This window comes from Girardinichthys multiradiatus, chromosome 18, assembly GCF_021462225.1.
Source record: "Girardinichthys multiradiatus isolate DD_20200921_A chromosome 18, DD_fGirMul_XY1, whole genome shotgun sequence".
NCBI classification, from domain to species: domain Eukaryota; kingdom Metazoa; phylum Chordata; class Actinopteri; order Cyprinodontiformes; family Goodeidae; genus Girardinichthys; species Girardinichthys multiradiatus.
Window position 1 is genome coordinate 25,776,795 of NC_061810.1, and position 72,089 is coordinate 25,848,883.

Consider the following 72,089-nt stretch of genomic DNA (forward strand, 5'->3'; position numbering starts at 1 on the left):
GCTACACTTCTGTGTTGGCAGTCATTTGGCAAATTGGTACCAGTGGCGGCTAGTAAAAAATATTATTGGTGGGGTTGATGTAACAATACATTTCTCTACCTACTCCAATATGTGAAATGTAATCAACAGCAAGATAATGAATACAACTGGACAGCACACCTTTCATCCTGCCTGCGCAATGCCAGTTCAAAAGCACCACAAAACTTAATGCAGTCAATGAATTTAGATAAAATATGACAATTCTTATCAACCTCTTCATTGTACCTTCTTACCTCAACGTGGGGCCCATCATCAGCTGCGCCGCTATGCTAATCTTTTCGGGCAAAGCTAGCTTGATACAGTTTTCCATATGAAATCTTGATTGTTCATGCTTCTTAATGCATTCGGAGAGATGCTTCAAGTCGGTTTGTCCTGACTGCGTCCACGTTAAATTACATTTGCAAGAAAACAGAAAAGTGTGCTGGAGCCCGTGGAAACCCGGAGGGTGACAGGTGCATCTCGTTCCTTCATCAGCCCGTGCACTATAAGAGGGAGGACTGCCAGTACCTCAGCGGCTGATGCCACTAGCGGTATTTCAATCCAGCCTGATTCCTGACTTTCTGTGTGAACGTTAAGAATCATTCTCTTGCTTTGAAACCTGAACTAATTGCCTTATCCTGCTCTGTGTAGGTGTTACTTCCTGCTCTCACTTGCCTTCAAGTCAAGAGATCCACAAGACAACCACGGACAGAGATTACTACCTGAACCTTTGCTCAGCTGACAGTCTGCCGTGACTCGGTGCACAGTGCGATCTGCGAAACCCTGTCCACCCTCCGGCAGCTCACAGCACCAGCGACTACTCGAGCTCCAGTAAGTCCTACCAACCGACCCATGCTCCACACGCTCCCTCTGCCTGGCGGGTACCTCACTCCTGACAAGTAAGCTTACTGATCATCTGGTTACAGTCCTGTTCAGCCAGTGTACTCACCCTTCTTCTCCCGTACAGTTGCCCGGCTGCGGATCCTGTGTTTTGCCTGTTCTGTTCCTGACTCTAAATAAATCTGACAAAACTGCTCTCTGTTTCTCCTCTAGTCTTAAGGCCCCTAGGTTTACATTGCCTGCCATGCTGTAAATTAATCACGTCGCAGTGCCCCTCACTGCACTCATAGATTCAGGTTGTGAATGAAGTCTTATCGACCAGGCCCTGGTGACACAACGATGTATAGAGACTGAGCAACTTCCTACCCCACGTCAGGTACTGGCCTTAGATGGCCAGTCACTGCAGACAATTATCCACCGAACCACCATGTCAGCTGTGGACCACTTCAGGTTCCTAGGAACCACCATCTCTGAGGACCTGCTACACTGCCATCATTCAGTCTGTCCTGGCTCATCCACAAAACGGGACAGGTCCAGACTGGAACGAATAATCAGGAATGCAGAGAGAATAATCAGGGCTGGCCTTCCCTCTATCCAGGACTTATACAGGTTTAGGGTCAGGAAAAGAGCTTCTAAAATCTCTGCAGACCCCACACACCCTGCACATAAACTGTTTAGAGTTTTACCATCAGGTCGGTGCTACAGAGCAATGTCTGCTAAATCTAGCCGCCACAGAGACAGTCCATAGTTAAGTCAATTGTGTATATATGTACATTTAAAGAAATATTTTCTATTTCCATTATTTATATATATATATATATATATATATATATATATATATATATATATATATATATATATATATACACTTAATTACTATCTACTATTTAGACTCAACAGAAACACTGTTTGTGCACTTTCACTTTAAAAGATAATTTTAAATAGAAATTTAGTGGCAATAATAAATAAATGGTCAATATAAGTTTCTTAAATACCGATGGCCTTCTTCTGCCTAGTAATGAAACAATGTTTAAACAAAGAAAAAAGTAAACTTTAAGGCCTTTCTAGGTAGTTTTTTCAATTGGATTTTCTTTCCCTTATTGTTCAAATCTTTGTGTCTGAATCAGCACCGAGATGTAGGTTTTTGTTTGGTCAACAATCTGCTGTGGGTTTTTATTGTTATTTTTGTACATCACATTATCACTGGGGTGGGCGTAAGTGTTGTTCCTGAGTGATAGAAGGAAGAAGCAGGAGATGGACAGACGGTTTGGGGTCTTGTCTGCAGTAATGCGGGCACTGCTTCTTTCTGTTGTGGTGAAGAAAGAGCTGAGCAAAGAAGAGAAGCTTTCAATTAACTAGTTTGTCTACGTTCTAACGCACCAATGTTCATAAGATACAATATACTGTGTTATTGTTATTTTTGTACATCACGTCATCTGTGGGGTGGGTGTATGTGTGGCTAAATTGTTGTGTTTTATTCTGTCAAAGGCCATTTTGTAAGTACATTCATCCTTTGGTGTCAGTATTTCCTTCCTGACATTCACTGTTGATGTCACCAATGCTATTTCAGGAGCACATCACAGCCTGTCAGTATTGTTTTTGAGTGAACTGCTGAGGGACTCTGCAACGGATAAAAACCCAGCCAAAGTTCCATCCACTTATCTACAGGTTCTTCTCAAAATATTAGCATATTGTGATAAAGTTCATTATTTTCCATAATGTCATGATGAAAATTTAACATTCATATATTTTAGATTCATTGCACACTAACTGAAATATTTCAGGTCTTTTATTGTCTTAATACGGATGATTTTGGCATACAGCTCATGAAAACCCAAAATTCCTATCTCACAAAATTAGCATATTTCATCCGACCAATAAAAGAAAAGTGTTTTTAATACAAAAAACGTCAACCTTCAAATAATCATGTACAGTTATGCACTCAATACTTGGTCGGGAATCCTTTGGCAGAAATGACTGCTTCAATGCGGCGTGGCATGGAGGCAATCAGCCTGTGGCACTGCTGAGGTCTTATGGAGGCCCAGGATGCTTCGATAGCGGCCTTTAGCTCATCCAGAGTGTTGGGTCTTGAGTTTCTCAACGTTCTCTTCACAATATCCCACAGATTCTCTATGGGGTTCAGGTCAGGAGAGTTGGCAGGCCAATTGAGCACAGTGATACCATGGTCAGTAAACCATTTACCAGTGGTTTTGGCACTGTGAGCAGGTGCCAGGTCATGCTGAAAAATGAAATCTTCATCTCCATAAAGCTTTTCAGCAGATGGAAGCATGAAGTGCTCCAAAATCTCCTGATAGCTAGCTGCATTGACCCTGCCCTTGATAAAACACAGTGGACCAACACCAGCAGCTGACACGGCACCCCAGACCATCACTGACTGTGGGTACTTGACACTGGACCTCTAGCATTTTGGCATTTCCTTCTCCCCAGTCTTCCTCCAGACTCTGGCACCTTGATTTCCGAATGACATGCAGAATTTGCTTTCATCCAAAAAAAGTACTTTGGACCACTGACCAACAGTCCAGTGCTGCTTCTCTGTAGCCCAGGTCAGGCGCTTCTGCTGCTGTTTCTGGTTCAAAAGTGGCTTGACCTGGGGAATGCGGCACCTGTAGCCCATTTCCTGCACACGCCTGTGCACGGTGGCTCTGGATGTTTCTACTCCAGACTCAGTCCACTGCTTCCGCAGGTCCCCCAAGGTCTGGAATCGGCCCTTCTCCACAATCTTCCTTAGGGTCCGGTCACCTCTTCTCGTTGTGCAGCGTTTTCTGCCACACTTTTTCCTTCCCACAGACTTTCCACTGAGGTGCCTTGATACAGCACTCTGGGAACAGAGTGCTGTATCATGTCTTTCTGTGTCTTACCCTCTTGCTTGAGGGTGTCAATAGTGGCCTTCTGGACAGCAGTCAGGTCGGCAGTCTTACCCATGATTGGGGTTTTGAGTGATGAACCAGGCTGGGAGTTTTAAAGGCCTCGGGAATCTTTTGCAGGTGTTTAGAGTTAACTCGTTGATTCAGATGATTAGGTTCATAGCTCGTTTAGAGACCCTTTTAATGATATGCTAATTTTGTGAGATAGGAATTTTGGGTTTTCATGAGCTGTATGCCAAAATCATCCGTATTAAGACAATGAAAGACCTGAAATATTTCAGTTAGTGTGCAATGAATCTAAAATATATGAATGTTAAATTTTCATCATGACATTATGGAAAATAATGAACTTTATCACAATATGCTAATATTTTGAGAAGGACCTGTATATTAAGAAAACAATATGAAAAATATTGAAATTTTAATTCAGAATAAACCACTATATTACACAAACTGTGTCAAACAGCAGTGAAATGTGCATTATTTTTCTGCACACTTTGGAAAATTCTATATCGCAAAATTTTATGAAATTAAATTAATGGACAACTTAGTGTAAAAAAATCTATTATGCCTCTTTATTCAGAGCTTATTTTTTTGGGGTAAAGCCTTGGTTATGTAAAATGTGCTGCCGTGTTGATGGAAAGCTAAACATGCTTTTATGATGTGCTTCGTCTGCCAACGCAAAGTAATATGGGCAGCGTGTGAGCAGAAGCAAACAAATTAAATGATGGAAAGTGTTTAGTATCAATGTTCATGACTTATACCAAAATTAAAGTTGAAAAATTATATGATAAAATCACTTAACACCATAAGAACAAGTATTGGTTTTAAATGTTAAAAGTTACCTAAGATTATTAGCTTTAGCATGACTAAATAAGCAAATTTGCTTTTATGCTTTAAATTTAAACAAAGTGTACTAATTTTCCATGAAAACTAATAAGGTAGCATGTTATAAAATGCTGTTAATGTTGCTTTATGCGTCTTTGTCCAGAACATAGTTTAATTGCAGGTGACTGCAATTAACATTTATGTGCGTTGACTAGAGCTGGAACATGCAGATCTCTCTGCAAAAGCATCTATGAGAAAGCTTCTTAATTAAAAGGAGAATATTGTGACAGAATATGTGTGGTAGTCTCTCTCTTTCTCTTTTTTCTGGATGAGGCCATTGAACTGAGCAGTATGCGATACCCTCATAGGGAACTCTAGCCCCTGCCATAGCTGCTGGGTAAAAAATTTGATTTACTTTCATGTCCAAATCATCTATTTTGTTCAAGAGTAAAAGCTGGTGGTCAAATTACAGTTTGAATGTATTTTTCTTTATTCGAAAACATTAAATGGAATTAGGGATGATGAAGATGTGAGACAAGGTCCTCTCAGGTGCTGCAGCACACCAGCCATCAGAAAAACTAATGAGCTGATCCTTTTAAATCTCTGATTAAATCTCTGGTTTTAAGCATACTTCTGCATTAACTATTTGTACCCTTTGAAATTTTCCATATTGTGCCTTGTTATAACAACTAAATTCAGTGTTTTTATTTACATTTTATGCCTATTCTCCTTTCATAAATAGCTTGATCTTTATTATATTGGATCGAGGGCATCTATTAGCATCAATTTGTAAGTCTTGCCATCAATTCTCAATAGGATTCACTGTATTTTTGACTTTGAGTGGGCCATTCTTACACATCAATGCTTTGATCCAAACCATTGAGTTATAGTTTTGTTTTTTCCAGCATTGCTCTGTATTTATGCTGCGTTCTGTTAGTCAGAAATGGGAAGTCGAAGTTTACGTCATCTCCGAGTTATAGCGTTCCAGTTTCCTGCTTGTTGTTGTTCATATTGCTAGCAACTGTAACATCAGTCTTACAACAATAACAATGACAATAAATATTGCTGGCTGGGTGGCTGGTCTCAGGATTAAGAAACAGTGTGAGGAGGTCTGTCATCTAGGGAGAGCTTGAAGTAGAGCTACCAAGATTTTTAGACTATCCCTTTTTTAAACACCTGTCTGCAGTGTTCCTTGATCCTTATAATGTTTCTCGACTGACTCTACCTAACAAACATCTATAGTCTTCACAAAACTGCTGTATTTACATTGAAAATATATCACACACAGGTACTATATTTACATATCAGGTGGCTTCTGAAAGAAATTGGTTAAACTAGATGTTATTTAGGGGAATCAAGGTAAAGATGGCTAAATACAACCACGTATCACACTTTTTGGATTTTTCTTTTAAACATTTTTAAGCTACATGTAATTTTAAGACTATTCACTGTCTCATGTGGTTCTACCTCATCAAATTACAATAAAATACATTCAAACTTGTGATTTTAACGTATCAAAATGTGTTCAGTGTGGTTAGTTACTTTTGCAACCTGTACTTTTGTAACCTCCAGGAGATCCAGGATCCAAAGTCACTGATCCCACACAGTCTTTGTTCAACTCACTGGGACCTAAAGCTCATGTAATATTTACAGTACATTCTGTACACGGGATATGAACACACAGGCACCACTTATTGAAACAAGTGTAAACAGTATGCAGCACCTTCAGAGTGAACATGGGGCAAAAAGAAAGACCAAAAAGAGAGACCAAAAGAAAGCTGTCACCCATGAAATAGTTAAACAAGGAAGCTTTAGCACTGTGCTGCAGCTGACATAGACAAAACTCCAGCATAAACATATGGACTTTAACCCTTTAAACTACTATATGTGCTGCTGTGACAAAAGATGTGGGACATATAATTAGCACTACACCCTTAGGTTTACTAGTCCAAATAGCAGTTAGTTAGCTACAACATGAAATAAAGCCCATTTTGATGTTTTCAATAGAATTATTTAAGCTTTTCATGTGATTTTATTTGTCTCACTGTTGACACTATTATAAACCTGAAGTAGCAGGTTGGACATTTTGTTTTTGTAAAGTTTATTCTCAAATGGCCACAGGTGGCTGATTTAAAAATGAAGCCATTCCCCTCAGGTCTTTACAGCAGAAATGAATAGAATTTCACAGTGCCCTGACCGTTATGTTTTTTATTCTAAAAACTCACAATAAACTGTATTATTGGTAAACATTATGATTTATTCTGCACAAATTTATTTGGGAAAACAGATTTAAGGTCTGACTGCCTTCTACAGGACATGCATTGCCATCTCTGATTCTCATTGTAATTCATCCTCTTCACTTTACTGTCAAAGTTTTGCCAACTTCATTAGGAAGTTGGCAAAAACTAATTCTTATAGAGACCGTATATAGGAAAGCTTGTTTAATATCAGTACTCAGTTAAAGCACTGATGTGTGATATAAATGCCATACATGTGAAAAACAGAACTGTGGTGACTTATTTTTTCTGTAGAATATGTCTCTCTGGCTTCCTTTAAGTCAAAACTGATCAAAATCATTCATGCAGGTTTAAAAGGAGAATGATTTAGGAACAGTACTTATTTAAAATTTCACTACTTTATCTATTATTAGTTGGCCTAACTGTCTAATCCTCAAGGGGAGCTTATTTTCACAAAGCCTGAGGCTGTTCTTATTCAGACACTGAAATCAGAGGAAACTGAACCCTGCAAAATTATTTTACCTTTCTTATAAACTAGGTCAACAAAATAAGCTGTGCCAACTCTGAGTCTGATTTCTAGTTAGTTTTTGGCCCTCTGTCTTCCCATTGGGGGATAAATGCTGCAGCTGATCAACTATTAATCCTGCACCTATCATGTATAACTGTTCGACTTATATCAGTGAATAATTCCTTAGATATAATACATGCCCCTCAGAAGTTTCCCAATGTTGCAAACAGCTTTTTTGCTAATATACATACACAGCTTTCAGGTCCAATTATTCATAAATCACTGCGAACAATCATGTAGCTCCATGTCTCAGTACGTCACATGCTCCATGACTGAAAGGTCAAGGATTTAAAAAATTTTTTCCTGCATATCACCTGAGGTCATTATGAGAACTTAAGACTTGTTTACTTGACTTGACATGAACTTTCGAGTGTTCCTGACTGTTGAAAGGAGAGAAAACATCATGGTTAGATGTTCACTCTTCGTTTAAGAGCAACTTGAGGCTTTTAAAAAAAGACTTTAGCAGCTTGTGGTACTGTTAAGGGATCTGAAGAGATATCCAAATAATTCAAAATCATCCTTTGTGTGGAAAATAGTCTACAAGGGGAGGACATTCAAAACAATGGTCACATGCCCAGGTCCTGTTATCCAAGCAAGTCCACCCTGAAAGCAGACCATAAGATGCTAAAAGAGGTCTCCAAAAGTCATAAAATGTCACTATGGGACATACACCAGGATATTCTTACTGTAAATATGAAGGTGTGTGCCTGCACAATCAGAAAGACACTGGAAAAGTTTGACTTTAATGGGAAGTATGCAAGGGCAGATACTAGTACATCTGGAAACATGTTATTTGGGCAGATGAGTCTAAAATTGATATACACAGAGAACATGTTTGGCATAAACTAAACACAGCCTTCCAGGAAAATGAGCTCATACCAAGAGGTGGAAGTGGAAGTGCCAAGGTTTTGGGATGATTTGCTGGCCAGCTCTACATAATTAAATCCACCAGGAATTTTATCATGTATCAAAGGTTGCTGGAGGAAAACGTGAGACGATATTTAGAAACCTTCAAGCTGGAGTAGAACTGGACCCTGCAACATGACAATGGCCCAAAACATGCCAGTGAACCCACCAAGGACTGGATGATAATTAAGAAATGGAAATAATGGGTGGATCTTGATCTCATTGAGATACCTTAGGATGACTTGGAACAGCCTGTACATGCAAGAGATCCCTCAAACATCTCACACTGACAGAGAGAAGTGGGGCAAACTTTACTCAGACCCATATCAGAAACTCAGGGATGGGTACTTCAGTGTCTCACTGAAGTTATTTTATCCTAATTAACACCAGCTGTTAGGAGGTAGGGTTTTCTTCAGTTAGAATGCATGTTGTTGTTGATGTCTTCTGTTTAATGATTAGCACAAGATTAACTTTTTTTATTTAAGTACAATAAATCAATTTATTCTCGGAGAAAAAAATAAGATTAGATTTTTAATTTGTGAACATCTCTTCATAAACAACTAAATATTTAATCCTATATTTTACATATCACTGGCAGGGAAATATAGTGTGTAATCGCTGTCATTTGAGATTTAGCATGTCCTTCAGACAGAATAGTGAAGATGGTGACCGATGTAGGCAAGTTGTCCAAGTAAGTTAGTTCAGAATCTCATGACGGTAAGTTTAAGCTGCCTAGACCTCTAAGGCTTATTTCTAGGTTGAGACCACACAGCACTGAAATTGCACAGGAGGTAACAAAAGGGGAGTTCCAGGATTCGCTAGAGGCACACAAAGTCTGTAAGGTGTAGAAAAAAATAAGGCAAACTTAATATCACAGCAAGGCTTGATTACCACGAACAAAACAGATAATCATGCCGAAGAATCAAAAAAGGAAGCAGAGAGAGGAGGAAGACACAGATGGCAGCAGGCAACCGCCTCAGGATTGAGACGGATGTAACTGAATTAAGTTTTTAATAAGTTTTACTGTCTTAGTGGCAGGGACTTTGGAGGGAGACAAGTCCCTCCAATGTGTAACATGAACCTGTGTTTGATAAATTAGGTTGAACGTGCCTCGTTTCTTCAAGACATACCAGCCATGGGCTTGTTGTTGTTGTCACTTGTGCCTCACAACACGAATGCTGCAGAATATTCTAACATGAAAAGTTCAAAACCCTAACATTTTACTTTGGATGGTTTAAACACTTTATACTTTGCTGTACAAATAGCCAAAAGCATAAATCTATCATTTTAAATCTTTAAACCGAGGTGACTTCAAACAGTGTAAAGTGGGGTGAAAGTAATGCTTTGCACCCTTCTTCCACAAAGTTTCACCATGAAAGTTCATGGTAAATCAAAAAGTACCACCTCCTTGCCAGGACTGTTTTTAGGGTTATATCTACTCTCAGTGATATGGTTTAACGCTGCTATATTCAATTGAAATGAAATGGGGTAAATAATGACACCAGAAAGCTAACCTTGTTCCTGGAAAATGTTCCTGAAGTTGAAACTATCTGAGATATCAGGAGACCTAGAAAATGCACTTGCAATAGGTTTCTCTTTTTAATGAAGAGTATACCTCCTAGAAACAGCATCACGGCATTTCTCAGAAACATTATGTATTCAGCAAGGGTTTTATTGTTCCAGACGAAGAAACGGTAGAAAAAACCCAGATTCAGTGTTCAAATCCTCTCATTTGGTAAACACAAATGACCTCTGTGCATGCACGGTCACTAAGACTAGTGTCGATTACATGCTCTCCTAACACTTTGAAGACTGGACCATGTAAAACTGTTGCAAATTTCCATTTAACCTATTTTCCATGAAGCAACTCACGCACCATTACTCTGAGAAAGGTCACAAAGAAACAGGAAAGAAAGAAGAAAAAAAAAACCATTCAATGTTTATCTGGATAATTTTGCACGTTTTCCCCATCACTGTCGATTGGGCAGCCTTCACTTTCTCTTCATGTATCACTTCTCTGTTCATCATTTGGGCTTTTTTTCTTCTTTTTGCTTCAAATTGCTCTCTCTTTCCTTGTCTGGCTCTCCAGCATGGTGTCACTTTGTCCCTGGATTAACTTATTGTTTTCATTTGAAGTTCTCTCTGTTGAGGGAGTTATTATTTCTGAGGGGGGAAGGCTTAGATTAGCTTTCCTGTTGATGGGCTTATAAAATTAGAACAAGGCTTAAGGGGCTGGCTTAGCTCAATGAACTAGGTTGAATATTAATCAAGAATGGCACAAACTACTGCAGCATACATAATGACAACCAGAAAAATCTACCATATATATACAAATTACAGATATTTTCTTTATTAGATCATTTGCAAGCTGTCTTTGAAAGATTTCAAGAGTTTAAGAACAGAATTGATCATTTTCAAGACACGGGAAGTTGAAATGGGACAGGAAGGTCGCTGCTGAGGATGTGGTCATGGGCTGTGAAACTAGGTAAAACGGCAGCTCTGCAGCTTCATGGGCTACTTGTGGATTCAGAAGAAGCTCACAGCTTACTTTCTATTTATATTTTTTGTGAGGATTCCTGGTGCTATAAATTTAGGTAATTTATTTTTGTTATCAGAGTGATTGTATAAATGTGAAGACAATTGTTTGGACTGGCTTAGCCAGTGCTCCCCCTCAACAGAATTCAACACTTTAAATTTTCACCCACAGAAGTAGCAGGGTTTGTTTGATGGTTGATCTGAGCGAGACAACACAATGTTTACGTCACAGTTGAAGTTCAAGGAAAGGCTGAATACTGCAGCCACATAAAGAAATGTGTGTGTTTGAAAGGGATAACCCATTCACGAGTCCTGCACATGATTGCACTTAATGAGGACGGATAAGAGCCGACTGTGACGTTTCTCCGTGCAGAGCCTTTTATTTAGCACTAAAAAAAGCAACCGTAGACAGATCCCCAGCTCTCTTAAATTACAGTAATCTGAAGGAAGCAGCAGCACAGTTTTAGCAGCACTGTTTGGTTTGATGTTTAGAGTTGCAGCTGTGCCATGGTCGCTTTGCACAAAGGAAGAGGAAGAAAGAAATAAGCAAGCAGACTTGATGAGGGCAGCGTAGCAGCAGATCAGTTTTCTGTCTGAGAAAAAAATAATGCACAGTCGCATAAAGTAGCATCGGGCCAACACAAAAGTGAAAAATAAGAAATTTCAACATTTCCACAGTAAATAAAATATTTATATTTCAAATGAAATGTAAAATATAAACCTCACTATTTTATCTATTTGTATTCCAATCTGTTTTTAATAAATTTTGTGGCAAAATAATAAAAGGAAATGAAAATGCAATATTTATTTAAAATCAGAGTTAAAGCTGTTTTACTGTGTACAGTTGGAACCAAAATGTTTATATACACTAAAAAAAGGCATTCATTTTTTTCTTATTTTCTGACAATAAATTTGGCATTTAGGATTACCAGAAGTGTAATGCCAAATGGTCGAATATTGTAATACTTTCTTCCTAATCTAAAGTGTGCATAGAGTATGCTAAGATTACTAGTGGTTTTACACAATTCAGGAAAGCCCAGGTGATGATGTCTCGACTTTGTGAGCTTCTGATAGGTCTATTCAGAACATTTAAAATAAATGGAGCCAAATCACACCTTAAGCACTCTGTTTCCTTGTATTTCATAATAGAAAAAGCAATCAGCCAAAATATCAGGAAGAGAATTGTGGACCGCCACAAGTCTGGTTCATCCTTAGGTACAATTTCCAGATGCTTGAAAGCACCATATTTGTCTGTTCGAACAAAAAGGCACCAATATAAACACCATGAGTGTTACCAGTCATCACACTGTTTAGACAAGAGACAGGTCCTGTGTCCCAGAGGTGAATGTGTTTTGGTGTAAAATGTCTATATCAACTAGCATCATTAAAACCCAAATACATTTGGCAAATGCACGCAGGGAAAAAGACCTTAATTTTTGGAGACATGTCCTGCACTCTGATGAAACTGAAATAGTTTTTTAGTCATAAAGAAAATTGTTACATTTGATGGAAAAATGGGAAAGCTTGTAAACCTGAGATCATCATCCCAGCGGTGAAGTATGGGGGTGACAGCATAGTGTGTTTTACGCCCCCAGTTTTGTCTGGAGGAATCAACCAACTGAGGATGGTTTAGGTTGTTTGATACCATTACACTTTATACTTCAAAAAAGGTGTTATTTATTTATTTTCTCTAATATTTAAAAATGTGTGAAAGTAAAGACCTTGTGCAACTCCACCCATGATAGATTAAACAAAGAACTATGTCAAAAACTTCACAATTGTTGTACCATTTTTCATACCATGACAGACTTTATATAATTCAAGGAAAAGTGCATAGATAAATGAATTGAGAAAGACGTTCTTGATACGAAACTGAACATGAAACGGTGAATGAATTTTTAGGCAAGACAATGATCCTAAATATTATGATCGCTGTTACTCAGCAGTGGTTGCTTTTGTCATTAGTTGTTGGCGCTTTAAGGTGATAAATGTTCTGAGAACACGTGTAGATCTTGAAGTGTGGTCTTCCATGGTCAAAAATATTAGATCTTGCAGTCTTTGATAACAGAATATAACAAACAACACCTGTGCTCAGCTTCTGACATCTTCACATGTCCTGTGCAACAAAGTTGCTTCCAGGACATATAAAGATGTCAGAAGCTGACATCTTTATATGTCCTGGAAGCAACTTTGTTGCACAGGAAATGTTTGTCAGTTTATTTCTGCTGTATCTGTCTCTAACATAAAGGGACTAAACAGAGTCAGCTTATTCGGTTTTCACGTGTTTTTTTTTTCTTCCCCCTGCCAAACGCTGCATATTTTTACAGAGCAGGCTTTGTTACTGTTTAATGCTTTGGAAACCAGAAATTTTATCTGTGTGTTTGGCAAATTTGGACTGCCAAACTAAAAAAAAAAAATTTAAGCAAAGAAAAGAATATATATATTAACCTTCCCCTAGAGATGGTGGGCAGGTTATATTAAAAACATCTATGCTGGTTTATTCTACCTAACATAAGACTGAGCTAACTGGTCTGTGGCTATATTTTATGTTAGATCGTATTACAAAATAAGAGACATCCTCAATAATTTGCATTAACCTCATGTTGATTTCTTTTTAACTTTTAAGGGGCTTGATCTGAGCTGCCAGTGTAAAAGATATTTATTTTACTTGCAGTTTTGCTTTGATGTTTTTTACTCTTCCATGATGAAGATGTGTCGGTAAATGTCAACAGAATCCCAGGTAGAAGATTTAATTCATTTGATATGCCAAATGCAACCTCTAGGCTGCGTCTTCATTTTGGCCTAGTAACCTACTTTTTTCTAATGTGTCAGCGTCACTGGGGAAAACTCTGCACAGCCTGCGAAGCACAGGATTTGATTGCATATTGGATGCTCCAACACATACATTCCCCATCTCAGTTCAATAGTTCTCTTGCATTTTTTGCAACACTGAATAAAACAGAGGTAAAGAATCCTGGTTTGCTTTGAAGGACCATGTGTTCTTTTGTTTCTCCTGTCACTGAGTGCTATACGGCTATAGTTTATTATATAGAGAGTTCCCAGATGCCAAACACTGATTATTACATTTGTCACCATAGAATATTTTAGACTGTTGACTAAAATTAGGAATTTATTCTTGAAGAAAATAACTGACCAAGAAGTTTAGTTAATTTGTTTTCTCCTGCATTTACTCCTCTTACTATTACACCTCCAAGTCTTTTTCTTTGCACATCTGGAAAAATTAATTTGTGCAAATGAGAGATAGGCACAACTAGAATTTATGTCTTGACTCTGACTGGGCCTATCCAACACATGAATATGCTTTGAAATAAACCATCCCAATTACTGTATGTTTATGGTCATTGTCCTGCTTCAAGCAAATCTTCCCCACAGCATGATGCTGCCACCACCACATTTCAACATGGGCATGGTGTGTTCAAGGTGGTGTGCAGTATTTTGCATGGAGACAAGTGCAATTTTGGTGTCTCCTGACCAGATCGACCTCTTCCACAGGTTCCCTGTGTCTCCTACATGGCTTGTGGCAAACGGTTAAAGAGACATCTTATAGTCTTTTCAACAATGGTGTCTTCTAGCCACTGTTTCATAGAGGGCACATTTGGGGAACATAAAAAATAGGCAAAAGTTCAAGGGGCATGAATGCTTCGCAAGGCATCTCTTTGTAGCTAGTACAACTAAACAATGTCAGCATCTTTAAATTTGCTACACACTGGCTGTATCTTTTGTGGCACTCTTTCTGATATTTGCCAGAGGTTTCCCAGTGACACAACTCAGTCATTAAACAAATATCATTACATGAAAAACCCAAACCTTATCTAATAAAGTCATTTTTTGTTTTTTGTGCCTGGAATAAAATTTGATTCGATTACCTCCTTTCCTACTTCCATCAATGCAAAATGGATTATTACTGCCCAGATGGCTCTTTTTCTCCTTTGTCCTTGTCAAAAAAGGTTTTTCTTCTCCTCTTGTGACCTTTTTGGAATCACTGACTGAGCAGAGTCTGAATCTGGATATCATCAGTGCTGTTTTATATTGTTGCCGTATTTCACAGTTGCTCCCAAGCTCACAGAGACAGCAGAAGCAGAACAAAAGATTAGAGAAATAAAAATAAGGATGCTGACTGATCAGATAGAAAAATCAGAGTGAAACATATCAGTTTCCTGTGCTCTGTACAGAATGTCTCCACTCAACTTCAAGCATTTCCCTTTCTACACAGTGCAGTAACCACAGTGCATTGTCAAGAGATGGCCAGAACAGTGACCTGCAATGGGTGGCAGTAGTGCATTCCCAGTCTGAGTTATAAGCTACCTGTCACAGAGCTTTGGAAAGGTGGAAGAGCTCAGTCAGGCCTGTTAGGAGGGATCCTTTTTATTGTTAAAAAATAAATACATTTTGATTTAAAAAGAAAGTTTCTAAAATCAAAGAAGTTATAGGTCGATGTAGAAAGTGAGCCAAAACATGCAGATTCCAAGAGAAGATTAAAAGCTGTGGTGCAGACAAGGATCTGTCAATCACTGATGCTAAAAACTGTCATGATCTGTGGGATCATCCTTCTAGTGCCTACATATGTTCTGACTTGACTGTTTATTCCTCCCCATGTTTCTCTATGATCATGCTGTTCAGTTATTTTCCTATTTCCCTTCTAGCCATCTCCCTTTCAGTCCTGACTTAGCTGCAATGCCTTCTGTTGATTAGACCGATCCTGTTCCCAGTAATCATCTTCCTTGATAAACCAATAAAATAAGAAAAAGGAAACTGAAGACATCTAGAGACCATTACAGGAGAGCGAACAGAATATATCCCGATGATTGAAGTCCAGAGAGAAGATGATATAAGCGATATAAGGAGGTTGATACAATCACTAATCAAAGCGTAAGACACAAATTTAACATCAGAATATGATAAGTGTTTTTCTCATTACTAGGTTAGGTTGTAGCTCTGCCTTACAGGCAAAAACTGTAGAACAATAAAAAATAAAAAAAAATACCAATTTTGTCTAAAACACTGCTACAGATAAAAACCTAGAAAAACATCCTTCAAGATTTCTCCTACAATCCTGGTGCAGTTGAATGGTGCACAAGTCTTTTTCCAGCACGAGGGAGTGCCATATCACAAAGTAAAAGAGATAACTAAGCAGCTAAAGGATCCAACATTGATACCCACATCTTGAACCTATTGACAGTTTTCATAAACCTAATGTATTCCTTAATAAAAGCCTTCAAAATCAATGAAATGGGTAATACAGAACTTTAGCATACCACAGATGTAACAAAAAGATCTGTCATATTAGGCAGGACCAACATGCTGACCAGAGTGTGGGAGCCACATGAATAGTTGAAGTCTTCTAATAATAACAGAACTGGCAAACTCCCAGGTAGCAAGACATGCAACACAGACGGGTGTACAGAAATTGAGCAGGCAGTTAACAGGACGATACAGTGGTGAGCAATGAAAACCAGAAAGTATAAATACAGAGGCAGGGTGGAGAAATGACCAGGGAACAAGCTAATCAGGTGAAATGTGGAGCATCTGGTGGCAGGGAGAGTGCAGTGCAACTGAATGAGAGAGGTTAATTAACACAGATGAGTGGGAACACAAGTCCTGAGACGTAGCAAAAATCTAAACACAAATGGTAAAGGGCCTGTACTTGTATAGCGATTTATCAAGTCCAAGGACCCTGGAGCGCTTTACACTACAATCAGTCATCCACCCATTCATTCACACATTGACAGTGGTAGGCTACATTGTTGCCACAGCTGCTCTGGGGGACGCTGACAGAAGTGAGGCTGCCATATCATCAGCGCCACCAAGCCCTCTGTCCACCATCTGTGGGCAAGGTGGGTGAAGTGTCTTGCCCAAGGACAAAAAGTCTGAAATGGATGGAGTAGGGGTTTGAACCGGCAACCCACCGGTTACAGGACAAACCGCTACCACTGTCGCCCCAAACACAAGAATGAACCAAAAACCTAACCTACCATAAATGAACTGAAATAACTAGAGAACACAAACAGTAAAACCAAAAAGAAATCAATGTTAAAGCATGGCACTAATACTAATCAGGCAGCAAAGTTGGTAAGAAAAAAATATATATTAGAGTCTCAATGCTTTTTGCCTCGCCTTTATACTCCTGCAGAAAAACCCATCAAGGCATAAACAAAAAAAAATCTAAAATGTTTTTTGGTTACTGTACAACAAAATAAATAGTATGAGATAAACATTCCCCTTCCAGTCTATGGTTGTTGCAGTTTTTGTGTGGTATTGGAAGAGGTTTTAATAATGCAACATAAATCATGTTGCCACTAATTAGTCTTGTTTTTGAAACATTTATTAACACACTGGAATAACTGGAGTCATGCAATCTGGAACAATTACAAAATGATCTACAGCACCCACGGTTTCTGTTCAGGCGTCCTGATGGCTGGGCCAAGACACCAATAGTTAGATCTTGTTAAGAACAAAGCAACTTATTATGTGGTCTCTGACTGAATGGGGGTTAAAAACAACAGAACAGCCCCTTTTGACAAAGCTTCTAATTTCCAAGAAACAAACCAGCATAATGTAACTATACTCCCTGGCAAAAGGATTCATGCTCCCTGAACAGTTTTGCCTGTTGTCACATTAAAGCCACAAAACAGTAAGTCTTTTACTGGAATCACATGTTATAACTTCAACACAAAGTGGTGTACATTTGTAACATGGAAGTTGAGGGACAAATTGTTTTCTAATGGTTTTAACAAATGAAAAATCTGAAAAGTGAGGTGAATGATTGTATTCAGGCTTCCTTGAATCAATACTCTTAAGAATTGCCTTTTCCTGCAATTATATCAAAAAATCTTATGTGATATATCATAGATTTTTTTTAGAACAAATCTTAACTGGATTTAGGTCTGAACTTTAACTGAACTTTTCTGTCACATAAAATGCTTTGATATAAACCATTACAATCTAACACCTGCTGTATGTTTAGGGTCATTGTCCTGCTGAAATGCAAACGTCTACCCGAGACTCAAGTCAAACGCTGATCTGGTTTGTCTACAGCTGTGCCATACTCTTCTCTTATCTGAATGATGAAATGAACAGTGCTTTGTGAGATGTCCAAAGCTTGGGTTGCTGTTTTTAAAAAAATTTAATGGGTAGAACACATGCACACTTAATTTTTAAAAACAAGCAATTTGAAAAAGTTCAAGCGGTGCAAAGGGTTTTGCAAGATGCTGTGCTTTTACTGAAGGCTGTTTGTGACTAAGAAATATAAACCGATCATTTTCATACCGTTAAAATTAGCAGTTCATACTGAATGATAACACAGGAGGAACAGATCAGATGTGTTTGTCTTATCTACACTTGACATCTGCAGCTGCTGTTTTGGGGTAAGTAAATGTAGGAAGATGAGATGCAAATTGATAAAGAGACACTTCAGTATCACTATGATGAAATGACTCATATTTGAGTAAAAAGTATGTTACAGAACTGCATTTCGCATGCAAATTTCGCCTTTTCTTTAACCAATTTCTGCAGCAGAAAGCTGGAAAACAGAAACTGTGCAAATACTGCTGCATAATGCTCAACAGATCACTCTGCATGTGGAAAAAATTGACCATTGCCTATGACTTGATTTATTTTTGTACCCTCAGTGGATTATATGCACAAGGTCACAAGGTTGCCAGATTAATTTAGCAGGAATTTAGACCTCACTGATACTAATCAGAAAGTGGCTTTAAAAATCCTTCGAATTTTTTTTTTTTCTTAGAAATGTTGAGAGGTTAATAAAACTCCTGGTTTCCTAGAAGTTGCCTATGTTAAGGGGGAAAACTATATAACATCATCAGCCTTACCTGTTCGGTCAGAGGGAGGGGCGGACGTGGTGGAGAGGGGGGCGTTTCCAACATGAGCAGCGCGCTGATCTCAGTCATTAGTGGTGTTTGGGCATTGTAGATGAAGGCGACCCACTTTCTCGGAGCTGTGTGCGTGAAACTGTGAACGGATCCGCCTCATTGATCACAGACTGCGTCCAGAGAAGAAAACGGGCTGGAGAATCAGAGCAGAACCCCGAGACAAAGCCTTGTGTCTGCGATGGACCGGCCGGTGCGCTCTGGCACAGGAGGGAAGTAGAAACCTCCTGTAACGGACTGAGCTTCAGCTTAGATAGGATTAGAAGAAAAGTGTAAGAATTGCCGCTGCCTTTCATATAATAAATTCTCGTGAATGTAAACGTCGGTTTAAGATAAAGCTGTAAAAGTGTTCGCGTTCCCCTGATTCCACTACGCAGACCGCGCAAATGCTGGAATGGCTTGTGGCTCTCTGTGTTGCGATCCTGGTGGGCTTTATATGGCCAGGCACCAAATATCTGTTTGGTCCCGATGCTTTCCTTCAGAGACTGGGCGTTTTACAGCTGGCTGCCGGTGGCAGCGAGGATGCCCGCTCGGTGTGCGAGGAGGGAGCTGACGGCACCGATGAGAAAACACGCACCGTGGCGCTCATATGCAAACCCTCCGCGCTGGCCAAGTACCTCCAGAAGCACTGCAGGACCTTCTGTCGGTACTCTCCCTGTGGCGGCTGGACGTGGAGAGCCAGCGCCTTTCTGCAGAGCGCCTACGAGGCGTGCTGGCCGTGCGAGAGCCCGGTTCAGTTCGTGCGGGACAACCTGCAGCTTATCGACGATGGACTGGTGTCCCTGGACTGGGCTGTGCCGTCCTACCAGAGGAGACGCAGGACTTCCAGTCATTCCACCAGCCCGGTTCTGCTCATCATCCCCAATTCCTTCGGGATGATCACAAGGAATGTGGTAAAGGTAATTAATGCCTGACTTCATTTGCCCTAAAATACCGACTTTTAAAGATACAAAACTTCATCAGTATTATTCTTTGACTAAATGAGAACGTGATGGACCAACAGAATATTGTGGATAATTGTGAAATTCTGTTTATTGACAGTGATTTGGAGTCTTATTTTTCCTCCTAGTATTGCGTCTTGCAGGTAGGGCAAAAAGTTGAGTTTTGGTCACATCTAACAGGAGCACTTTCTTCTACATGTTCACTCTCTCCTACATGACTTGTACCAAACTGTGAACATGACTTGAGATTTTCTTTTAACATCTTTTTTTCTTGCAAATCTCCCATAAAGACCAACTGTGTGGACTACCAGACTTAATAGTTGTGCTGTCAACAGATTCTTCCTCTGGATCTCCTCCAGAGTTGCCATTCGCCTCTTGGCTGCTTCTCTGATTAATGTCCTCCCTGTCCAGTCTGTCAGTTTAGGTGGACGACCATGTTTTAGTAGTGTTGCAGTTGTTCGATACTCTTTCTATTTACGGTCATTAATTGATCAGATGTCCCAGAAATATTCAAAGTTTGGAACATTGTTTTATATCCTGAACCTGCTTTAAACCTCTCCACAACTTCTTCTGTGCTCCTCTGTCTTTATGATGCCTTTTGTTCACTAATGTTCTCTATCAAACAGCTGACGCCTTCACAAAACAGCCTTCTACCAAATTACACAGCTGCAGTCTATTTACTGATTAAAGAACTGCTAAATACCTGGTTTCATCCCATTTTGTAGGGCTATTGGAATACAGAGAGATAAACGCAAATGTACACGACACCTTTCTAGGTTTTTCAGTAATCTGATTTATTGGTGGTGAAGACTTTCAAGGTGCTGAAAAAGTCTACATAATAGATGGATACAGTTGCCACATTTAATTTCAGTCTTGCTTTTGTCTATTCTAACAGGAACATTTTTACATTCTCATATAGTTAGATGTGTTACTATTAAAAAGAGTTGAAAAAACAACAGTAGAGGAAATAGTTTTTTAATATTAATGATAGAAAACTGAAATTTCGTAGAGACCTATGCAGTTTGTAAAAGCAATAACTCCTTTTGGAAGCAGAAGGGCTTCAGAAAAGTGACACTGAAAGATGCAAGCATCCCAATCTGCCATTTGGGCAAGCAGTAGCTTCCTGGTGTAAAGCCATGATCCTTTGGAGGAAAAAGCGGATTGGTTAAAAAAAAAAAAAAAAAAAGGAGCAGTCTTTCAACTGCTCCTTTCAGTAGACTGACGGGGGTAATTGAGTGAGGGATTACAAAACATCGCTTGACTTGTGAAGCCTTGGAGCGCACCAGCTGAGCGTGTTCACTGTTCAGGGCACCTGGCATCATGCTTCATTTCATGCTCTTAACCTCCGTGTGCAAATCTGTCACAGGGTGCCTGTCAGATCCATGTCTTTAAAAAAGCCAGCTCTGCAGAATGGCGTTAAAAAGTAAATGTGCTTTATATTAACATATACAAAATCAGAGGAAATTTATGGTTGTAATAGAAACGTCTCATTCAGGCAGATCGGCGTTTCTTTCTTTGTCATACTCTCTATTTGTGATGTTGTCATCCAATTGCATTCGAATGAGTTGCGCGCTGAAGTGAAAGTTAAGATTGCTTCTGTTTCTGGTGAGATTCACAATGCAGAAAGAGATCAGTGTGAGCAAGTGCATGAGTGCAGAGAGATAAAAGTGCTCATGTCGTGTGGGCATACGCACTCGTGTCTATATAAGAGTCTGCAATCTGCTCCCATTTAAGACGGAATTTAAAGTTTTTCCTGAATGAATGACCTCAATGAAGTTTAGTGATTCAATCACTATATTACGTAAAGTATAGGGTCACAGCACCAAATCAATAAATTCTGGTGTGGCAAATGCTTCCATGGCTGCAGGTGTAATAAGTCTGGTGTGGAGAACCTTGACTAGCCTGGATAGAGTCCTGACCTCAGCTTTCTTGACTACCTATGGGATGAATTAGAGTGGAGACTGCAATTCTGGTTTTCTCATCTAATTATGAACACACTCCTAAACATTGTGGAAGATGTTAGTTAAAGTTGCTATTGCTGGCAATGGTGGGTCCCAACAAGCTGGACCTTATAGATTAAGAACAGGATGTCAATAAAGTTAATTTACATGACATGTAAAGTAGACAGAGAAATACGTTTGGCAACATAGTGTACTTAAACACATAATTTTTTCCAATTCAACTTTCAACCCAGCTTTATCTATAAAGCTCTTTAAAACACCTTACAGGAGCAAAGTGCCATACATATTAAAAAATATGCCAAAATGAATTAAAACACAACATAAAACAGGTGTAAGAGCAGCCATACAGTAAAAACAGATTTTAAAAAAAGCCAAAAACAAAACTCAAGCATCTCAAGTGGTGTCAAAGTGAGACAGAAAGAGTAGAGCCCGGTCTAATTTGCAGTGGTAGGTTATTATACATCTTAGGAGCTGCACCTTGAAATACACGGTCTTTGGAGCACTGAAGAGCAGCTGATCAGCTGACATAGTCAATGTGGTTGCCCTAAGATCCTGTATCTATAGGGAGGTTGTGTTTAGTTTATTTTTCATTGAGTTTTAGAAAGTTGAGAGCCATCCAGGCCTGGATATCACCAATGCACTGTATCAGGGATTCACTCCATGTGTTACTAAAAGTCATATTGCAACACAGGTAAATATAACAACGAGAAACACATTTTGCATGTGTTTGCATGTGTTTCTTGTCCATCAGCCCTCCAGTTGACGCACTACCACTAAAGCTCCAGAGTTGCAATTTCCCCAGGTTTGCACAGTTCATTTTACCTCACCTGCTGATCACTAACAGTAGGTAACTGTGTGTACTTAAATCTAGAGAAGATAGAGAATTAGTTCAGTGCTTACTTAATTTAAAACACGCCTATAGCAGCGTGCATTAGGAGGAAGACGAAAACTGCAGAGGGTTACCTCCACACACCAGCAAAACCACACTGCTGCTGGTTCTCTGAAGTATCATAACCTTCAAAAATAATTCCAACACAACGTTGCTGTTCAGTATTACAAGCTGGTGTAGTTGCTTCATATTGTGTTTATTTTGAGGCTATAAAAAATTATCACCCTCATAACCTTTGACTATTTAAAAAAAAAAAGCAGTAAATGATCCCAGACATTTACTTTAATGGTTTTTAAATATTTTATATATCACACAGAGGGAAGAGCACTATAATGGAGGTGTGGAAAGACTTGTAGGAAGAAGCCCAGTGTTTACTGTTATGAGAAGAAATGTTAAAACTTGCATTATTAACACCCTTCCTGACAGTGTTGCTTTATAAAGCACACCATGGCCTAGCTGAGATGAGTTTGATGTACATTGCAGATGGTTTTGTCATTGGTTTTAAGTAGTTCTTTTCATAAAGACAGAAAATAATGGTTGTATAATGTAATGGTGTAGCCCTCGACTCTTTCTCCTTTCTCAGTCCAAGTGCAGAGAAAGCTGCTCTGACTGATTAAATTTTTAGTGAGATCCAATTTTAGCTTGGCTTCAGTGCAGTTTTTACAGTCATGAGTGTATCACCCCAGGATGTAATTGTAGAGGAAAAACTCAGCTTTCCTAGGCTTGTTTTATCAAGAATATAACAAGTTGTATGGGAAACCTGTATCATAGTCACCAAGTATTATGTATATCAAATACTGTGCCTTGAAAAACTATTTACATATGCTGATATCAATTTTGTCACATAACAACCACAACCTTCAGCGTATTTTACTGGGGCTTAATGGGATAGAGCAACATATAGTAGTGTATGTGTGTCAAGTGGAGCGAAAATTGTAGTTCTCAAAATGAAAATACTTTGTTCCTCCTAAATAAAATCCAATCTTACCTCCAGATTGAAATGCAGCTGTTCTGTGAAGGCCTCAGAGGTTTGTTAGAAGATTATTAGTGAAGAAACAGCAACAGGAAGACCAACGAACACAGTAGACTGGTCAGGGACCAAGTTTAAACCAGGGTTGGCTTATACATTATGCTTTTAGCATCTCACAGAGGAACTGTTTAATCCACCATTCGCCGTTTACCCAAAGTGGCAGGCCAGGCAAGTAGAACCTTAATCAGAGAAAAAGACAAGAGGTCTATGGTAACTCTGGAGGAGGTGCAGGGAGCCTCAGCTCATGTGGAGGAATCTGTTAAAAGAAAGCTGTAAGACATCCTGTTTGCAATTTGCAACAAGCCATGTAGGGGAAACAGCAAACATGTAGAAGAAGGTGCTCTGGTCAGCTGAGGCCAAAATAAAACTGTTCAGCCTTCGAAACACGGTGGTGATGGTTTCATACTGTGAAGAAGCTTTTTATCAGCCTGGAGACATAAGCTGGTTAGAGAATTAAATGTGTGAGAAATAGTCCTGCTCATGTTGCTCTGTGAAAGTCCACACCTAATTCCAATCAATTCAATTAAGTTTTATTTATATATCGCCAATTCACAACACATGTTGTCTCAAGGCACTTCACAACAGTCAGGTACATACGATTCAATTAATCCTAACCATTGAACAGTGCTGTCGGAGTTAGCTTTTTATTCAAATTGGATAAAAAGTTTTTCTGTCTAAGGAAACCCAGCAGATTTTATTCAGTCAGTGACTTGCAGCATTCACTCCTCCTGGATGAGCATGTAGAGACAATGGACAGTCACTGGAGTTGACTTTGCAGCAATCCCTCATACTGAGCATGCATGTAGCGACAGTGGAGAGGAAAATTCCCTTTTAACAGGAAGAAACCTCCAGCAGAACCAGGCTCAGTGTGAGCGGCCATCTGCCACGACCAACTGGGGGTTTGAGAGAACAGAGCAGAGACACAAAGAGAACAAAGAAGCACTGATCCAGGAGTACTTTCTATAGGAAGGAAAAGTAAATGTTAATGGATGTAGCTCCTTTAGTTGTTTCACCTAGAAAGAAAGAACAGATAAACTCTGAGCCAGTTTTCAAGGTTAGAGTCTGAAAGAGAGCACATAGAGTTTGTTACAGTTAAGCTCAGTCAATCGCCATGTCTAGGAGAGAGAAAGGGTTAAACACTAAAAGACAGGGCTATGTGGATCATCGGTAGAGGGTGAGCATTAAGTTGTTGCCAGCAGAAGCTCGGATGATTCCCCTCTCCAGAAAGGTGTCACAGGTAGACACAGAGTCAGGCCAGATGTAGCTTCTAGGAAGAGAAAAGAGAGAGAACAAAGTTAAAAGCTGAAATAACAGCAAATAATGCAGAATTGGAGAGTAGTGTGAGAATGTAGCAAAGAGGGTGAAAGTGGTCATTATATCTTCCAGCAGCCTAAGCCTATAGCAGCATAACTACACAGATAGTTTCAGTTCAGATTATTTAGTTAAACGGCGCTTATTTACAACATTGTCGTCTCAAGGCACCTCACAGAGGGTCCCACTGATGGTCATTGTTATACTAAAAACCACAAGGATTGGGATACCTCCCTCTGTCAGACTGATTATAACCATTGGAAAAGAGAAGGGGTCACACAGGTAGCAGAAATGGAGGGTGTGTTTGCACCTCAACCATAACCATAACATTCAAACCTGTCTCTCCAAGCTATTGTGTATCACCCATGAGTCAATAACCTGGAACACATCAAGACTGATGGATCTTGGCAAATCCAGTCTACTGGCACAATAACAAAATTTAGTCTGTAATTTCTAAAATAATTATTAACGGCCTGTGCAAGAAATATGTGCTTGTAGAACAGCATTTAGACAAGGTGAATCGAGGTCATTGTTTTGCTGTCTGATTTTTAGCTGCCTTTAAGGATTTGTTGATGTCATTTTATTTTAACTCTGAGTGTTCAGGTAATACTCAACCTGAACTGAAGGAAATGTTACTCGTCTGTATAAAAACTGGCTGAAAATAATGCTGCAACTGTAAGGTCAGAGCAGGGAGGTTGGTGCAGTATGGTTGTCTCTGCCTCAGGAATTTATCACTGACCTGACATTTAATCAGCTCTGTTAGAAAACCGCTGAAGCAAGTGTTGTTTATTTTGACTTTTTCTGCAATGCAACCAACATTTCTTGCAGAATCTAGTGTTTTTTTCAATATTTTGTCAAAACACACCTGGTGTGCAAAATAAATGTATTGCATTTTTTTGTTTCCAATTTAAAGTTAATACTGCAAGTATAAAAATCACATAAAAATGCAAAAATACTTAATGGCTCACAGGTCTGTGTATGTAGAATAGATCTTTGCTGGGGATTAAGTTTATTTTCCATGTTCAGGAAGAATTTGTTAAGAAAATACAAATCATCCTCTAAGGATGTCTTGGATCTACTGTGGTGCTGTTACTTATCACTCACTCTGCCCATGTTAGTGTGCTGGTGCCGCATGTTCCTTTGTGTGGCTGGATTAATAACTCAGCTGGCAGACGTGAGTAGGACCAGAACACTTGACACTCGGTTTGCTTGTCTAATCTCAGCCGACAGTCTCAAGCAGACAGTCGAATCTCTAAAACAGTCAATTATGATACTTAAAATCTTTGAAGTCAAGCTGAAGTCTGCAGATGTTCATATTCATATGTACCTTCTGCTCATGTGATCCACTTGAATAATAATGATTCACTTTACCTCGGTGAAAAGAGGCTAATGAGGGATGCTTCGGTTGTAACAGGTTATCGTTGCACTTTTCTGACTCTGCCTTGTCCTTTAGCTTGCAGAGTAAATCTCCTGATCTTCTAATCAGAAGTTGTTACTCCAGTAACTGCTGTAAATGTTTAATCCAGAGATTCTGCTGCTTCTCCTTCAGTCAGGTATATTTTATGAAACAAATATAACTTGTTTTTTCTTAGATCTGTCAGTTTATGTCCATGGTATAAACCGTATCCTGTTTATAACACACACATTTAGTGTTTCGTTCAGACTGTGTGCAGGTCCATCTGAATCTAGCTCTATGATTTGACTTCATTGGAATAGGTTCAATTAATTTGAATTTATTTAGGCCTAATGGGATTCTCTATAATTGGATTGAAATTGGACCGGTTTGTCTTGCATAGTGCCTAAAAATGATCTTTTTTTTATATATTTGCACAAGTCCGTTTGTTTCGATTTGTTCTGTTGTGGGTTTAAATGAAACATGCACATTAGATAAAAGAAAGACAGCAGCCTACTATGATGTGTAATTTATTACAAAACATACAGCCTTTTAAGATTCAATTAGCACATGGGGTCATCTGGATCTCTTGGAACATTTAAGGCCTTTAATATATGTGTATCCTTGTATATCATTGTTTGTGCAGGGCAGTGATCTCGTCTCTGAACCATTTGGACAAATCTTTTGACTTAAGGGGAATATACATCGGAGTAATGTGGCGTGCATGGTCAGTTAATGTGCATTAATTGGGATTTAACACACATTAGACAGAAGTGGGCCCAGACAGGACAAATAACTAGACACAAGATTTTAAAAGTTTTATCAGAAGCTTTGAAGCTCCTGAAAAGAACAGGTATGAAAAGGATTGCTGGGCTTCACTTAAATAAAAAATTATAAAAAAATCTTTTTTTGGCCAACACTGTATTTACAGTTGAATTTGGATGAAATCCTTGTAATAATAATTATTTCTAACTACTTACTGCTTTTGTGTAGTTTGTTTATTTCAAACCCTTGAACAATACACTGAATTTGTAGTGGGGGTTTAGTAATTTCTGTTAAAGCTGTATTTTCTCTACCTGCCTAGCAGGATCCCAGGTGAAAGCTTGTGCATTTCTCCGTTGGGCACAGGGTAAGAGACAGGGTACAACCTGAACAGGTCACTAGGGCTCCACTACAATAACAAGAAATTGCTGATGTAAAAAGGAGGAAGACATTTTTTAACAAAGAAAAGGCGTATAGTTCTTGCTCCATGTGATGTTGATCAGCAACATTACTAGATCGACAAATTAGCTTTTAGAAAGAAGCTCTCTTTTACTATGTGCTTATCTTTCTCAGCAACTGGCAGCTTGTTTTGGTTACAGTATTATCTCACCCTGTTACAACTTTGTTTTGAGTTAGTGGGTCCAAAATGAGAGATTGTGTAATTCTTTGACATTTAAAAGAGACCAGGTCACACTAATTTAATCACAAGTATACTAATAAAAAACATGATTCCTTTAAATCACTGGAGCCTGTAAACCGTTCCTTATCAACCATCTCAGCCTCACATTTTTTAAACATTGAATAATTTATTATCCTGTTTCTGCTTTATTTCTCTACAGCTGTGTGAATCGGCTCTGTCCCATGGGTACCTCCCTGTGGTCTTCAACCGCCGCAGCCACAACGGCACTCCCCTAACAACTCTCAAAGTGCAGGAGTTTGGCGACCCTTCAGATCTGCGAGAGGCAGTGCGCTACATTCGCTACCGACAGCCCGCCGGAAGACTGTATGCAGTGAGCGAGAGCTCGGGGTCGGGCCTCCTCTTGTCCTACCTGGGAGAGTGTGGATCCTCCAGTTACGTGACGGCAGCGGTCTGCCTGTCCCCTGTGTTTCGCTGCCAGAGCTGGTTTGAGAATGGGCTGTGCTGGCCCCTGCAGTGGGTTCTGGCGCTGTACCAGAAGATATGTCTCAGCAGGTAAGGAGGGCAAGATGAACAGGAAGGAATTATAATTGGAGGCTTAACTTACATCCAGCTCACGAGGGTCACAAGGCAAGATGATACACCAAATGAGGTTTCAGTTTTTGAAACAAGGTTTTAAAAGTAACAATTGGGCTTTTAAATGATGGCAAAAGATCTCCCAATATTTTGAAATGGAGTCTCCCCGTTGAACGTAGGTTACTACCAGCATGTTATACCTCTAAAGGGGTTTGAACTAATAATATCAGTCCTATATATTAAAGTTAGTGCTTTAACATTGCTTGAGACTTCTATTTAATAGGTACAAGGAAAACATTTCCTGAATTTGCCCATTGTGTTGTGAGTCCATGCAGAAACTGCTTATTAGGCTGATTGACAACACTTGGTTCAGTAGAAAAACGAAGCACTGCTTGATGGCTTCCTATCAGATCCAAACTATTTATTAGTTTATTATGGCATGAGACTTCATTTGATAATTTTTGGTTGGATCTAGTAGATACTTAGCAAGCTCAACCTTGAACTGGATTATTGTCCACTGAAAGAGATTCAATATCTATATGCTCCCCCTAACTCAGATTTTAATAAACAACAATGTAAGTTATCATAACTATGCAGACGACACACAGCTATACATTACAATGTCACCAGGTGACTATGAACCCATTCAAGCGCTGGGTAAATGCTTAGAAGAAATCAATGCCAAAAATGTCTTCAAGTGAATAAAAACAAAACTGAAGTAATAATCTTTGGACCAAAGGAAGAGTGTTTAAAAGTTAGCACACAGCTTCAGTTAATACAGCTAGAAACTACCAATCAGGCTCGAAACCTGGGTGTAGTGATGGACTCTGACCTGAACCTTCAGAGGCACATAAAGGTAGTAACTATGTTGGCCTTCTATCACCTAAAGAACATCTCCAGGATTAAAGGACTAATGTCTCAGCAAGACCTTGAAAAACTAATTCATGCGTTCATCTTTAGTAGAAATGATTACTGCAACGGTGTCTTCACAGGTCTGCCTAAAAAGTCGATCAGGCAGCTGCAGTTGATCCGGAACGCTGCTGCCCGCGTCCTCACTAGAACTAAGAAAGTGGAGCACATCAACCCGGTTCTAAAGTCCCTACACTGGCTCCTTGTAGCTCAGAGAATAGACTTTAAAATACTTCTGTTAGTCTATAAATCACTGAATGGCTTAGCACCAAAATACATTACAGACTTGTTGTCAGTGTATCAACCACCCAGACCTCTCAGGTCTTCTGGCTCAAATGTACTCTGCACACCCAGAACCAGAACCAAACATGGAGAAGCAGCTTTTAGTTCTTATGCTCCCCTAATCTGGAATAAACTCGCAGAAAACTGTAAAATCGCCAAAACCCTAAGTTGCTTTAAATCAAGATTAAAAACTTATTTGTTTAGAGTGGCCTTTGACTGTGCCATCTAAACATTATTGGTCACATTTTCAGTACAATTTTCCTTTTTATTTTCTTATCCATCATTCTATTGTCTTTATTTATTTTTTATTTTTTTAAATTACCTCTGTTGTTTGATTTTCTGTATCACTGTAATGTTTTTCCATATGTACAGCGCCTTGAGTGCCTTGTTGCTGAAAGGCGCTATATAAATAACTTGACTTGACTTAAGAACACAGTTTAAAATTAATGAAACTTTAATCTATTACAACAACTTTTTAAAATGCATTTTGTGGTTACTTTTGCAGTCCCCAAAGCTTGAAACCGAGCGGTGTTGGTTTTTAAACTAATCTATTTAAAGAGGGTGTCAGGTTTTGATGCACTCACTTTATACACATGGCCCATAATAGTTGAAATTAATTTCATTAAAGGAAAATGCATGCTAACAATAACTAAAGGTTTCATGTGACAGATTTCACTTTTATGAGATATATTGTGAGAAGAGTAGAAACGTCACAGCACTCCCCGTCCAACAGCAGCAAAGGGCAGGTAGCTTCGGCTGCCGGATGCTGCACCAGTTCAAGGCAGACCGGTACACCAGGCAACCCCGCAAAGTAGCCATACACTCGACATGAAGGCAGGTCAGCAGTGAAACACTGACCTTGCAGCCTCCAGGCCAAAGAGACACAGGGTACCGAACCCCCCTACCCAGTTTGCCACCACTTCCCCTTGTGCAGATTAAGCCCAAAATCCTGTCAGCCCAGTGGCCAGACACCCACACAAAACCCCAGTAGCAGAACCACGCAGCACTGTAGAGGAGTAACCCCCCACCCCCAAGAGCCGCCCACCCACAGGACAAGCATAAGCAATACACAGTGTCAGGGACTAAGAAGGACTGTAGGTTCAGTCCTGGTCCTTTCTATATGCTAATGCATAACTGGAATCGGTAATAAAATCATGTTTTAAGTGGCATTAAGTAAATGTCTAGATATAAACCAGTTCACCCTGTGAGGAAACAAACACATAGCATTCCTTTAACAAAGTTTTTCAGGTTTTATTGGATTGAAATAAACAACCGTATAAAAATATCTTACACAGTCACCCCGACATTTTTATTTATTTTTTTATCTTCATAGAACCATTAATCTGTCTTTGCTGAAAGATTTTTTTTTCTGAGTAGCCAAAGGGAACGTTTTTAAAAAAATAGCTTGTAATATTTTCTGAAGCAGGTACTTAGAAACCATTTATTGGAAAGGCATGGACCATTGTGGGAAGTAATTAAATTACCTTAGCAACAGATGACCTGCTTGTTGTCAACTTAGTGATTCTATGAGACATTGTGACCCAGGTGAAGTTTCTCAAATCAAGGCTATTAGAGAATCTGAGACCTGTGCAGCTCTTGAGCATTGATTTACTGTTTTCCAATCAGTGTCTCCCTCTTCCTGTCCTGTTTTGTTCACTTATGTTTATCCTCATGTTGTAGGTACAGGACTGCGCTGGGGGACGTCATTCACACCGACGTTCTGTTTTCTAGCTGTTCCCTGCGTGGCATTGAGGAAGCCCTGTTCTGTCAGTCTGGATATGCTGGCTCTACATCAAGGACCAACAGTGGCTGCAGTGCTTCAGGAGCTTGGGATGCTTACTGGGAACGCAATGAACCCTTACGAGATGTTGATGAAGTTGCTATTCCTGTTCTGAGCGTGTGTGCTAAAGACGACCCTGTGCGTGGAGACGCCCAGTCCTCCCTACCCCTGGAGCTCTTTGAGACAAACCCACACTTTTTCCTCCTTCTGACAGACCATGGAGGTCACTGTGGCTTCTCCACCCAGTCGGGAAGGAGTGCCAGTGGTGTGCCAAGTGCAGCCGGCTCTGTGGCTGCAACAAATACAGTGGACAATCATCACACCAACTGGAGTCACAAAGTCATGCTGGAATTTTTCCGGGCGACCACGGACTTCTTTAATGGTGAGGAGAGAGCTAAGCAGCTCGCTGCAAGGAGGAGGGGGCTGGGAGGGGCTGCAGGAGGGAGATCCTTTCGTTATCGCAGTGTCAGTACTTGTAAACAGGTGCCAGCATGTTCCCATAATATTCATGCAATTTATAACTGGCAAAGATCTTATACTCGATGAGTAAAACTGGATGGAAATATTGGGAATCCTTTGGAATTTCGTATCATGGTTTTATGCTCGAGGCTTGTATAAAGGTTGATGAAAGCTACAAAATGTCTCAAAGCTGATTTTCTTTTTGTCTAAATCACCATTATTTGTCTGCTTTTGCTAAAAACTATATCTCCTTTTGCCTGATGCATCACAATGACTTGCATATCCTTTGAAAATTATCGCATCATTGTTACAACTTCTCATTATGTCACCATTTTATAGTTTTGTGTTGGTACACACTATAAACAAAACCCTAAATAACTAACAGAACTGCAAGTCAAAACTGCACAGAATGTCAGGTATTACGTGCTCTCACACTCCTATGATGCTCAGCTAAAAACATTGAGGAAACCAAAACAAGTGAGAATTGGTGTGTGTGATGTTCTCAAACTCTTAATGAGCCTAAAGGCCACAGACCTAAATGTTGTCATGTTTAACAGATAAAATTCTAAAAACAAACTTATTGTGTGTTTTTGCAGTGTTTTTTGTACAAATTGTTTTTGACTTATTTAATGCCATACTAGTTTTTTCACTATTTAATGATTCATATTTATACATTCATGTAGTATGTTTCTTTTTACAGTTTTTCTGCTATCCTGTGTGCACCTGTTGCTGTCTTATTGTATGTAAAATATATTCATTGAGAGTCATGCCTGTGCTAAGGAAGGAAGAAAATGAAAAATAAATTATACGTATTAGCTCAATTTAATCATATTTCTACTATTTTACACGTGGAAGGTTGTTTATTTGTGTGTCGTCATGTTAAGAGAAATGTCATATCAACAATATGTTCATGCTATTTATTCTGTTTGTGGAAAAATACTTTTGGAGCCATTTTCTTATCAGTTAATCATGTGTGACTCAAACTCTTCAAAGTGTTGGGACCCCAGCCGTGGGTACAAAATGAAAGGCCAGTACGAACTTTTCTGGAACTTTCAAAATGAATCACATTAATCTACTTCCAGCACAGCCAGGAAAAGGGGTAACAGCGGACATCCCGTGACGTCACTGTCCGCATAAAAACCCCACTTTTGCAACAAACTGACCACTTCCAGGCAGGTCCCCAGCAGAACTGGAAGGAGAGACAGCGCGCTAATGTCTTTTTGCTGGCAAACGGAGGTAACTCTTCAAACTGGATCCAAGAGTGTCATACGATCAGGCGATCATATGCACTAAGTTAAGTAGGAATAAATTGCTGTTTGTGTATCCGGTATTCATTCATGAATGGGGGTAATTAAGGTACAAGCGTTGCTTGACTTTTCTCTCTGAGGTCTACAGTAGCAAACTGTGTTCTAGAGAGTTCCCAGCAGAGATCCTGTCTCTACGACGCCGAGTGGAGCAGTTTTCCCAGCCTGAAGGAAGGACAATGGGACCGCATCACCGTGGTTACAGCAGTAACCTGCAGTTTGGCCGGCCAACAGAGCGAGCCGCCCCAACCCACAGCTATGGAGGTTACCTGCAAACTAACCTTGTTCACTGTGGATGCTTTCTTCAACTTTGTCGCCCCGGACAACTTTTCCTCAGCACAGTTCAAGTAAGAGGTTGTGTTTTAGGCAGAGGGAAGTAGTTTAAAATGAAATAATCTAAACATTTTCGTTTTATGACGTTTGGTATTGTTTGTGTTGAAACTCGGCCATCTTAGTGCTAGCAGGCTATCTGCTCAGCACATGTGCTCAGTTTTGTGTTCTGTTTGTGTTTTCTTTTTTTTTTAAGTTAAGACAAACTTACAGAGTGATTTTAAACACAGAAGATCGTCCATAACGCACCGTCCACACTTATGCCTTTTAACCCTTTTATTAATGCTATTTTAAAGGTATGTGTTTAATTCTGATGATAAGCTTTAAGCTTCTTTTGTTAGCTTTAACTGCTAACAGCAAAGAACACGTGCTTGCCTGCTAAAGATCATTTACCCAAAAAGGTTGTTAGTTTTCAATCTACTAAAATAATATTTCCCTAAATATTATTTTACTAAACTTGACAACTAAGTAACACAATTAAGCCCATTTCTCAAAGATTTGGTTCCTATTCAAAATAATATTTATTTAAATATTATTTTAATAAATAAAGGCAGCTAATTAAACACCATTGAGAATTGGTCATCCAGAAGGTTGGTTTTATTCAGCAAATCATTCTTAAAATATTATTTTATTAAAATAATATTTGATCTGATCTTGCATTGTGAATGGTTGTTTAAATGTATGCCAATTATTGTCCAAGTTAGTTCCAAGACTAACTTAACTTCATTTCCAGATTCTTCAAGATAATCCTTGGTTCTCAAACATAAATAACATTGCATGGTAATGTTGCATCACTCTTTCGGTCAGGGTTTTCAATCATCTTTGATTAAATTGTTTATATTGTACATAGCCCTCAGTCTTCCTTATTTTTTCATTCTGCTTGGTAGTTTAGTTGGATTGTTTTAGCATAGTAAAGAGTTTGTTGATTGAAATGTGTTTGACTTTGAGTTGACTTATTTTTGTTAATAAATTCTTGTATTTAAAGAAAGAAATTGTGTGAATTAATTCCATGTGTGTGTTATGCTGTTCAATAATGTCAGAGCTTGGCTCACACCTTTCTATTTTATCCTAATACCACTGCCTTATTGGGCTGGTATTCACAAGACAACCCTTAACAGACCAAAATATTATTTAATAAAATATTAAAGTATTAATATTAAATAATATATTCATAATCACAACAAAAGTTAACTAATTAAAATATTCTTTATTTATATATAAACTATATTTGTGTAATTTCTTGTAAATAATTTCTGAAAGAGTTCAGAGTTTTTGCTAAGAAAATGAAAAAAAAAAACTGATTAGTGGTTTTGAAGCCATCAACATGCATCACAAGAGAGAAAATCTTGACAAAATTCCTGGAGACAAGGCGAAGGACCAGGTGGTGCACCAGAAACAAAAATGTAACCAAGTGACACAAAAACAGTCTTGGGGAAGAAACAACAAAAACACTCATTACATGGTATGGCAGGTGGTGTAGAGGCAGAGCATGCACCCTGCATATGGAGGCTATGGGTCCTGATGCAAGTTCAACTCCCAGCCTTAGGACATTTATTTATTTATTTTTTGTTGGCCCTTGTGGCCTTTATTATTGTAAATTGACTGACAAGAAATGGGGTGGAGAGAGAGGGGAAGACATGCAGCAAAGGTCAACAGGGCTGGGACTCGAACCCATGATTGCTGCATCGAGGAGTGTAGCCTCTGTATATGGGCCCCCAACCTTGGGACTTTTGCTTCATGTATTCCTCCCTTCCATTTCCTACCTGAATACTGCATATAAAGGCCACTAGAGCCACAAAAACGTAAAAATGAAAGCAACTGACTACTTAATTAAACTGTACAGAAGTAATTCTAGCTATACTCTTGGTTTCCCTCTGTGAAACGTATATAAAATTGGACAAGTGAATGTACAAATAAATGCCCTGAAGCTGATGATCACATTGGACATTAGGATGTATTAAAAGTGCAGGTATCATTTTTTTGAGTGCAAAAACTATGCAGGTACAGAACTTGCACAGACACATCAGTAATACCTCTGTGACCTTCATATTGCCATCGTGTGTGTCGCCAGCCTTTCAGTACAGACATATTTTTGTTTATTTTTATAATTGTGTTCATTTTTAGTGTTAAGTAATTCCTAAGCCACATCAGAGGTACTCCTTGTGTAATATTATGTGGCGATCAGATCTGAGGTTTTTGTGCTTCCCAAGCTCCCTAATCAGCAAAGGAGCAGAGTTTGTGGCCTGGGTTGAGGGGCATTCACATAAAATATGTGTGAGAACTGGTTAGGCATTAAAATATCCACTTAGCTAAGCTTTAAATTGCCCAACCTTTACTGTAGTTTAATGTTACAAGCAGCAATGGGTGCTACAGCTATAGCTGACCATAGAAATGCTTTATTCTCTATTTGTTATGTAATGCCATAGGGTTGCATGACATCAGGAAAACATGTAATTATGATTCTGTTGAATATTGCAAAAACTATATTGTTTACAGTTAACCTACATATATGTAACTCTTCTTTTTTTTCATCATTGTGATTCCCCTTTCACTTTCTGTGAGCTTTAGCATCTCTGCATCTATAAATAATCAAATAGTGCATATCAAGGGAAATTGAAACCATCCCGCTGACATGCAGGGTGTGAATGCATTGCGCTTGAAATATAATACTACGTATTGTAAATATTAACATTGTGAGGACATTGAAAAGTGTTAGCTCAATAACTCTACTGTCTAATATTGTAGTATTGTAATATCCAGAATAGGTTTGATTTGGCTACAAATAACTATTAATAAATGCCAAAAGCTATTTTTAACAAAGTAATTTTAATTAAAATTACAAAGTCAGGGCACCACCTGATTATCAGGTATTAACAGCCAAACAGTTTATTGATACTTGCCTGGTGAGGTGTGGTAATATAGAACAATAGAACAAAGAAGGAGTGAATTCACACACTGGGGTCAAGACTCAACAAACTCTTAACGAGGTTAATGGCTAGGGCGACGGTGGCCCTCCTGTAATCAGTGGGTTGCTGGTTCAAACCCCTGCTCTGTCTGTATCAGTCGTTGTGTCCTTGGGCAACACACTTCACCCTCCTTGCCTGTTGATGATGGTCAGAGGGCCCAGTGGCACCAATTGTATGGCAGCCTCACTTCTGTCAGTCTGCTGTAGGGCAGCTGTGGCTACAATGTAGTTCACCACTGTCAGTGTGTGAATTTGTGAATGACTGATTGTAGTGTAAAGTGCTTTGGAGTCTCTGGGGACTTGACAATGTGCTATACAAATGTAGGCCATTAACCATTAACCATTTAGTAACATTTAATTATTGGATAAAATGAAAAGAATAAGGAAAACTAATACACTACAGTAAATGAAAAAGTAAAAAGGAACATATGAGAATAAAACAGCCAATAAAAAGATACAATGATATCACAGTTCAGTGTGAATATGTATGTTTAAGAGCTAAGGAGTAAGGCCAAATTAGTTTTAAAACTAATTAAGAACAGTTGTTAAGTGTTCAAACAATGCAGGATGGCAACAGAAAAACGGATATAGACTCACAATTTGGCTGTTTTGACAGTAGGCGTTATAATACATCCAGAATTAGTGGCTCAGTTTAACAGCGGTCTAAGTCCCATCAAAACAGATATTAATGTGTGCGTGAAAGATGCAGTCTTTTACTTAGCCAGTGTGTGTTTTTCTCGATGCAACATTTAAAGAGAAAGAGAATGCTGTATGGAGCTTTGTAGTGCCTCAGGGCTTCCAACTGTGACTCCTTCTTCCTGGTACATGAAAATAGGTTAATATTGTGCATTTTGGGATTCAGAGTTTTTACTACTCTCTTTTGTTAGTTGTTTTTCTTACTCCTATGGCTGGGCCCAACACTAACTTACCCATCCTTAAAGTTGCATTGGGCAGAGCAAAATATATCAATTCACCTCGGCAACGCACATCTATGGTTCATTAAGCTTATCGGAAACATTCTGAGATCATTTCCACAAACAAGACAGTCCTCAGATGTCTGAAAGCATACATTAACTAATTTCTGATGTGTAAAAAGTCCTGGGTAGATTATGAAGTAATAAAATGTTAATTTGCAAAAGTTTTGCTGACTACTTGTTCTGAGCATTTACTGAATATTGATTACAAATCTATAAATATATAAAATTTTATTTATCACGATATCTTTGAAAGCAACTCTGCCTACATGAGATTATTGTTTTGAGTTTCTTCTTAGCACCGGTATCACAGTCCTCGCTCCTGGTTTCCTGGCAGAATCCAGGAGGTTACATTCATCCAGAATATAACTGATGCCACACAATGGGTATATATGAGAAAACTGACAGGTGAGTACATATTATCAAAAGAAGCAAACCGGCTGTGACAAAACAAAACTGCCACTGCAGACAAACACAGGGCCAGATTCAATAATTATATATGCACTAAACAGTAACTCTCCAGAGGGATTAATAAATAAACAATATAGTGCCTAATATATTCATCAGACCATGTATAAACATATTTTTAAAGTCTAATATGTACCATCAGGAATTTAAAAACATGGAGCAAAATTTAAATATAATGTCCTGGATAGCTTGCTCTCCATGCTTTAGTGTTCTTTTATTTTCTTAGGCAGGCATGACCGATCTATAATGGTTCTTCATATCCTCATCAGGCTGCTAGTATAAAGAGATTTAGTCCTCTTTGTCTGATGGTCACCTCTGTTTGTATTAAAACTTTTTTAATCTGTTTTGAATATTCTTTCCAGGTTTTCAGTGCCTTACTTCTGGTCTCCCCTTGGTCTGGAGCTGTCTCGAGTCCAGCCTTGAGTCTCCTTTATAGATGCTCAGAACTTGCAGTATTTACCTGGATTTCTAGTTTCTCTCTGCCCATGATCCTTGCCTGAGGTCAGCCTCCAGTCTTCTTTCCTGCCTGCCCACGCTGCAATACAACTCCCAGAGAGTAAAATGGAAAAACCTGGAAAAACACAAACACACCTTGCTCAAATCTACATCCACTGCAGCCATTTGGGATTTTTCAACGCCACTCTCCTGCTAAATGGAAGAAAACAAGTAAGACAATATCCAAACCTCACATTTTGTTCATTCTTACTCTGAACTCCTGCTAGAAAAATCCCTGGACTGATTAATTCCCCCCAGGACCTTGAAAGAAGAAACTATTCAGTAAACTTATTTTAACCTCTTAGACAGCGGCTTATGGCATGAGATTACACAAAACTTGAAATCGTGACAGTAACAGGACAGCCCTACAGTTCCTGCTTTCTGGTGTGATCATTTTCATTTAGCTTCTTACTAGTTTTCATGAAACAAAATTCCACTTAAAAGGTGTTTAAAATCAGAGCTGCTGTGATATTTAAAGAGCATGCTTCTAAAAATGTAAAGAATTCCAGAATCCTTCAGATTTTCAGCTAAAGGATAAAAATTGTCTCGTTCACTGCAGAGGATTTCCACCCGTCTCTTCTTGGGAGGTGTGCTGTGGAAGTAAGTCAACTACTATACTGATGCTGTTCTGAGAAAGTTTTACTTCGCTGATCTTCTTTTGAGACTTTTTTGACGTGAATTTTTTTTTTTCTTTTCTATAACCTAAAATAAAAAATTTATGGTATTCACACAAAAATCTTCATTAAATATGATCCAGTTTCTTTTATTTAAAACAGAAAAGCAACAGTTATTCCCACCGCTAACAAAATAATGACATTTTGATGATAGCAGTTATATTATCTACTAAATTAAACAAACACCATCTCAGTCAGGGCCCAGGGATGCTCCTGATTATAGCTTATAGTATGTGTGACATTCACCACTGTGTTTATTCACCCACTGAGGCTTATCCTTTCAGACAGCAGGAACACAGCAGTGTACACACAGACACACTGAAAAAGTGTGCCATCAGACACGCTACTAGCAGTTATTCTCTGCTGTTACACAGACACACACTCACACACACACACACACAGAGAGAGAGAGAGAGATAAAACAAGCTGCTACAGACAGGAATGTTTTGCATGCTCTAATTATCTATGGTAGAATTTACAAGCCAGCACATAGCAGAAACTACCTGCTGCACAAGGGAATTTATAAAGAATGTTATAAATAAAGATAATACCACAAAAGTAATCCTGTAATAATGTAGTAAGTAATGCTGTGTATATTCTAAATATGTGCATGGTGACTATTATTAAAATCTATGTTTATATGAAACTTGGTTGCTATTACTTATCAAGGTTTGAAGAACCCACTAAGCAATGAAAAAGACAGTATTCTCAAATGTCATTGTTCATCAGTGTTAAAGCTGTGCAAAAAGAAGAATTAATGCCTTAAAGAGAAAAAGTCTGTTCTGTTAAAGTTACTCAGCCCTGGGGTCATAACAATTTATTGGTCTTCCCGTTAGTTAATCTTCTTAAATACCAATAAAGCATGTCAGCAGTGTTGTTCTTTCTGGTACAAGTAAGGGGTTGAAATGCAGAAATACATTAGTCAAAACACACCACAGAACTGCACAATGTTTAACAAAACTATTACAGATCAAACACAAGTCTATGGGTTAAAGGACATGACCATGATGTTTTGTGGTAATTTCCTGACCCACATGCAGAACCACGAGCAGGACTCAGTTAAAAGATAAGTTATATTTATTTACAAACAGGAATGAACAGTAGAGCTGTTTAAAGCTGGACTCAGGGGTCTGAAGGCTCGGTGATGTCTGGGAAGTTGAGACGAGGAGAAGTCAGAAGTAGGTTAGACAGTCATGGTTAATTAGCTTACTACTCTGGGGTTTGAAGCTGAGCTCCGGGTTGAGACCCCAGTATCTTGTTTGGAGGCTGGTTCCAGTTGTATTTGATCCATTTCTTTGGAGGTTGGAAATCGTGTATCGAAGATGGCTTGTGGATTCTCAAAGCATTGGAGAGCAGGCAGGAGGAAGAAGGCCTGGACAAAGGAGGACAACTGTGGATTTGGTGAGTTCTGGGGGTAAGCAGTTAGCAGAGGCAATCCAGGACCACGGAAGAGACATCAGCCAGAGTAGAGAGATGAGGGAAGTAAGCTGAGCAGGAGAAAAATCTCAGAGCAAATCTTGGACAGTATTTAAAAAACATCATCACACTGAAATAATCCCTTGAAAGCAGTCATCCCTACCATACAGGGTAATATCGGGTGTGCTAGAACACTGGGTAATTTGGGTCAGGACAAGTAATAAAGAAGTTGACATTTACCTTCAAAAGCTAAGGGAGCCAATATATTGTCTTAGCCATTGGAGAAGCTTCCATCTGCTAAGGAGATGGGTGAGATATTGACCCGAGAAGTTTTCAGGCTCCATGGAATCCCAAATGACATTGTTTCCGATAGAGGACCCCAATTTGTGTCACGTTTCTGGAAGGAGTTTTGTTCTTTGTTGGGAATTTCTGTTAGTCTTTCCTCAGGGTTTCATCCTCAGTCTGATGGCCAAACCGAGAGAGCCAACCAAGAAGCTGAAACCAAACTTTGTATCTTATGTGAGTCTGACCCGACCAAGTGGTCACAAAATTTGCCCTGGGTTGAATACGCCATGAACTCTATGCAATCAAGGGCCACTGGTTTGTCCCCTTTTCATGTTGTGTTTGGTTTCCAGCCACCCATGTTTTCAGTTCAGGAGAGAGAAGCTAATGTTCTGTCCACCCAAGTGGCTGCCCTAAGGTGCCAAAGAATATGGAGAAAGGCCAGGAGATCGATGATCAGAATGTCACTGGTTCAGTCAAGAACGGCCAACCGGAGATGGATCCCTGCCCCTAAGTACCAGGTGGGGCAGAAAGTTTGGCTCTCCGCCAAGGACCTCCCATTAAGGGTAGAATCCCGGAAATTGGCACCCCGATTTGTTGGACCTTTCCCAATCTCTAAGATCATCAACCCTGTCGCTGTATGACTGAGATTACCTAACTCCATGAGGATTCACCCCACGTTCCACGTTTCTCAGGTCAAGCCCTTCGTGGAGCCCCGACATGGATTTATGCCTCTGCCTGCTCCCTGTCGGACTATTTGGATTGTGGTTGTCAACCTTGTTTCCTGCATCTGGTTTATGCCTCTGCCTGCCCCTTGCCTGACGTCTCTTGTTCCGATCGTTGACCCTTTTTCTGTCCTTGGATTATTGAGCCAGCCTAGCCCTCGGATTATTCAGCCTGGAGTAACTTCTTCCCTGTGCTGTGGAGATCACCGCCTGCCGCCCACTGAGGTTTCCCCTCTGGGTTTCAAGTTCCACTCAAGACAAAAGCAGGTTAGTTACTTTTCTGATCCCTGCAAAATCTGGAGAAACTCCAACTCACTAATCCCTCTTTCTGCCTCAGTGATTCCTGGAAGCTGTGAGGAGTGTTACCTGTGTGACGTTTTCCTGTGGCTGAATAAACCTTTTAAACTTTCAGTACTGTGTCTGGCCGAATCTTGGGACTGCCTTTTTCTGATTCATAGCACTTGCGGTTTAATCTGTCAGACTGGACAATAAATTTAACATCACGGAGGACTGTTTGGTGTCCTATAGTAAATCTGGCTTATATACCACAGAACAAACAACAAATACACAGGAGGATTGTGCTTCAAAAGCTTGGAATGCTTTATTCTTAATGACAAAACGCCCCATTATTGATGACCAAAATTATACACAGTCTCTTTTCAATAAACAATTGCTTTCATTAGCCTCCAGAAAATTAACCTATTGAGGCAGAATTGCCCTTTCTCACATCATTTATTCAATTTAGAGCCAACGGTCTGCTTCAGTGATCAGCCACTGATTTAATTAAAATGACTGATACTTAGTCAACAAAGAGCAATTGCTCCAATAATAATAATAATGAGATTATCTAAACAGAGAGAAATGCATCAATAAATCACATGTTTTGTATCTAACAGATAGAAAAAGAGAACATACTGTAGCTACTTAAACAAGTTCCCATCATGAGTGTGTTTTTTTGAGCACTTGGCCAACAGATTTTCTGATCTCATGCCTCGTTGTTAACAAAACACGAAAGAAGTAGGAGTTATCTGCACAATAATAAATATGGAGAAATGCAACATAACAAACCACTTCTTATATCAGCTTATTTAACCTTGTGCAGTTTGTTTGTTTGGTATCCAAAATACTGTTTTTCAGATTAAATACTCTCAGTTTTATTGATATGTTGAAATCCATCTAACCTATATCAGTTAAAAGCTACAATGGTCAAAGTTCACCAAAAGATTAACTGTATGTTAAAATAAAAATTAACTAGTTTAACATACAGCATGCCTTTTACAGCAAAAACTATTAAGAGTGATTGGAAAATCCAAATACTAAATATATAGCAATAAACTCTTGAGTAGGCATGGGCTGGTATGAGGCTGCTTTGGTATCATAACCTTGAGTAACAATACCACAGTATCATAGGATTTCAACTAAAATTTAAAACACAAACATATAAAATATGCTAATATATAATTATAATAAGTATTCATTAAGTTATTACTGCAGATATAATAATGTCAACTGCAACATTTATTTATTGCTGTGTGATTTTCCTGCATACAGTGAAGCAAACATAAAGAATCGAGACCTGCTAAGCTTTTTATTAGTTAAAATACTGATCGCACAGAATATTATCTCTTTGAGCCATTCGAGTCTAAATAACATATTAGTTGGTTAATAAGTTATGTCTATATATCAAAACGTGTTTTTCTTGAAAACCATTTTTTTTATCCATTTTGTTTTCCATTACCATCACTAGAAACTGACCGCCAGATTATTTGTAGAAACACAGCAAGAAAAAAATTGCTGTAGGAGAATTTCAAACTCACTGTGTTTAATAATTTGAATGTGAAACGCTATGTGAAATTATTTTAAAAATTGAGATATTATATAGCTATTATATAGCGCCAATTCACAACACATTTCATCTCAAGGCACTTCACAAGGGGTTTGGAATGGTGTGGGTTTGTTGGGGAGGTTAGAATAAACTACTGAATGTTAGAGTTTGGCCATGTTAGAATGGCCTATGTGTAGGGGTACTTAGTAAAATAATAAGTTTGTTCATTTAGAGCCCACTGGTGGCCATTATTATACTAAAAACCACAAGGATTGGGGGTACCTCTGTCTGTCAGACTGATATATATATATATATATATATATATATATATATATATATATATATATATATATATATATAAACTACAGACTTTTATTTCCACAATATACTACAGCCTTTTATGCAATAGCCATGTAATTAAAATGTGTCAGCAGTGGTAAAACTTATAACATAGTTTTTGAAACAAATACTGTAACATTTTTGACCCGGGGGTTGATGTAAAACAGCAAAAATTGGCTTTTAAATTAACATTCTACTGCAGGTCAGATAATTACCGCTTCTAAACAGAAATTACTTTAAACAGCTTATATGTATACTAATTAAAGCTGTTTTTGACCTGGAAACTTTAATGCAAATTACAATTATATAAAAAAAATGTAACAAAATGGTTGGATATGGTCATAATATCCAGTTCATATAGGGAACCTAGATATACACTCAGCAATTGAGTTGTGAGCAGAAATGGGACAATTTCAGCTTGACTGATCTGACCGGCAGGGGTGGGATGGTGGGAAGTGACAAAGTATGTAATTTAATCAGGATAATAATAATTTACAAAGTCCTAAACTTTTCATGTTGACCCTGGAACAAGTTATTTGACCAATTATGTAATTTGATCGGGATAATAATCATTTAGAGATTCATAAAATATTTTAAGAGGTGTTTTTATCCACTAGAACATCTAGCAAGAGGAAGTAAACTTCACAAACATCACCGAATTTGTTCTGATGTTGCTTTTACAGGAAATATTAACCAAAATAAAAAAATAAAAGCATCCAGTAAATTAAGAAATTAATGAGCAAACTAATCCACAAAATTAATCCACAGTAGTTTCTTTGTTAGCTTTTATTCATCAGTCTTTGTGTAAATTTATGTATGTGAAGGAAGTTAGATGTTATTGCTCTTTTAGTTTTCAGCCCACATATTTTCTCAAATTGAATTACTTTTGATCACCTTGTAGTCTGTGCAAGTAAATGAAAAAATATATAACTTATTTATGTTGTGTAGTAGTATTTACTAAGAACTGGCTAGAAATTAATAAATCTAACTTTACCACTGCTGACACTTATATTATTCTTATTATATAAGTTAAAGCTTAAAATATAGTTTTTGAAATGTATACAGTGACATTTTTCTACCCTGGAGTTGATTTAAAATGGCAGAAATTTGTTTTAGAAAAGAGGACATCTGATTTCTTTTTTTTTATTTAAACAGGCAACTTACATCTTACACATTTGCATGGGGAAAAAGTATAAAGACAGAACGAAAGAAACTAATAGATTTTTAGCATAATGGTGTCATAAACTATAACATATAAGCATTGCAAGTATTGCATTATTTTATTATATTGTTATATTAATTAAACCTAAATAAGACAAAGAACACATTTTCTTTGGGTGACCCACCTGCTTGGCATGGAGTGGCATGGAGATATTAAAACTTATATTTTGCTTTGATTTTTTTTGGGGGGTGGGGGTTTGTCTTCAAACACTCCCATTATGATTTCAGGGAAGACATCATAGTTGCTCAATTGCCACAGATTTATTTGGCATCCTGTACATAACTTTCATACGGCTGTTGGCATTGCTCCAGACCTGTAATTAACAATATGTCTGAGACAATTGCCTTTATCTGCATTTAAAATCTGTTGTTAAAAATTTGTTTTTACCAAGACAGAGACCGATGATTGTCACACAGAATCAGCTTTATTATAATCTTGCAAGAGAGAAGGATTTTTTTACAGCATTCGAGATGCGCTCAGTAGTGCTGCCAAATTGTTCTGCCCAGACAAAGCAAAAGTTCTCCTATAAGCTACAACAGTTTTCAAGGTGACTCTCATGAGACCTGTTGTCCTAGACATAATCTTAACAGTGTGGCATACATATATTCTCACACAGCTGCAAGCAGAAGGCTGAGAAACCATTACTCTAAGACTAAATAAGAGAAGAATGGAACAACACCAGAGGGGTTCTAATACTTTTGTCAGTTCCTGTAGAGTATCAAAGATCAAATCAAGCAAGGCACTAAAATTTCCATAACAAATCTTACTGAAAATGCCTTAACATTATTGTAAAGAGTTGTGCTACATACCTGTTTTTTGGCTAATGCTTTTTTTTTTCTCCTTTTCCAACTTTACGCACACAACATCATCGTCAAGGTCTACCTTATTGCTCCAGAAATTCATCATTTTCTTTTAGCAGAGATTTTTCTACTAGAATAAAAGATTGTTTGTTATAAATTCTCTTTAAACTTTTTTTTTTTTTTTTTTACCAGGGATGCCAATAAATGAGGCGGACAGTGTGTCTAACAAATTCGTTGTCACCTTGTTGTAACTCACAGCAACCAGGGCTGGACTGGCTTTCGGGCATAGCGGGCAATACCCTGGTATTTGTAAATATATGTATTTTACCGGTCCTGTTCATAACTTTTATGGACAGGATTTCTAGGCACAGCCAAGGGGTGGAGGGGGTCTGGTTTAGGGACCAGTGGATTTTATCTCTTCTTTTTTCAGATGACGTGGTCCTGCTGGCCCCCTCTAGCCAAGACCTACAGCATGCACTGGGGCGGTTCGCAGCCGATTGTGTAGCGGCTGGGATGAAGATCAACTCCTCCAAGTCAGAGGCCATGGTTCTCGACTGGAAAAGGGTGGCTTGTCCTCTTCAGGTGGGAGGGGAGTTCCTGCCTCAAGTGGAGGAGTTCAAGTATCTCAGGGTCTTGTTCACGAGTGAGGGAAGAATGGGGCGGGAGATCGACAGACGGATCGGTGCAGCCGCCACAGTATTGGGGGCACTGTGGCGGTCCGTTGTGGTGAAGAGAGAGCTGAGCAAAGCTCTCGATTTACCGGTCAGTCTACGTTCCTACCCTCACCTATGGCCATGAACTTTGGGTCAAGACCGAAAGAACGAGATCCCGAATACAAGTGGCTGAAATGAGCTTCCTCCGTAGGGTGGCCGGGCACTCCCTTAGAGATAGGGCGAGGAGCTCGGCCATCCGGGAGGGGCTCGGAGTAGAGCTGCTGCTCCTCCACATCGAGAGGAGCCAGTTGAGGTGGCTCGGGCATCTATACCAGATGCCTCGTGGATGCCTCCCTTGGGAGGAGTTCCAGGCACGTCCCACCGGGAGGAGGCCCAGGGGACGGCCCAGGACACGCTGGAGGGACTATGTCTCTCTACTGGCCTGGAAACGCCTTGGACTCCCCCCAGCTGGAGGAGGTGTCTGGGGAGAGAGACGTCTGGTTGTCTCTACTGAGTCTGCTGCCTCCGTGACCCGGTCCCGGACGAAGCGGAAGACGACGAGTACAAGTACGAGCACGAGAATATACATATATACATATATATAAATAATTATTTAATTATAAATACAACTGTTAATAAATACATTTTATCGTCCGTGTGTCTGCAATGGTAGATAAAACTTGGCCCATTTGTATATTTTTCTTCAGCTCCCAACTCTACTCCCCGAGGTTCTTAAATTTAGCCAAACTGACAGGAGTTGTTGGAGAAGTCACTTCGTGAGAAGATGGACAACCCAAACAAACGTACGGGTGCAGAGAAAGCAAAATAAAAAATGCTCCAAAGCCTAGAAGTGGACGCAGCAAAATGTGCAAAAATTACCAACATGTTTGGCACAAGTGCACAGGCTGTTGGGGTGACACATACTGGTAGCATGGAGGAAGATGTATCTTTTAAGACTTTGGTCAAGCCAGCATCTAGTTTAGGACTGTGGATTCAGAGGAGGAGGAGAAGATGGGAGACTAGATACAGCAGGGCCAAATTGAGGCCATGTTAGCTGCTAGCAGCCCAGTAAAATGTAGCTCAAAACGTTAGAACTAGCAGAATGAATTAAGCATGAAAAACACAGGAAAACAGGAAATTGGTAAAGTACAGGTCCTTCTCAAAATATTAGCATATTGTGATAAAGTTCATTATTTTCCATAATGTCATGATGAAAATTTAACATTCATATATTTTATATTCATTGCACACTAACTGAAATATTTCAGGTCTTTTATTGTCTTAATATGGATGATTTTGGCATACAGCTCATGAAAACCCAAAATTCCTATCTCACAAAATTAGCATATTTCTTCCGACCAATAAAAGAAAAGTGTTTTTAATACAAAAAACGTCAACCTTCAAATAATCATGTACAGTTATGCACTCAATACTTGGTCGGGAATCCTTTTGCAGAAATGACTGCTTCAATGCGGCGTGGCATGGAGGCAATCAGCCTGTGGCACTGCTGAGGTCTTATGGAGGCCCAGGATGCTTCGATAGCGGCCTTTAGCTCATCCAGAGTGTTGGGTCTTCAGTCTCTCAACGTTCTCTTCACAATATCCCACAGATTCTCTATGGGGTTCAGGTCAGGAGAGTTGGCAGGCCAATTGAGCACAGTGATACCATGGTCAGTAAACCATTTACCAGTGGTTTTGGCACTGTGAGCAGGTGCCAGGTCGTGCTGAAAAATTAAATCTTCATCTCCATAAAGCTTTTCAGCAGATGGAAGCATGAAGTGCTCCAAAATCTCCTGATAGCTAGCTGCATTGACCCTGCCCTTGATAAAACACAGTGGACCAACACCAGCAGCTGACACGGCACCCCAGTCCATCACTGACTGTGGGTACTTGACACTGGACTTCTGGCATTTTGGCATTTCCTTCTCCCCAGTCTTCCTCCAGACTCTGGCACCTTGATTTCCGAATGACATGAACATTTCTTTCTGTGTCTTACCCTCTTGCTTGAGGGTGTCAATAGTGGCCTTCTGGACAGCAGTCAGGTCGGCAGTCTTACCCATGATTGGGGTTTTGAGTGATGAACCAGGCTGGGAGTTTTAAAGGCCTCAGGAATCTTTTGCAGGTGTTTAGAGTTAACTCGTTGATTCAGATGATTAGGTTCATAGCTCGTTTAGAGACCCTTTTAATGATATGCTAATTTTGTGAGATAGGAATTTTGGGTTTTCATGAGCTGTATGCCAAAATCATCCGTATTAAGACAATAAAAGACCTGAAATATTTCAGTTAGTGTGCAATGAATCTAAAATATATGAATGTTAAATTTTCATCATGACATTATGGAAAATAATGAACTTTATCACAATATGCTAATATTTTGAGAAGGACCTGTATACTTTAACTGATCTCTTCTCTTTATTTTCTTTGACTGCCTTTCTCTACATCTCCAAGGGCAATTGTATTTGTATAACAGATTTGAATGGCAAGGCAGTTCAAAGTGCAATACATTAATAAAACATAGGAAGAGACATGAAAGGATATAAAAAGCACATTGTAGTAGCATATTAAAGGCAGGGGAAAAAAAGTTGGACTACAGACTAAAACTATTGATGTTTCAGTGAACAGTTAAAATATAACAGTCAAATGCAACTTTAAACAAATGGGGTTTTAATCTCAATGTAAAGAACTCAAGAGTTTCAGCACTTTTAGTCATCTGGGAATTTCAATTCAGTTTATTTGTATAGCGCCAAATCACAACATGTTGTCTCAATGCACTTTACAAAGTCAATTCAATAGAATGAAAACAGACACATATCAAGTCAAATACATTCAATCTACCTGTGCATTTTGCTCCATTTTTGGTACTGGTTCTGGGGATGCAAAGAAGACCTGAACCACAGGACCTGAGTAATCTGGAAGGTTGATACACTGACAGCTAAACTGCGATTCATTATTTATCAACTAACTGGAGTATTTTAAAGTCTATTCTCTGAGATACAGGGTGCCAGTTTAAGGACTGGTGATGTGCTCCACATTTCTTTTTCTCTCACACATTCTCTTTTAGTCTTTTCTTACTTTAACGTGCCTCCATGTTATTCAACATGGATATTTTGCCTCACTGTAGGACATTTTTAACATGGTTACTCTCTTCCATGTACTCCGCTGTGCTTTAATTGTCATGTGTCTCCACATATCATATTACACATCATGGTGGGCCGCCGTGACCAAAAATGCCAGGGCCATTTTTTGGTCCCAGTCCAGCCCTGACAGACTCTGCCGAACAGCCAGGTAGAGAAGTGACATGTTCCAACTTATAAACCTTAAACTCCCCAATACAGTCAGTCGCTTATAAATAAGGAATAAAATGTCTTCAATATCCTGGAACAGAAGTACAACTTTCCTTGTGTTCAAGCACACTGAGAGAGACAAGAAATACAAAACACTCAATGAGAGGGAAAGCAAGAGAGCTGAACATAATACAATAATCTAACTTAAGGTAATGTTTTTCCACTTTGTTTAAACTAATGAAGGTAGTTGTCGGTTTCATTTGAACAGGTGTTTTGCTGGTCTAAACTTGTACTCTTCTGTGTGAAAGACAGAAGCCTCAATAATAACAATAATAATAATAATGATAGTAATAATAAAATATTAGGTGATTTATATATGAACAAAAAAGATATGTGCAAACATACTTGTTAGTAAAAGCATATATTTAAATTAAGTTTGTTGTTCTACTTTGTGAAAGAAAAACTGCAAGAGAGATACAATTTCATTTGGAGCAGTGGCGCCATCTTGTGGATGTAGTGTTGAACACTTCTCACAACCCATTTTTCATTTCAAAATTCCATGTTAAGAAATAATTGCTTTTAATAGAATAACAGGCGTCACAATGATTAATAACCCTCCCGCAGCCTTTTTTTACAACCCCCTTTCGCCTAAAAGACAGCAGTTTGTCTTCTATAACATTTCACAGGGTTGGAGCAGGCAGAGAGAGGCATCTTCAACCATTCCTCTTTGCACAGTGTCTGTAGATCCTCTCTAATGCTGTCCTGTCTTCAGCTGACCACACAGGTTTCCCATAGGATTTAGATCTGGGAACTGGAATGCCCATGGAAGATGGCTTATTTTACATGTGTGTGTGGAGAAGCCTTTTTTTCCTTTGGCCATCGAACCAGTGACGATCCATTTTCAGTTTGCTTGGAGAGCTTTTATTTAAACCTTCCTGGTATTGCAAAGAGTTCAATGCCATAAACACTAACAAGGTTCACATCGTTTTTAGAAGAGGAAGTGTGTGCTTTACACATCATTACAGATCCTCCAATATAGTGGGCTTGAGTTGCTTTTCCACATATTCATGCTTTGTTTGATTCCTTGTTTGATGCTGAAAAACTCAATTTTAGTCTCATTAGACCAAAGCACACAGTTCCAGTTAAAGTCACAGTAGAGTATAGTAAACTCTGCATGGACAGAAAGTCCATTTTTATGTTAGCAAGATACACACGGAGGTCCTTCTCCAGCCAAGTGGCCAGTTGCTAAAATAATTGGGCCTAAGCCCCATGTCATATTTCTATGCCAAAGTAAGGAGACAGTAATCAAAAATTCACAGAAACTTTGATCAACTTAAAAATGTACAGTTTAAATAAAATATTCTCTTACATTAGTTTTAGACAGACAGACTGGCAGACCAACAGACAATTGATAGATAGATTAAGCATAGACAGAGCATCCAAAACTGTCACAAAATCATCAATATAAGTACTGTCTCTAATGAACATTAACATTTGGGGTAATTCTGCCACCGCTGATTTAAAAAATATATATATTTCTTAACATTGCCTTCGAAATAATGATTTTTTCAAATTAAATATTAGATTCTTCTAAGTGTTTTAGTTTGAGGTTATGTTGCCGCAATGAAAGATGAATTTATTTTAAGGCCTTTTACACTCACTAGCAAAATATGCCTTGTATTACCTAAAACTTTAAAGGTTTATCTCCCATTTATTCTGCTAATTTTATTGAAAAGTAGCAAATATTAAAATAAACCTAACAAAAGATCCAGATGAAGTAAAAAAAAAAAATATTCAGCTGATAAACTTGATGAAGTGTTTTGAGAAGCAAAATACTGATACAAATCACCAGGATTCTGTTAGCAATGAACAGATTTCAAACCACAGCGTTCACTGAAGCTTTACATCCATCATGCTTTAAATAGGCCTGTCTGTGTCCCTGTGACCTGATTTCACAGTGATGAACCATGCCATCTGAGCCATGAACCATCTCCATATCAGATATGGACCACCCCTCCTCTTCTGTGACTTCAGTGACCAGCAGAGGGCAGCATCTCGGGGTTTCAGCCTGGAATGTTCCATGCTTCAGCTTCCTCAGGGGTTGCCTCTGCTCTTTGACAGAAACAATGACGCAGCTATCTCTGCTTTTGGCTTGGAAACTGCCTGTATATTTAGCACCTTGTTTAAAATTAGAACCCTGCACATGGGGAATATATTTAGCTGGCAATAGATACCTGCTGAGTCACACAGACTGGACACATCGGCTATAAGGTGTATCTGAATCAGATGTAAAAGAGGAATCCACCTTCTGTGAATATAAACAAGTATAATAAGGATTTATGGGCTACTTTATGCCACATAATTTTGCAGTGGCAGTGCGTTAAGAGCTGTGAACAGGCATTTCTCTGCATACTTTCATTGCCACACCTTGTTCTAATCACCCCAAACACCTTGCAGGTACATGACTGCATTTAAATTAGTTGAACTATGAAAGGTGATGAGAAGCAAACAAAAACAAAACTGCAAGATGTGTGCAAATGAATGTTTTATGCAAACAGAAGTACTTGCAAATAAAAATTAAACTGAACTTCTTGGGGCTGCTCCTGTCTGAAGCTGTAAAGGTTTAGCATTTATAATAGTAAATAAATCTTTAAGGGCGTCTAATCAAATTTGTACCATTTTTAAATAAACATTACCATCATCAAAGATAACTATCTAGAGGTCATTATTCACAGTCTTTACTTTTGGTCTACAAATCAACAGATAATTGAATGACAGGAAGCTTCATCAACCTGTCAGCACAGAAAGGACATTTTTTATAATCATAAAATCCATACCAAAGTATGGACCAATAACAACCTAAAAACCTCTTTGCAGCAAAGTAAAGGAGGAAAATGCAACCAGAAAACCAGAAACATGTGCTCTAAAAAGGTAAAGGATTTTACGAGTGAACTGCTAAGTTACCACAGTTGCATTTCAAATAATTTGAATTTCATGGAAATTTATTATTCCATTCAATTGAAAAGGTCAAACTCCTATTATGAAGATACGTTACACTCATAGTAATATATTTACAAGGATTTTTGTGTGGTAATATTGATGATATGGCTTAAAGCTAACAGAAACCCAAACTTCAGTTTTTTAGTAAATTAAAATATTTTATAAGACCAATAAAAAAAACAATAGAAATTTCTATGGAAAAGTAAATGTATGTACTTTACACCATGTGCACTAAGGATTCAGAGGAAAGCATGAACTACTTTTCTGTCAGACTTTGGACTTGATCAAACACTGTGGACCAACACCTGCAGATGACATGGCTCCTCTAATCACCAGTGACTGTAGAAATGTCCCACTGGACCTTACTGTGTGTCTGTCCTTGTGGAGGTTGTCAGACTGTCTCTAGACAGATGTCGAGTCAGTGGTCTTCTCTATAATTGTGTAGGCCCTAATATAACAATGTCCTATTAAAAATAATTTTTGCTGGTCTCTGTATTCAATGAGTTATTTTTGTTTATGCAATTAATTTATTCTAAATAAAATCTTATTTAGATGCAGCCGTATAACAGAGGAATTATAAATGTTCATTATTTAATTAATTGTCTGAAATGTGTTGTCTTTCAGCAAAGACTTGCCAAACATGTTAGTTAGTTAGTTAGTTAGTTAGTTAGTTAGTTAGTTAGTTAGTTAGTTAGTTAGTTAGTTTATGTTTACTGTTTTAAAAAAAAACTGATATAGACCATCTTACAGTTTTTGCTACAGTACAGTACAGTACTGTTAGACATACTTTTTGATTGGCACCTCAATGGACATTTGAAAGAAAGTGGAATTACACAATTTATCATTTCTGTGACTGGTCCTTTGCAAAGTTCTAAACTAACCATTTCAAACTGAACATGACTGCAGCCGTTTTTTAACGTAATATATTTTATGTCTCCTGGAAGTTGTATGTTATTTATTTATAATCAAACAATTTGGCATTACGTTTCTATTCAGATTATTTTGATTCTAACATTCAAAATGTTTTACCTCATTTTTGAGGAAAAAAAACGGTTAAATGGTGTGAAGTCATTTCATGACCTTTTTATGCTTCTATCAGCTTGCAAACAGGGTTGTATTGTTTACTGTTGTTACCCCGTCATACACAAGTATGAGAGGCAAAGGTAAACACAGGTATTTCAAAAATTCCACAAATCTATTTAAGCATTTGCAAAAGTCCAAAAAAAGTGAACATGCTCAAAGGTGTTTTCAGAACGCCACATCACATTATACCTGTCAAACACTCTGTGACGTACCTTTACTTGACTCTCAGCCTGCAAGTATGTGAAGCTTGCCTACAGCTAAATTCCTGAACCATCATATTACATAGATCATACCAGGTTTGGCCTCTCTTGGTTGGTGAGAAGCGGTGAGTGTAACGCATACACCAGGTAATATGTGACACTTTTATTACATTGAGCCCGATGGAAGCAAACAGAACAATAAGAGACAAAAACAGATTATAAGGAGAGGCAAAGAGGGTCAAGAGAAGGCAACTTGCGTTTAATTTCATACTGCTGTTTAGAGTCTGTGCATGTTGCATGTGTATGCATGTTCTTTTCTCGGCGTGATTAGACATTTTTGTAGGTAACCACCCCACCTTTAGGCAAAATTAGAATCAGCCAATGCTCAGTATATCTGATGCAATGTGACAGTTTGGCTTTCTCTGCGGCAGTTTCTGCACACAGACAAGAGTGTGTGCTTTAGGCTGTGGGCTGTTGCTTTGTTTAATATTAATTTAACAAAAGAATAAACACATTGATAAGGAACGCTGCTTTTTATGCTGTCTTTAATGCATTCAAATGTAAACGTTTGAAACCCTGCACTGTTTCATAATAATTCAAAATTCAATTTTAATATATAATTGCACGAAATGCCTTGCAAAATTATCCATGCTTCTTAAAGGTTTTCACATTATCTCATGATACAACCAAAAATCTGGTCTGACCAAAAGGTAACAGGTAAAGGGAAGCTGGTGAGAATGGATGGGAAGATGGGTAGGGCTAAATCCAGGGTAATCATTAACACTGAGCATGGAATGGTTTAGATCGAAGCTTCATCACATGCTAGGATGTCTCAGTCAAGACCTAACTTAAATCCAACTGGGAGTCTGCAGCAAGACTTGAGCTTTTCTATACAGCTACTCCTGTTACTTTTGGTGTTCAAACAACAAGCTAAAGCAAACATCTCTCTGATTTTCACTTTGTATGAACGTCTACAACTGCAATGCTGTCTAATGTTAACTCGATGTATTTTTCTTCTTGTTGTGAAATCCACTTAGAGTTGTGCAAGGCAACGTTCTGTATGACAGAGCAGCAGTTGTTGAAACCCTGAGAGCAGCAGGTGGACAAGCAAGGCACAGCATGGGTCCTCTTTCCCTTCATCTGCTCTATACCAGTCCAGTGCGTTACGGCCCAGCTGTAACTCCATCTGAAGAGGACTTTGTTATTTTAATTTTCTACAACCTTTCTTCTCGTATCTACCTAAAGAAGACATATAAACAGACATGTTTGACAGTGCGTGTGCAAAGAGAAAACCTTGGTCAGCCAGTTTGCTCCAGTTTCGCTGTGTTTTACTGTATTGCCTTACATAAGCAAACAGACTGAGCAGGAGCTTTCAAAATGTACTTGCGTCAACATACCGCTTGTACAAACACACACACGCAAGTTTAAACATAAACACATTGACACATTTCTCCCAAGAAGCTCAACACATTGTATGTGGAACTGAACAGTTCCTTTTTTGACATTTTTGCTCTCTAAATCTGTCATATCAATGTGTATGGTGTGTGTACATGACAGCATGGCTTCACCCGAGGACGTTTAGCTGCCCTTGGTGCTTTGTCTGGGCTGGATGTGTCTGACATGAGCCTCAGACTGAAGGGAAGACAGCGGAGGGAGAGAAGGGAGATGGGTGCGTAAGGCAAATGGGGAATTTCAAAGTAAAAGAGCAGAAGAGAAAGAGTGGTAATGAGTAAGTTGTAAAGAGGGAGTGATGAGGAAGGAGGGAAATGAAAGTAAAGATTATTAACAGATAGCTAACTGATCCAAAAGATGTAGACATGCATAAGTAGTAGTTGGTGGCACCGTTTGTAACAAGGTCTCACTAAAAACGTACCAATGTTGGGATTATGATTATTGATTAATTAATATTTATCAAGAATTATAATTAAAAATCATAATTTGAGAAAATTAACTTCTTAACCAAAAATCCTCATTTATGAATCAAAACCGGAGATGTCCTCTGGTGTTGTAATTGTGGCTCAAAGTCTTTGATAATTACAATTATTAAATTCTCGGTAATAGTTGGTAACTATTATTAGATGTCACTGATCTATGTGAATCTATGTGAACAGATCTATGTGAATATTTATTAAATCAACAGCCCTGGTACAACTCGCTCTTCCGATTCAATAATCTTCACCTAATCAAACATGCAAAGTTCTACTAACAAGGGTAAAATACCTAACTGAACAAAACAAAACAAACAGCATTGGGTGTGTATGGAATCAAACCAGCAGTTATGGCAAACAAGAGATAATGTGACGCTGAGCGAAGTTCGGGGAGGCCACTCCCCAAAGTGTAGCTCAGCGGGACACAGGCAGTCATAAACTTCCTCCAAGCAAAGTTGTAAACCCAGAGGACAAAGGATCATAAACTTTTGGCAGCAAGCTAGTAAAGCACAAAGTTGAAGACAAAGAAAATGGTTGATTTTCACCATAAGGTTATTATAGCAGTCCACCTGCGCTCAGGTGTTCGCACAGTAAAAACACAACTTGCGAGACTCGGCGGCCTCCAAAATTCAACAGCAGAAGTTTAAAAAAAAAGGTTGCATGCACATACAATTCAGAACACATTAGACTATAAGTGGCGAATCTAATCGCGCTAAAATCCTATATCTACCCTGCCCAGACTACTTTACTAAAAATAAAATAATAAAACAGAACTGAGTTACCTGGTGGAGTCTTCCTTCTGGGGTGAGAGTGAGAAAGGGAGGGGGGAGTTATTGCGCGTCCGCAGTTAAACCCAAGAAGAGCGGTCAATCTTCGTCCTCTGGCCTCCTTGGCGAAAGGGGAAAATATGTCGGTAGTTGACTGGAACAAAAACAAGGGTGGCAATCCGTCTCCTTGAAACCTCTGTGAGGGTTTTTTCTTCTGTTACATGTTGAACTCACGTCTTCGATCGGTAAAGTGAAATTTCTGGCCTTCTTATTCCAGAGACTTCTTTCATGAATTTTTCTTTTTCGTTGGCCAACGGGAAGAATGAATGAAAATCCACGTGGGACTTCTTCTCCAGAATGCTGCTTCAGTTGCGCGGTAACCGCGTCTCGGTCCCAAGCTGAAAGCAATGGTGGGCCGTCTCATACTCTGTTATATAGTTGACTGTGGCATCAGAGCTGCGACGCCCCGTCCTATCAGCCGCAGTGCCCGCTGGGATTTGTAGTAGTGGACTATACTGGGATACAAAATGGCCGATGACGTCGGAAGGCCTGGTGGTGTCCAGCAACGTGCAAATGGCCCAAATTCAGCAAACAAGTGGTCCAACACCAGGAAACATGTGTCTAATAACATAAGTTATCCAATAAACTACAAAGCTGATTAAAAAAGTAGGCTTCTCCTGATCAGGATGATTAGGAACAATCCGAATATTTTAAGATTAGGCATTTGCTGATAAGTTCGATACTTTATTAGTGCCATAGACATGCTTGAAAACTCTACAGGTTTAAAGTACAAGTACATAACACGTTGTGTGGTCTACATTAGTGTTGTCATTGTATTCCATTTAACATACTTTACCAGTGATGTTCTGAATGTTAAAGTATTCATTTTTACTGACCGTGGCAGATATTTAGTTGCAAGAGTAGTTTCTGCAGGGCAGCGCTTATTTCGAAACACCTTATCTGACTCGACAAATACAGATACAGACTTCAATTAACACCTCTTGCTCCTGCTGAAGATGTTTTTATGAGAGGCAGCTTAGTAAAGTTCTATGCTAATGTTAAAATGTTTAACCTCTATTTTGTTATGATTCGCTGAAAATTTGGCTAGTAACAAATACTATAGTGCCAAAAGTGCATTTGACCTTGAGTGACATCATATAGTTAATTCAAAGGTTTTAAAATTACTTCTTCCCACCTTCTGCAGCTGTGCAGCTATACCATCTACAACTCCTCTGGAAAGGCTGTCCACAAAGTTTAGGAGTGTATTCATGGGAATTTCTTTTCCATTTTTCCAAAGGCACATTCATGAGGTGAGACACTGATGTTGGACAACAAGACCTGGCTCGCAGTCTGCAGTCAAATTCCTCCAACATGTGGAGGTTGCATCCACTGCTTTGCATTGTTCTTGGTTGTGTAAGACTTGGATGCAGTTACATAGCCATGAAAGCCCATTTGAGGAAGCTCTCTGTTCATTGTTCATTGTTCTATTTAAATGTCAGAAAGTTAGTGACCACTTCACCATTGTAATGACGTCACTCTGTGATTTTATATGCAACTTAACCACTTTGTGGCTGAGTTGCTGCATTCCAAATCACTTCACATCTGATAAAATAAAGTGGAAAGTGCAATACTATATGGTGAAAGTGGTTGCAGTTATTTGTGTAGGGATAAAACGTTAAAAAAAGTTGTTTGTCATCTTCATAAACTTAATGCTTTGGCTTCAGAGTGAGAACATTTGCAGGGAAACACAGAGCAGGTCACATGAAACACACAAACTGGAAGCCAACACATCTCTTTTACTATAACTGTCATTGTAAAAGGTAAAAAGAGCTTAGACTAGAATTCTGAGTTCCAACATTTCATTTTAATTAAAATTTATATTTACATTCAATTAGAAAGGGATGTTCGGAAGAGAATAGCAAATAGGACATATTCAAAGATGCAGAACTAGTTTTAACATGTCAGTTTTTCTCGCCAGCACTAGAAAATCACCTTAGCAGTAGAAGCAGATCTTGTTGTCCCATCTCTCAATGTCGTATTTGGTCTCTGGACGTGCAGTTCAGATGCCCATCTCTAAACAGCTCTTCAAACCGGACAGAAGGTGGCTCTGTGCGCCGGGAGGGAGCAGCTGGTTTGTCTGGCTCAGGTTGTTGGAGGATGGAAAATTATTTAAGAAAGTTTGCTTGAAATCTGCACAAAAAATTACACGAAAATGACAAAGTGTACAATGCAATGCAAAATATTTACCCAATCTCAAATGGCTGATCAGGCCTTGGTTCTGACTCAGATGAGTAAAGCTTCTTGTTGGTTCTGTTTTTTTATTTTTCTCAGAGTGCATCTCAGAACTCTTTCAGGGAAAGGAGTCATAATCGTGGGCCTGATTAGCCAATTCGAATAAGAATCGGAAAGCACGTGGCCATGTTGCACTAGGCATTTACAAGCATTTAAACTACATTTCTTTTGAGCATAACATTTACAAGGTGACAAAACCAGATATGTTAAGATTCATTACTCCATCCGTGAGGGACAAGACGTTGTTCTGGCAAAACAATCTTTGTCCCTTGGTTGAGCCTTGATTAAAGCAGTCAAATGCTTGATAAAGGTCAGACCTGGTGTGTTCATGAATGCTACAGCTGCATTGAAAATAATTGATTTATGTACATATTTAATGTTCTGCAAAGTTGGTGATTAAATGCTCTTCTTCCCAGAATTTTTAAAATTGTTCTTTCTACTTCATCTACATCAAACCTAAATACCTTCAACTGTAAGCATCAAGATAAAAAATATATGAATGTGTTTGATGTAGGGGCATCTCGAAGCTCAAATGGCAAACTGAATTACCTTTAACCTCTCCAACACCACTGTGGCACCAGAAAATGCTAAATACCAGGGAGTGTTAGTCCTGACATAACATAATAGTGAAGAGGGATGGTGAAAAGGGCAACCCGCTACTTGATAGGATGGCAGACACCATAATAATTTATTGTTAGGTGATTTTACTTACCTGATAAAAAGTAAACATGGTGTTGGATTTCTTCCATAGGGTCAAACTTTTTAAGGACAAACCAGAACCTAAATCATTGGTATCTTGGTTTCTTTTGAGAATTTACACGACAAAGGAAGTCCAGAAAACCTTGTCACAATCTAAATGTCCCTAAACTAAAACATTTATTTGCCTAAATAAAGAATATGAAAAGTAATAACCACACGCTGTTTAGTTTAAGGACATTAACATATAGACTGGTATTTATTTACACAAAACAAACCCCCTCCAGTTTAGACATGTGAATAATAGAGTATTAATAGAAGCAGGAAGCAAATGTTTGCTGAGTCACTGTTGCCTAAATAACTGAGAAGCAAGCCCCATCCATGCCTCACTCTTCCTGTTCTTCTAACGCTGAACATAAGCAGATGGCTGAGACACAAAATGAGCAATAAACTGTTTTTATATGTCAACTTATGGGAACCACTCCTTGCTTACTTTTTTTGTTTTTTTTCCACGATGAGTCACGGTTAGAGAGCGCAAAGCCACAACCAGCTTGTTCTGCTGTTGCTTAGAATGATCAGTTTCATTAAAGACACTTTCTGAGCTCAAGTAAAACTTGGCACTGACCTGCTGAGGATGATTAGCTAGAAATACTGACAAGATTCAAATTTGCAAGGTGCTGTGATCAAACAACAGCTTAAATAGGACAACTGTGGTGACTTAATCAGCTTACTGTCACGTGAACCAAGTTGAGGTTTATAACCCTCTAACCCTTCTGTCTTGACACTTTATACATTTACAGTAACAGTCTGCGTGGGCAATACGATGCTCAAACATGACGCATTTACAACATATCCAGCGTTACGTGTCAAACACACAAACATGCAGTCTGAGCTCTCTTCTTCCCTGAAGGCATAACAAGGTTATGTTGTGTAGTGAAATACTAGTTAGTCATTCAAGCTCAACACCTTTAGAAGAGCCTCAAAAAATGTAGCAACCCTAAGGTGCTACCAAACTCATCTGGGAAGAAATGGCCAAAGAAAACTGGCTCTTAAATAAAGCTTTTCCATTTTAAGTGGACAAAACATTTAGCTCTTTGTTGTGGTGTGGAGATATTTAGAGGTTCGAAATTTGAAGCTTAACTGCTTAAAAGAATTCAAACTTTCTGAAGTGAGGTTCGGTTAAGCTATTAATATAAATTCTTGTTGTAGTAGACAGATTTTATTTCCCAGTGAGTTTGTATTAAAGTGAAAAAATCCTCAGAGAGGTCAAAGGCCAACAGCTAATCAGACATGGCCCCGTTTTTCATGATTTTAGCTATTTATAAGACAAAAAGTGGTCATTTAAGTTGAATACTTTATTAGTGTATATTATCCATCTGCAATTTCCCAAGAGACTATTCAGCTGATCATGCCTCCCCAAGAAAATTCTCAAACAACTACAAGACATGGAAAAGCATAGGACTACCCATTTTTGAAGCCATTGCACTAATGAAACCCTGACGTAAATAAGCGCTAAGTGTGGAAGAAATGGTTTAGATTAAAGCATATTCAGATGCTAAAATGGTTCAAAGTCCAGACCTAAATCCAATTGAACATTAAGTGTCCACACTTTTGCATTTTCAACAACATCCATGCTTCTACACAGTTATGTTAGTTGATGCTGCTTACTGTGTCAATCCGCCTCATGCAACACACCGGTCTACACTAAGTAAGCCGAGAGTTAAGAAAAGTTTAGTATTTTGGAATAGATAATAAAATTAGGTGCTCATTTGTGCAATCACATTGAAGATGGAACTTCCTGTGCTTTCCCAGGCCTTTTAGTTGTTTGGAAAAGATCCTGGCTGACTCAAGGTTTGCTGAAGGTGCAATGTTCGGCTGAAAAACAGCAACAAAATTGAAAACAATAGAACAATAACGACTCAGGTTGGATCCCCCAGATATGAATATTTTCAGATACGCTTTTTTTTTACATTGCAACGGGGCGTCAGCCAGGCTACTTGTTAGCCTTTCGCCTCTCTAAGGCATATTCACTTCTCTACAAACTCACTGTGATGTGATATCTTTCTACTATATGTGACGGAACTAAACCTGCACAGACCTTTACTCCAAAAAATCCAGACAATCACATCAGTGCCACAAAATCTCACAGTGTTTAAGGTAAACATTGGGGTAAAACTTTGGTAAATGCATTAACACTTTGAAGATAGTACAAGAAGCTTTTTCTGTTCTTCTGAAGACATTGGATGAACCATGTTCCCACACAACCAAATTCTACATCACAAAAATATAGACGAGAACAGATTGGGGGGAAAGAAATCTATGTAATAAACCAAATTCAAACTGTACTGAAGGTCTTAAAGTGAAGGAAAATTGCTCTAACCATCAGAAAGAGCAATGAATTTCTCTAGAATCATGTTCCCTATTTAACTCTCTGTTAATAAAATCTCCTGCTTGGCCACCAGCAATTCCCCACATGTGTCTCTCTTTACGAGTGTGCGTGCACGTCTGAGCATGCCACAGAAACGCTCGACCCACCCAAGTCTGAGTTTGACTGCCTTCATGCCTCCTCTCCTAGGGAGTGTGAAGGAGAAGGGAAGGGGTAGGAATGGAGGGAGAATGTGTGTCAACACAGTTAAAGTCCTTTCACATGTTCCAGTCAGCTGGAATCTCGCCTCCAGTCCAAACCAGAGCGTTACGTAAGAGGTTATCGATCTATGACGGCACGTCGGAAAACAGCATGCTAGACAGGGGCCAAGGCTGCTCTCTGCAGCAATACAGTCACATGGTGCCGCAGCATTGACCTCCTAATGTACTGCTGGAGGTGACCAAATCAGCACAAACCGATCCAATGACTCCAAGATTTTGAGTTAAAATGACACAAGATTTTTATTGTATTAAAATGTAACCTTCTCGAGTGCAAAAATGCAGTCTTTGGCACTTTGATACTAGAAAATAGAAAGTGCCTGAGAGCGGCTTGTCAGCTCTGATAGCTACCACTTGTCCCAAACACGTCTTCCCTCGGTTCCCCAGTTGGAGTGATGTCATCGCTTTTAGCTGCCACCCTTTCACCAAGCTGTCTGCATCTATCAGCTTCAGCAGTTCCATCCTTGTTTTCTCTTTCTGTTTTACTAAAGAAATAAGGGTGGGATTCCCTGGACTATCATTATTAGTTGTTCCAAGGATGAGATAAGTAAGGATGTTTGGGAGAGAATAGAGGCTGGATCAGACTGTCTGAGGATAATGTGTTCCTTTTCCACCAGCAAGGTTAATCATATCAGTAAGTAGGCCTTGGCGCTCTGCATGGCAACCAAGATAAAACCTTGTGGAATAGCTGTTCTCCTCGAGGCCCAACTGCTCATCATATGCAAAGGGATCAGAGTGTGCAGTCTACTGTGTCCCTGCTGGCAGAAATTCTTTGAAAATGAATAAAAAAATGATATCACAAGTGACAAATGCACAAGTCAACCCTGACACCCAAAGCTCATTCAGCATTTAAAACACAGGAAAACCCCTGCCTCTGTGTCGTTTCCTGGTTACAATTAGATGAATGAATGTGGATGACATCAAACCTGCAGCAGATTTATGAAATAGCTGGATACGGATCACATGAAACAATGAGGAAGCAGCTGATTCCTTGCTTTGGCTTTGGCAGGGGAGACCAAAACGAGACGGCACAAAGAGTTCACAATGCTTCCTGGAACAAGCAGGCTCAGTGTGATGAGGTGACAAAGACAGAGGGCAGCGGTTGAAGTCCACTGACTACACAGGAGAGCACTGAAAGCTGATTAATAGCAAATCAACTGGGAGCGAAAAAATAACACGCACACATCCTGTAACAATCATTACACAGGTGCATCTCAATACGTTAGAAGATCATCTAAGATGGTTCAGTTCAAAAACTGAACACCATCTATGGATTTATTACAACAAGGGTTATACGTTTCAAGCATTTATTTTAGTTAATTTCAGATGGTTCCAACTTGCAGTTAATGAAAACCAAAAATTCTGATTCCCCCAAAAATGTCAATGTTCCAATGGAAATGTTGGCCTAAAAATAGATGTGCATGTACCGTCAAGAATCTCAGTTATTGGTCAAGGCTCTAGCACACTTTTTCTTCCACTCAACTTGTCATTAATATCCTTGAAAACAGCCCTCTGTGAACACCCAGCCTTTCTACCAATGGATTATCTTTATTATAGAGGGTGTTAATGACTGTTTGGATAAATGTCAAGACATCAGTGTTCCTCCAAGATTATGTGGGTCATAACTCGGTCATATTATAACATTTCTGTGTTAATATTTTATTGGTCCTATTTAATACAAAAATTTCATGTGACCCTAAATTCTAGGTTTTTATTATATGTTAACCATAATCACCAAGAATAACAGAAATAGCAACTTGATACACCATCTTGTGGACTGAATCATTATAATAGATGAGCTTCACTTTTTGAAGTAAAATTAAAAAACAGCTATAAGAAAGGTTTTAAATGACTGATATTGGTATTTCTTATGTAGCCTAAACACACGGGTCTAGAGATGTCAAATGTCTTATTGAAGCATTCAAAGTGCCCAAAGCTATTTCAAAATGATTACTTTAATACTTTAAACTAGGTCTTTAAAAAAATCCTCTAATTTTTTTCTGTCATGTTAGATATGTTAGGAATTTACCATTTAGTGAATGAGTTTGATCCAAAAGGATAAATGACATAAAAAACTAATGCTTTATTGTTATAATAATAACAATTTTAGAAAAAGTCAACCTTTGAAGTGCATTTACTCCCTTAAAACAACCAAAACATCCTAAGTTATGGAATGCGTTATTTTTTTTACAAAATCACCACTTCTACACTTATTGTTACCCTTAATTCAAGAACTGACAAGCAGAACATAGTTACTTGCTGTAACTTGCCAATATCTACAGTCAGAGAAATAATAAAAATGTTAAAACATCAGAAACTGTGAACAACAAGCCTGGACAGGGACTTTGCCACCATGCAAAAAGAGAAAGTGGAAAACTCCTACTGTCTGCTTTTAAGTATGTTGGATGTTCTGTTATGCTGTGGGCTGATTCTCTTCCAAAGGCCCTAAGAACCTTATTAGATTGCATCATGAACTCTTTAAATAACAAAGATTTCAAATATTAATTTGATGATTTCCCATGAAGTGGAATAGTTGTCGCTAGGTTTTTCCGCAGGTTAATGATTAAAAGCATGTGACCAAATCAAAATTGATCATCCGTATTCCGTGGGCATTTCAGTTACCAGACCTAAGTCCTATAAAAAAGTCAAAGAGTGAGCTGAAGAGACCACAAGATTTTTAAAAGAGGACAGTAAAAGGTGAATTTATCTGAAGGCTTTTTATACATCTTTACCAAAGGTCCCTATTTGTCTGGGCAGCACCATATATTGTGTTATACTATGTGGTTCTGACTGCTTCGAGTTTGGCCAGAACAACACACAGGAGTAAACTTCTTTGGAGGCTGATATAACTTTCCACTGCCGCTCACAGAGCTGACTTCTGTAGAGAGCAGCCCGTGTTACTGTACAGGGAGGGAGGGTGTTTGTTACGGGGCCTGACTGCACTGTAATGTGGGTCATTCAATCTATAATGGCGATCTGAATGAGCCGACTCATTATTAGTTGCAAATCTATGCAAGGACGACACAGATGGTCATGACTTGGGAAAATAGATAATAGGAGGCACTAAAGGAAATGGATTCTTGTTGTGAAAAATAACAAGACCGTGATTGAAGAGAGAATTGAAATATGACTATGACTAGAAATTTAACTGACATACAGTTTCAAGCCGTTTAAACACATAACACACGGTCTTTCTGAAAGAAAGCTCAGTAATAGGCCTTTAGGTCCAGATAAAGACCCTACTGTGAAAGATCCACCTCACAGTGCAGAGATATGGGGCAACAATTACACAACTACATTACAGCCTTTAATCAACTGCACCGAGAGCAATAAGAACAGATTGCGAGGTTGGCTTTTTGGATCGCACAACTCCTTTATTTATAAATTCTAAATTATTTAAACTGACTGACTTGATGGATTTGAAGAAGGTGTGTATCATGTTTACAGACAAAAAGAATTCAAAGATTAAGGTCTTCTATAATAATCTAAAGGAGAAATTCAAAACTTGCAAAGACAGAACCAAAATAAAGAAGTTTTGCATTTTAGTCAGTGGTGTAAAACTATGGAACAGTTTGACTGTGGAGTTGTCCAAACTTTAAACTGTTTAAATTACTATACAACACAATGGTCTCACTGGATATGAAAAAATATTATTTTGCTATTTTATAACAATATGAAGAAGAATATTTTTGATAGTGTTACTGTTAGTAATTCTATTATGTGAAGAAGTATAATGAAGTACTGTTGAACAATCTCTGAGAATTAAGAAATGGAAAGTCTTGGGCTAAGTCAAAGCCCAGTTGTTGGTCTCATTGAGATGCTGTGGGGTGACACAAAACAAGTTGAGCAGCAAGAAAACCCTCAAACATCTCATAGTTGACTGATTTCAGAGTCTGGTAGATAGCTACAAGAAGTGTCTGAATGAATTTTTTTCCAGCTAAAGGGGTTAATACTACGTATTAGTGAGCAGGCTATCCTAGCTTTTTCCTCAGCAAGAAACACATTTTTTATTTATATTTTATTTAACAAGTAAAACTAGGCCAAATACGGTTGTTTATGTGAAAATAAATCACATTGTTTTTAAGAGACAAGATCATATATCAGTATGCAAACATTTCCCAATAAGGAACTGAATGTTTAATTAATTGTCCAAATTTTGTATCAAGACTGTAGAACAGAAATCATTGCTTTAACAGCAAAGATTGATGACATGGTAATTAAATTTTATTCTCTTTTTAAAAAAAATAAATAAATAACAGCTCAGATCCATGGGAAGATTTATAGGGATTGGTGAGTCACATAATTTATTCCTGAGACAAAGTTTTGCTTCCAATCTTGAAACTATAATTATTTGGATTTTGTTTTTTCAAACAAACATCTAGCCAAGACCTATAGCATACGCTGGGTAGGTTCGCAGCCGAGTGTGAAGTGGCTGGTATGAAGATCAGCTTCTCCAAGTCCGAAGCCATGGTTCTCGACCAGAAAAGGGTGGCTTCTCCTCTTCAAGTTGGAGGGGAGTTCCTGCCTCAAGTGGAGGAGTTTAAGTATCTCGGGGTCTTGTTCACGAGTGAGGGAAGAATAGAGCGGGAACTCAACAGACGGATCGGTACGGCTGCCGCAGTAATGGGGGCGCTGTGCCGGTTTGATGTGGTGAAGATAGATCCGAGCCAAAAAGCGAAGCTCTCGATTTATCGGGCAGTCTACGTTCCTACCCTCACCTATGGCCATGAACTTTAGGTCATAACCGAAAGAACCAGATCCCGGATACAAGCGGCTGAAATGAGCTTCCTCCGTAGGGTGGCCGGGCACTCCCTTAAAGATAGGGTGAGGAGCTTGGCCATCCAGGAGGGGCTCGAAGTAGAGCCGCTGCTCCTCCACATCGAGAGGAGCCAGTTGAGGTGGCTCGGGCTTCTATACCGACGGAAGCGGAAGACAACGAGTACGAGTACGGATTTTTTTTCTCTCTTATTAATCTAAGTTGAATTACCGTCTGATGCCCAGTTTTACAAGTATTTTAATAATATTTGATATTGATAAGACTTGGTATTTTTTGTGCCATACCTAAAACTAAAAGAACATTTTGTTTAGGAGTGGGGAAGCTGACTGATAGATGAGGTATGATTGGACATTTTCATTGAGACGTTACATCATTGCTTGTCTTAAGGTGTTGGGCTAAAGACAGTTTAAACGTCTGTGTAACTGTGCAACAAACAGACCTCAATTACTGGCATTTAGTCAGACAGTGCACTTTGGGTAAAAAGATGGAAAAGATATAGTAAACACTTTTCTGCAACTCCATAGAGCCATACAGTTCTCTCCAACGGGGAGGGTGTGACCTGTTGGCCTGATTCTGACACTGCATTTTTCACCTTCCTTGAGTGTGTTGCAAGTTTGCACTCTGCCCCTTTAAAACATTGCAAAGTGTCATCTCACATGCATCCAGCTTTTGCTGAGTCATTGGGTTCAGAGTGCTTTTGTAACCTCAATCCAGCAGTGCTTCTCATTGGCCTCGGTCTCAACACAGCACTCTGAATGGTTGGCAGCCAGCTTCACAAATCAGTTTCATTTTGCCCCAAGGGTTTCTTAAAGAGACAGAGGTGCTCCCCTCACTACCCCTGTTAATGATGGCCGAAAAAAATGTCTGTTCGAGGGGTCAAGATCTAAGAAGTCATCAGGAGTTTAGCTGGAGAAGCAAGATTTATAGTGTATTGTGCAACGGGGAAGAGAAACTAGATAGTGAATGGGTGGAGAAGAGACACAAAATCAGTGACTTGTCTCTGTGTGAGCTACATTGGCTGTTAGTAAGTTAAACCAGGAAGTTTTAACCTGTTATAAAGTGAACTGTGTTGTGCAACACTAAGTTTTGTTTGGCTTTTAGCAACTATTAATAATTATAATTAATAATTATTAAATATTAAATAATTTATAATAAAGTTAGAATGTTAAATTTTCAGCCAGACTAAGAAATCAAAGCACCACTGTTGGGCAACAGTAATTGGGTTGACTATCAGCAACTATTAATAATTATAATTAACAATTAAATATTAGCAAAAGTACTAATAAAGTTATAATATAAAGTTTTAGGCAGACTAGCAAATCAGGGCACCACCTGATCAGGAATCATTAGCCAAAGCTCTACTTCTCTCCAAAATATAGGAATTTATTAATAAGAAAAATTCAACTTAAAGTTAAAAAACTTCAATTAACAAACTCTTCTACTAGACTAGTAACAGTAAACATGAGAAGAATAAAGAAAACTAATAAATACAAAAAGGGAACAAAGAAATGAACCATAACCAATAAAATAATGCAGTGACTGTTCAGAGTGAATATGCTCTTTTAAGAACCAAGATATCTCTTGAGGAATTTGGAATGAGGTCTTAAAACCAATTCAGAGCAACAGTTTTTATGCGTACACACAGCAGTTCACGATGCCAATCAGAAGGGAAATTAAAATATTATTTTAGAAAATAACATTTTAAGAATAAGAATTAAAAATCAGTCACCTGTTAGACAATTGCTTCTAAATGTTATGTAATTAGCCCAAATGGAATAATTTGAATGAAGTTATAAGCATTTAAGATGGCGGCGAGAAACGTTTATGGCCTCTCACAAGAAAAGATATAAAATTGTCCTCCATGACGGCAGGCGTGATGACGTCACATCTGGCACTAGCTGTTAAGCTAAACAAAATAAAAATGGTACATTTAGCATCCATCTCAGGTCCACATGTAATTTTAACCATTATTATTTCAAATATTACTTGGTGTACGAGCGCCAGCAACACATTATGCAATGGTCACGGAATGAACAAAACGAGCTGTGTTGTTAACATAATGGGGCTAATGTTGGCTATTGTTTAACAATAGCAGTGCTTTTAACTTTTAGCACTGGCAGCTAACAAACACATGGTTTAGGCCGTTTGAGGCAGAGAGGGAATGGCGGGGAAAACACAGATAAAATGTGTGTGCTCAGGTTGCCAGACCATCAGTGTTTAAACACCCCATTGAAGAAATATTTGTCTCACTTTTAGAACACAACCCCAAAACAAATTTATAGCACCACCTACTAGCATATAAATAGTTACCAAATAGGCACCACAAACAAAAGAAAACACAATGAAATTAACGTTTTTAATTTTTTTATCCTTAATTAATTTTCTCTGCCTAGACACAACTTCTTACGTGAACCATTCTGGTGAACAGTAGGACAAGAGATCCAAAGGTCAATTAGTTGCTTGGCGGGCTGCAGCTCTACATTTAGCCAAGTAGATGGGAGCGTCGGCTCGAACTGTACACGTCAGGTGTGCAGAGCTTCTGTTTTAAGGACTATTTCTTAAGGCAGTGGGGAAAAACCATTTCGTCCATGTGATTAGAGACACTGTCTCTTTCTGGGGAATCTCTGGCTCATTTTTTTGGATACTGTATTTTTTTAATGAGTTTCAAATCAACAGTAGCAACAACCCGCTTTAGTTCCTGTGATGATATTTAAGGTTTTTGTAGACTTCCTTAAGCATCTTAAAGTCTGCTGTCAGGGTGAACCTGGTAGGTAAGCCAGACCTGGGCACGTTGGCAGTTGTTTTGAATGTCCTCTGCTTGTAGACAATTTTCCATATTTGAAATGGAGTGATTTAAAATACTTTGAAATGTCTTTAAATCCAATATGAGACTCATAAACGTTTAGAATCTTCTTTTGAAGGGTCCAGAAAGCTCCTTTAAACCTTACCAGGGTGTTCATTCTCACTTCTACAGTCAAGAAAACACCAAACTAAATGTCTGAGATTAAAACATGAAAAACGTCTTTACATTGCTGAGTAACAATTTTCTAATCATGTCCACCTTATGTTAAAATGTCTGTGTGTGATTTTCAGGATTAGAAGTATGAACAAATATAGGACAGTCCTAATTTATTCCTCACCAAATTTTACTTTCATATTATATTTGACAGAAAATGTTAAATCTTTTCTCAGTCAATTGTTATTTGTTTAAATTACTAGAATTTTCAGAAAAAGTTTTGAAATTAATAATGAATATGCTACATTTTTTACATAACTAGCCCTTTTTCCTCACAGCTAGAAGGTTGCCGGATCAAATCTCTGCTGGGATCTTCCTGTGTGAAGTTTGCATATTCTCCATGCATGTGTGAGTTCTCTCTGGCTACTCAGACTTCATCCCACAGTCTGAATGTTATGTAAATTGGTGTCTCTAAATTGCTCTTAGTTGTGAGTGAGTGTGCATAGTTGTCTTTTTTGCCTCTGTGTTGGCCCTGCAATGTAATTGTAACCTGTCTAGGGTGTACCCCACAATCTGTCTGTCCATCTATGTTGGTTGTTGGAGTCTATGTTTTCTCTTCCTCTTCTCCCTGTCTATCCCTGTACTTCTCACCCATCCACAATCTATTATCTTATCTAGCTATAACACATAAGGATGGGCAGGAAGTCCATGGGGTGCCAAATTGTCCATTTGGTCGCAGTAATCCTTCTTCTCATGAAGCTTTCAGTTAAAGATAGCCATTTTTCCCCTGTCTCCTTGTGTCCTAGAATCAGCCATTTGGGACTTACCATGTGCCTCCCAATTCTCAGTCCATATCTTGGTTCCCACCAAAACTGTAATACCTACTGTGGAATATCACCACTATCCTCAAGAGCTCACCACTGCTCCTACACGCCAGTTGAACCTACCAGTAGTCAATGCCAACCATAGATCAGTCAGGCTTACAAAGGAAACACAGATCATTCACTCACCCCCACCTATGTGTTCCCTGACTGGTCCAGCTATGCTTGGATCAACAGTACTACACCTGTGTTAGGAAAAGTGTATCACAACAGTAACAGATAGTTTTTATAATTCAGCTGTAATCAGTTCTCCAGAGCTTCCCTAATCCCACTCTCCCTTAGAACATTCCTTGTATTCCTCAATAAGATAACCAACATCTCTAAGGGATCACATCTTTATAGTACCCTTGTTTCTTAGCTTTAGCTGGATGCTTACGAGTTCATACGATTCAGTTACAGATTAAAATTCTTCAACAGAGTATCTTGAAGTCTGGTACTAAAGAGCTACAGTTTTTAGATACATCCTTGCTCCCAACACAGAAGAATCAAATGGTTAAATGAGCTTGTAAGCATGCCAACAAGCTTGGCAAAGGCCTGGTATTGAGTGAATTATTTGATTCAGGTGTACTGGAGAAGGGATGCATCTAAAAGCTGCAGGATAGTAGCTTTTAAGGACTGGAGTTGGAGGACCCTGCTCTATAACATCAAAATACACCTATCCATTTTTATGCCTGATTAATTTTGTGTGTAGGGTCTCACAGGGAGGGTTTTGAACCTATCCCAGTTGTCTTTAGGTGAGAGACACCCTGAAATGGCCACTAGTCCATCAAAGATCCAACACAGAGAAAAAATAAAGGAAACATGTGACCTCACCTTAGGTTAGTGTGCAACAACAGCTGAGAAAGGGGAGAAAACTCAACATTCTACACAACAGAGAGAACCTCTGACTCTCTCTGACATCTCATTATTCTTCATAAAATGAAGAACATTATAGAGAACCCTGAGCATCTTCTTCATGAGACTGTCCTACAACAACAGAGTGTCTTCAGTCAGAGGATTCTTCAGATCTGCTGTAAGACGGAGCGCTACAGGATATCCTTCCTGTCCACAGCCATCAGCATCTACTACGGCTCTTTGAGGAAACCTTCATAATATGAGCTATAACAACATTTAATTTCCCTTTGGGATTAATAAAGTATTTTTGAATTGAATTGAATTGAATTAAATACACTTTACACATACTAAGAACTGTTGTAATGGCCTCCTTTTGGCAGGGCCTCCATTATTTTTTTGCTTGGAGCTTTGCAGGTCCTGATCATCTGTGGCAATCAGCCTTACTGGAAGCACCTAACCAGTCATCCCAGGATCCTACAGCTGTAAAGACTGCCACAGACTTCTCTCCCACACAATGACAGAGGGAGACTTGTCAACCTGGGCTCATGCTGACTTATTGAGAAAACTGAAGACACACCTCATAATGTTGGTTTAATTTAGTAAATAAATTATATGGATTATTT

The 72,089-nt window shown here is 38.7% G+C and overlaps 1 protein-coding gene across 1 annotated transcript; it reads left to right on the forward strand.

Annotated features, from left to right (window-relative positions):
- The first annotated feature begins 18,693 nt into the window (after window positions 1–18,693).
- abhd15a (abhydrolase domain containing 15a) lies at window positions 18,694–32,475 on the forward strand. Its single transcript, XM_047390802.1, has 3 exons — window positions 18,694–19,623; window positions 27,851–28,203; window positions 31,096–32,475. The coding sequence occupies exons 1-3, from the start codon at window positions 19,111–19,113 to the stop codon at window positions 31,739–31,741; spliced, it is 1,512 nt and encodes a 503-aa protein (XP_047246758.1). The 5' UTR covers window positions 18,694–19,110; the 3' UTR covers window positions 31,742–32,475.
- The last annotated feature ends 39,614 nt before the right edge of the window (window positions 32,476–72,089 follow it).

What these genes read in the sequence shown, in the direction of transcription:
- abhd15a (XM_047390802.1), top strand. Translation starts at nt 19,111, where the DNA reads ATGCTGGAATGGCTTGTGGCTCTCTGTGTTGCGATCCTGGTGGGCTTT. An exon ending in TCACAAGGAATGTGGTAAAG is followed by an intron (nt 19,624 to 27,850) that starts GTAATTAATGCC and finishes ATTTCTCTACAG; the next exon opens with CTGTGTGAATCGGCTCTGTC. An exon ending in CAGAAGATATGTCTCAGCAG is followed by an intron (nt 28,204 to 31,095) that starts GTAAGGAGGGCA and finishes CTCATGTTGTAG; the next exon opens with GTACAGGACTGCGCTGGGGG.